This window comes from Anoplolepis gracilipes, chromosome 1, assembly GCF_047496725.1.
Source record: "Anoplolepis gracilipes chromosome 1, ASM4749672v1, whole genome shotgun sequence".
Taxonomy (NCBI): domain Eukaryota; kingdom Metazoa; phylum Arthropoda; class Insecta; order Hymenoptera; family Formicidae; genus Anoplolepis; species Anoplolepis gracilipes.
In genome coordinates this window covers 12,000,328-12,072,416 of record NC_132970.1, presented here as the reverse complement: position 1 = coordinate 12,072,416, position 72,089 = coordinate 12,000,328, and the positions used below count along the sequence as shown (strand labels likewise).

The 72,089-nt window shown below is 27.6% G+C and overlaps 6 protein-coding genes and 2 long non-coding RNA genes across 8 annotated transcripts in view; 3 read left to right on the top strand and 5 right to left on the bottom strand.

Moving 5' to 3' along the window:
• Nucleotides 1-7,299, bottom strand: part of LOC140662872 (uncharacterized) — an 11,849-nt gene extending 4,550 nt beyond the window's left edge. The window contains exons 1-13 of the mRNA XM_072886559.1: nucleotides 5,498-7,299; nucleotides 4,882-5,070; nucleotides 4,388-4,623; nucleotides 3,861-4,072; nucleotides 3,700-3,776; nucleotides 3,412-3,608; nucleotides 3,177-3,337; nucleotides 2,911-3,079; nucleotides 2,653-2,846; nucleotides 1,815-1,944; nucleotides 1,561-1,750; nucleotides 1,326-1,468; nucleotides 1-1,110 (exon numbers count right to left, since the gene is read on the bottom strand). The exon at nucleotides 1-1,110 is cut by the window's left edge and continues 4,550 nt beyond it. Coding sequence (XP_072742660.1) covers nucleotides 1-1,110; nucleotides 1,326-1,468; nucleotides 1,561-1,750; nucleotides 1,815-1,944; nucleotides 2,653-2,846; nucleotides 2,911-3,079; nucleotides 3,177-3,337; nucleotides 3,412-3,608; nucleotides 3,700-3,776; nucleotides 3,861-4,072; nucleotides 4,388-4,623; nucleotides 4,882-5,070; nucleotides 5,498-6,887 — 4,398 coding nt within the window. The 5' untranslated portion in view covers nucleotides 6,888-7,299. The remainder of the gene's footprint in view (nucleotides 1,111-1,325; nucleotides 1,469-1,560; nucleotides 1,751-1,814; nucleotides 1,945-2,652; nucleotides 2,847-2,910; nucleotides 3,080-3,176; nucleotides 3,338-3,411; nucleotides 3,609-3,699; nucleotides 3,777-3,860; nucleotides 4,073-4,387; nucleotides 4,624-4,881; nucleotides 5,071-5,497) is intronic.
• An 8,053-nt stretch (nucleotides 7,300-15,352) lies between these two features.
• Nucleotides 15,353-17,353, top strand: LOC140676131 (cytochrome P450 6a22-like). Its single transcript, XM_072910897.1, has 4 exons — nucleotides 15,353-15,512; nucleotides 15,816-15,982; nucleotides 16,885-17,139; nucleotides 17,240-17,353. The coding sequence occupies exons 1-4, from the start codon at nucleotides 15,353-15,355 to the stop codon at nucleotides 17,351-17,353; spliced, it is 696 nt and encodes a 231-aa protein (XP_072766998.1).
• A 672-nt stretch (nucleotides 17,354-18,025) lies between these two features.
• On the bottom strand, nucleotides 18,026-19,253 carry LOC140670994 (uncharacterized). Its single transcript, XR_012047657.1, has 3 exons — nucleotides 19,097-19,253; nucleotides 18,825-18,966; nucleotides 18,026-18,091 (listed from the first exon to the last, which is right to left on the bottom strand). It is a non-coding gene; the product is annotated as an uncharacterized lncRNA (long non-coding RNA).
• Nucleotides 19,254-36,540: 17,287 nt separating this feature from the next.
• LOC140670968 (cytochrome P450 9e2-like) lies at nucleotides 36,541-38,760 on the bottom strand. The gene is made up of 2 exons (XM_072901916.1): nucleotides 37,100-38,760; nucleotides 36,541-36,660 (listed from the first exon to the last, which is right to left on the bottom strand). Exons 1-2 carry the CDS (start codon nucleotides 38,653-38,655, stop codon nucleotides 36,657-36,659), a joined length of 1,560 nt encoding a protein of 519 aa, XP_072758017.1. The 5' UTR covers nucleotides 38,656-38,760; the 3' UTR covers nucleotides 36,541-36,656.
• A 3,175-nt stretch (nucleotides 38,761-41,935) lies between these two features.
• LOC140676067 (aldo-keto reductase 1B) lies at nucleotides 41,936-45,906 on the bottom strand. Its single transcript, XM_072910768.1, is given in 7 exon segments — nucleotides 41,936-42,088; nucleotides 42,183-42,377; nucleotides 42,862-43,056; nucleotides 43,329-43,445; nucleotides 44,394-44,564; nucleotides 44,815-44,905; nucleotides 45,843-45,906. Coding segments are annotated over 6 exon segments (903 nt in total). The 5' UTR covers nucleotides 44,887-44,905; nucleotides 45,843-45,906.
• Nucleotides 45,907-48,576: 2,670 nt separating this feature from the next.
• LOC140670980 (probable cytochrome P450 6a13) lies at nucleotides 48,577-57,110 on the top strand. Its single transcript, XM_072901942.1, has 7 exons — nucleotides 48,577-48,871; nucleotides 49,203-49,369; nucleotides 52,459-52,713; nucleotides 52,822-52,996; nucleotides 53,564-53,782; nucleotides 54,309-54,560; nucleotides 54,789-57,110. Exons 1-7 carry the CDS (start codon nucleotides 48,577-48,579, stop codon nucleotides 54,959-54,961), a joined length of 1,536 nt encoding a protein of 511 aa, XP_072758043.1. The 3' UTR covers nucleotides 54,962-57,110.
• A 1,663-nt stretch (nucleotides 57,111-58,773) lies between these two features.
• Nucleotides 58,774-59,656, bottom strand: LOC140670997 (uncharacterized). Its single transcript, XR_012047658.1, has 3 exons — nucleotides 59,528-59,656; nucleotides 59,272-59,400; nucleotides 58,774-58,880 (listed from the first exon to the last, which is right to left on the bottom strand). It is a non-coding gene; the product is annotated as an uncharacterized lncRNA (long non-coding RNA).
• Nucleotides 59,657-62,034: 2,378 nt separating this feature from the next.
• LOC140670972 (probable cytochrome P450 6a14) lies at nucleotides 62,035-67,994 on the top strand. Its single transcript, XM_072901929.1, has 7 exons — nucleotides 62,035-62,329; nucleotides 62,663-62,829; nucleotides 64,506-64,760; nucleotides 64,871-65,042; nucleotides 65,663-65,881; nucleotides 66,718-66,972; nucleotides 67,822-67,994. Exons 1-7 carry the CDS (start codon nucleotides 62,035-62,037, stop codon nucleotides 67,992-67,994), a joined length of 1,536 nt encoding a protein of 511 aa, XP_072758030.1.
• The last annotated feature ends 4,095 nt before the right edge of the window (nucleotides 67,995-72,089 follow it).

The following is a 72,089-nucleotide window of genomic DNA, read 5'->3' as shown; positions in this document are numbered from 1 at the left end:
GCTGACAGTCCATGAGTCCATGTTGTCCTCGCCGGAGAGATCGTCGCTCAGTAATGCTATCCTGCCTTCCGCGGAAGATCTACGTTTCAAGGATTCCGCGCCGGTTTCGCTTCTTTCCTCGGACGATTCGCGCTTCTGAGTGGTCAGCTGCTCCATAAACTGCTTCCTTCGTATTCTCAACTCATGTTCCCAGTCCTCTTCGTCGCTCGTCTTCGTCTCGGAACTTGGAACGCGTTCCGGCTGCATTCCTCCTCGAATCGATGACTCCTCTTGGCTCTCGGAAGACGACATTCTTCTCACAATGTCTGCTGATCTTGCGAGAGGTGCTTTCGTTTGTCGCGATATTGTTTCACGTTGTTCTCTTTGCACAGAGGGACTCTCCTTCCCGACGAATTCCCAAGAACGATAATCGTTTGCTTCCTTAGGCGATGTCCTTCCTCTAGACTCGGATCTTCTTAGTTGACGCAAATCCTCTTCCTCACTTTCGCTCTCTCTCGATGTTAATTTCTTGTTATCTTTGGTTTTCGATAGCGAACGCCTATTGCGTTGAGCAGTCTCATGCTCTCGTTGACTTCTCAGAAATTCGATAGTTTCTTCTTCAGAATCATCCGTCGCGTAGCTTCGCCTATTTACGCTCCTCTTGCTACGCTCCGCGTAATCTTCCGTGTTTCTGGACAGTTTCCTGACAGGTACTTTGGCTCGATCTCTGTCCGACACCTCCTCGGAATCGCGGGTTTCATGATCGATAAATGACATTCGTCTTCCGTTTACTTTCTTCAGTATCGGTATGTCTACCGTTTCGTCCTCTGTGTCGTGTCCTTGGAGCACAACCGCACCGTGTGTTATATCCTTCTGCCAGTCCCAACCAGTAGACGCGATCTCGTCATCCTCGAAATTGTTTGCTTGCTCGACCGTCGTTTTCGCGGTTTCCGTCAGCTCGGTAAAACTTTTATCTTCGTTTGCGCTCGTCTTTTCTTCCATGGAAGCTTCGAACGTCGAAATGTCTGTGCTTTCCATTATGACACTCTTCACCTCTTGCATCGGAAGATCAAGGAGTAACGTCAAAACGACTGACGCAGCTATCACTATCACTACTTCCAGAAGATCAATCTGTAAATGTAAAAGTAATATACTCATACGTATTTCTATCTTACAAGCGACTCTGAACGTGACTGTTCGATTCTGAGATGTTTTTAGTCACTTATATTTGTAAACAAAGTATAAAAGTATATTTAATAACACATTAATAAAAAATTATAATCAGAGTCACATTTAGAGTCAAATGTGTGAAAAGCCACAAGCTTAATAACGACTTAATAACTTACTGCTCTGTAAGGTTGAAATTCCGAGGAAAATCTTGTGGTCCCGACGTTGTAGAAGAACACCGCGAACTGCGTTAGGTACATAGCGTACGATATTCTGCTAAAAATCACTAGCCAATAGTTGGACAGGAATCTGTTAATGACACCTACGGAGCGAGTAATTACTTCGTCAATATTTTATCACATTTAAATCATCGTTAGACACAAGTTTATAAATCAACCGTTTGTTACAACAGACCTCCATGTTCCGTGAAGCAGGCAAATATTGACCAGCAAAGAGCCGCAGCCCACAGCACTGGAGCGATTACTGCATAATGAGCGGCTTCTTCGACGTTGTACACGTAGTCTCGTCTGGCTTGATGCCAAGGTGAAAATAATGACCATGAACCCAGAAGTACTGCAATCGACCAGCCCAAGATCACTAACAGCTGCAAATTAGAATGCTGTCACGCGATCACGCACGATTACGAAGCGCTCCAGAAAGAGTAGTACCTTGTGAATTTTGACGTTTTTCCCGGTATAATGCAACAGCACGCCGAGGCCGACACCGAAAACATATGGCGTTGCTCTGTGCAGCGGCAATGCGTAAGTGAGATTAGCTGTCTTATAGAGGCGCTTTAATCTACAATCAAAAATACAATTTATCAAAATATATGATGTCATGTCAGGGATGAAAAAGTTACTTTTAAAAAGTAACTAGTTACCGTTATTGTTATTTAAAAAGTGACGAACAGTTACCTTTTTAATGTTAAAACAAGATTAAAAATTAAATAAAAAATATACTTTTGTAATATATTTTATTTAAAAAATTAATAATTAAAATATTAATAAGATATTAATAATTTTTTTAAATTTTTTATTTTAAATTTGTAAAACAAATTGTAAAATAAATAATAAAGAAAAAATTTGAAAACCCTCAAAGTATAAATAAAAAATTTTAGTTTGCATTAAATTTATAACTATAGTCAAATACACGATATACTTTTTGTACTCTCATAATTACGGTCCGTACTCAGAACGCGCTTACAAAGATGTAAATACGGAACTATATAAATATCTGTTGATAATTGAAGATTGAATATACGAAAATAGAAAATATAATATTCATAAATAGGTTCCATATATAAAAAGTAACGACAAAAATAACTGTTAAATTTGTTACCGTTATTAAAAAATGTAACTACGTTACCGCTACAGTTACAGAAAAAAATAGTAACGCCGTTATCACTTCGTTTTCAAAAAAAAAAAAAAATAACTACCGATAACGGTGTTATAAGTAACGCGTTACTTCCCAACCCTATGTCATATATATTCAAAAGTATATACTCACGATATTCCATGAAAGATGACAAGAGAGAGATAATTGTTCGTTGTCGCTATGTAACGTAAAGTGGCGGACAACAAAATGAGAAAGGTTATCAGGAGGACACCGATGAGGGGTTTGTACTGTAGGAAGAAGACCAGCATAGGCGCGAAGAGCGACAACTGCATGTCCAGGGCTAATTGATGGGTGTGCGTAGCACACTGCAAAAGATACATTTGATAAACAGATTTAAGCGTACGGTCTGTCTCCTCTCATACAACTCACCATCTCCTCGAACGGAAAGAAGTTCTGCACGTATAACAGATTCGTCCAAGCATTGTGCTTGCAGAGCTCCGCATTCGCCATGATAACGCTGTTCCATTGCGGACCCGAACCCATGTGTTCCATAACGAACGCGTACCAAAACACTACCGCGAGCAACGCCGGTGAAAGTCTGCGAATGTTGATGATAATGTGAAATAATTGCAACGCTTTTTTTCACGTGAGTGAAAAATAATATCTCTTTAGTTTGTAGATAAATCATCATGTACCTGACAAATCTGGCGATGAAGCGGCAAAACCAGCGAATCTCGCCACGAATCTTTAGTTCTCTCGCCATGTTGTAAGCAGTCAGAAGGCCGCTTAGCAGCAGAAACGCATCCGTGTAAACCAATGACACTCGTAAAATAGAGCTAGTCGGGTTGTTGGCGATCTAATGTTTAAGTATCATTTAACATTGATGTGATATCGGCACGTGATGATGCAAAGGCGAAGCGACGATCTTACCTCGGTAAGAGAAGTACGGTTACTAAACGGTATTCGAGAGATTGTTACAAGCTGGTGAGCAACGTAAAGAGCGATCGTGGCCACCGTTCTTATTCCATGAATACAGGTAATATCCGTACCGCCTGTCGTCTCCTTCAATAAAGCTTTAATCGTCCTCCGTAAGGAAAATGACATGATTATCCTCTCAGAATAATTTCCTGCGAAAGAGACACGTGCATTATGTAATCGCACTGCTAAATCGAAATATGCTCGTAAACATGATTTTCGTAATTTCTTGAAACTACTTACCTTTTCCTTGCGTTTCCACGAAATAATCTCTCACAGTTGCCACGATAACAAGACAAATAATCATTGCGTAAAAATATCTATATAAAATAAAAATAATAACGTAAATTTTATTGATTGCTGAATTTTACTGCTCCTTTAAAATACAATGAAAAGAAACATACAGGACGCCGATCGTCTCTTTCGAATAAGTTTGAGACTTTTGTTTCACGTAACACATATTAGGATCGACGTCCACCGTAAATCTAATTCCAAGAGTTCCATTGTAATCCTCTAAGGTACTTTCTAACGCACGTTCGGCGTCCTTAGCGGAACATGCCGCAGGTAGACACAGCGCCCAATTGATTGTAGTAAATTTTGGAATGAAATGACCTGGCTGCAACAGTTAATGCATTGCAGAAAAATTTCTAATTAATTTATTCTATCAATTTAAACGTACAAATCGTACTTAAATTAAATGTCATATGTATCTGATTGTTTTAACGAGCTCAAAAGAAATAGTTTTGAAAGCAAACGTGTCTAAAATTTTCAGAAATTTATGAAATAAATTAATATTATATTTTTTTTCGTATTATTATGTTATATATATTTGTATATTATTATAGGTTTTAATCCATCTATGTGTTTTATAATTTGTACATATGTTATGTATAACATTCCGTTATTTTAACTTGAAAACAAGATCTCTTACATCGTGCATGCTTGCTCGTATAAAAGCGCGCCCCTGCATTAGATTGACCGGCAACCTCATGTCTGGATGGGAAGCTTGCAGGTCCACAGTAGCCAAGCAATATTTCCCTTGAATTCTTATCGTTCTCTCATCTACTTTAACATATGCTAACACACCTAAGCATTGATCGTAATCCCCGAGCTGATTTACGTTTCCTCGTAGCAAGCCCGACGGAATCTTTGCGCTCGAATCCAACACTACAAAAAAGATAGATAAACTTTTTGATTCCGATAAAATACAAATTGTTCGCAATCAAGAACATTCAAGCGACATAAATATAAAATGAACATAATTAGGACCTTTGACTGAAAAAAGTTTCAGTAATATACATATTTCTGTCAAAAAGAAAATTATCAGTATTAAATACTGAATACCTTCTGGCTGAAGTGATCATAATGACTTTAGTTCGTCAATGCGAAAATAGAATGAACAGTTATTTCTGTCAATCGACTCACTTTGCAGCGCCCACAACTTGTAACCTCTCAATTGTCGCAGGAATATTTTGCCGTGTTGCTGACACTCGAGATTTTCAACGTTCGTAAAATTTGGCACGAAGGTCGGCACACGCAGAATTGCATCATTCAGTTCGGACAATGTGACAGATGCGTCTGTATGTTTTCTCGTTGTTGGCTTTGTTTCTTGCTCTAAAAGTATTAATTAGTTACAAAAATTTCCCACAAAAATTCCCGAGTCACACTTTGAAAATTTAAAGCACGACTTTACCTGTTTTTAAGCAAAAGAATGCGCTTTTTAAAACAGATTTATATTTTAATGTATATATATGTACATTTATGCTATCATAGTATATTACTTTTATAAAGAAAAAAAGCTATTTGCGCGCGGAAGAAGTTGCAACATTTTTCTAACTAGTTATTTGAAAAAGAAACAAAATTTTAAACAGAAGAAAATTCAACGAAGAATAAAAGGATTACATGGTTCTGTTGGATATTACTTTAGTTAGATTATTACTTAAGATACTACCACATTGGCGCTTATTCACCTAGAAACGTTATAAACATCTTTAGACAAAGTCGCGCTTTTCATATTGAACCATTTTCACATAATACTCACTCTCCACTTGCGAAACTTCCCTTGACGGCTTCGAAGTTGCTTTTGCTGTTACTTTTTTGACATCCGCCTTCTCCGATTGTTTCGCCTGCTCCTTGATCTTTGGTGCAGGTGTTGAAGTTTCCGGTTTCACGCGCACCTTTGATTTTTCGTCTATTTGTGTTGCAGTTTTAGACACTTCAGCCTTAGGAGTAGCCTTAATCGATTCAACCTTTTTTTTACTTTCAGATAATTTCTCTTCAACTGAACTCTGCGTTACCTCGACTGATTTCTTCGCGCTTTCGACAGATTTTTTCGTGCTTTCGATTGATTCAAATTTCTTTGTGCTTTCGATTGTCTTTTTTACGCTCTCTACTGCCGGTTTTGTGACATTAGTCGGTCTTTTATCTTCATATTGTGACTTTTCCGCATCACGTTTGCTAAATAAAATATTAGTTTTATCTTTATCAGCAAGTCTTACTTTTTCCAATTTTCTAGGTAATGGAACGGTTTCTCTTATATTATCTTCTTTTCTTTCGTCTTTATCTTCTTCATCACTTTGCAAAATTTGAATTTTTTGCTGTTTTTTATGTGATACATCAACTTGTTTCTTAAGTGGTTCTATGATTTTTCGTTGATCTTTGACTCTCTCTTCTTCTTCATTTTCCTCCTCCTCATCATGATCAACTTTATCTTTGCTATATTTTATCGATTTAGTTTTAACTTGTGTTTTGGTTTCTTCCATTCGTATTTTTAAATTTTTTTTAATTTTTTTATCATCATCTACGTCGTTATCGTCATCGTCATCATCATCATCATCATCATTGTCTTCACTTTCATTATCATCGTCTTCATGGACAACAGTTTTTTCCAATTTCTCTTTTCTACTCTTAGCATCTCGATCTGATAGCTTAGTTTTAGATGCATTTTCTTCTTCTTCATCTTCTTCTTCGTCTTCGTGTGTCTTATCTAACCGATCTCTCTCAAAATCCTCCACCAATCCTTCATCCTTCTCCTTGTCCTCTTCCACTTCTATTACCGTATCTTCATCGTCATCGACCTCGACACTTTCTGTCCTACCTTTCGGTGTAAATCTGATCGCATTCTTGTCTCTCGGACGTTCCGTGGCTCGAATCTTCTCCGTTCCAATGTCTGACGTCGACTCGGCAGGTGGTTTCCGGTCACCAGCAGTAGTTCGCAACGATGTGCTTTCGTGCCATTTCCGAGCCAAGTGCACTGGTTTCCCGATCGTTGCCGTTTTGTCCGGACAGACTTTGTCGTGCGTGGAGACGCAGACAACCGAATGCGCCGTTTGCGGCGCGACATCGCGTATTCGGAAGCCGTAGCAGGTGGCGTAGAGTAACACGATGAGACCCAAGAGCGCGATGGACTTGCCCGGAAGGGCGATAGCCATGACAAGGCGACCTTCGCATGGAAATGGCGAAGATTGGACGCCAGGCGCGAGGCTCGATCTACGGCGATGACGACGATAACGACGACGACGTCAGTTGTCGGTTGACGTGCAGCAGCAACTTGCTTTCAAATAACCTGTTTAACTGTGTTCCCGTGTCTCTTTTTCCGACTCACCACTTTCCCCTTCGTGATCGTGAGAAAAGAATCGCTCACGAATTATCAACGATCTCGTTGCGCTGATCGCCCTCCGACGTGGTCAGAGCGAGATCCCGGGCCACCACGTCCACAGCCGGCCGTGCCTTTGGGGAAATTAGAGCGCATGGCATCGGCCCAAGCAGCTAGGAGTTTTATTTAGCATCAAGTTTTCGAGGCAGTCGACCGCCGCCGTAGCGGCGGCAGAAGCAGCCTCTTCCATGTCGCAGCTGCGACTGCGTCGATTCTATCGGAACCGGTTGATACAAATGTCTTATTATACATGATATAAGAAAATTTATAACGTAAATTTCCACATGCAATTCTGAGTGTGTTTGCGGTTCGATTTCACATTTTGTAGCGTCGCGAGTAAGTTTCACTGTTTTATAATTTTTAGAATTTAGGAGGCAACACATAGAGAAGAAAGAGAATCTTTGTCATGTCGGCTCTGTTACTTCAAATTTCAATAATTCAACGACAAGACGGTAATAAATGTCACCCAGAAACGTTATAAGTTTGCAATATATTTACAAATATTATCTACGAGAGAGATACGTACAAACAATCTTAAAACCTTGACGAGATGTTTATTATGGTAACAATAATAGTATAATCAGTTTACATTCTTTTAACATGAGTTCATTAGAATGTGACATACAATAATAGAATTTATAGCAAAACAGAATTTAATTGCAATCTACAATGATAAAACAAAAAAGTTTCAGTATCATATTAAAAAAAATGTACAATACTATTTTGATTGAAAACTTAAGTTTAAAGAAGTTATATTTTTGATCAACTAAAAATTGGCGTATTATATATATATATATATATATATATATATAATAAAATTGACACCAAATAATCTCAAGAATCTGCTATTGAAATTGACACCAAATAATCTCAAGAATCTACTATTAAAAGGTTTTTCATCAGTCACAGGATACCCTGTACCCTGTATATATATGTACAGGGTATTCTGTGACTGATGAAAAACCTTTTAATAGTAGATTCTTGAGATTATTTGGTGTCAATTTTTCCTCAACGAAAATATCGAGAGACGTCATCATTTTTTGCAAGTTTCTAATTTTTATCATTATATATCTTTGTAATTAAGCCTTAAATTAAAATTCTATTAGAGTAAGCTCTGTCTGAAATTAACTAAAGAATATAATTTTGGTAATTTTTCAACTTTAAAAAATTTAGTTTGCGAAAAGCGCCTTTTTTTCAATCGTTTATTATTTGGAAATTATTGATGTCTCGACATTTTCGCTGAGAAAAAATCGTCTCCAAATGATCTCAAGAATCTGCCATTACTCAATTTAGTACTCAATTTTATACTATCTAATCATATGTACATAATTACAAGTGTCAATGTTAAAGAGAGAAAATAAAGAGGGAAAAAAGAGACCATATCTCTTTCTTATTTGATTTAAAGAAAATAGCTTCTTGAGACCTTGATTCAAAAATCAAACTTGTTTATATTAGTTATATGCAAAAGTATACAATACTGTATTTCTCTATGTAGTTTACAATTGTTTGCACATCTCTTGGCTAACGAGATTTTTCGAAAAGACATATCTAGCTAATATTTATAATTCAGAATTTAATCACATACGTAGCAAAATAAATAGATTAATCTTATCAAGTCTTATCACGTTTATTATAAGATTGAAGGACATTTTAAACATACATTTACAGTTTTTGTATCTTTACATATTTAACATGAGACAAATATAGAATCGATACGTTACTCGATATTCGATGCAGTAGTTTTATAATAGTTTTTATAATAAGGTGCAATTTTACAGTAATTTTTATAATACGATGTATGTATATAATTATGTTCACATTTTTAAAAATTATACTATTCCGTTTAAATTTCTCATTCCTTTACTAAAGTATTATATGCAAAATTTAATTTATCATAATTTCTATATGTTTCCAAAACTCTACGATAATTATTTTTTATACCATTTTTATTCATTTACTTTTTCTTCTGTTCTTATAATTGTAATCAAACAGTAGTAAATAGTCTTAATTCTGTAAGCGAGAAATAATAAAATTTTAATATGACTTTTGCAGCGATGATTGTATTCGAACACAATTACACTTGGTGATTGTAATTATTTATTCATAGTCCTATTTAGGTCGTGGTGTAGTGGTAAATGAACACGCTGATCCGCTTACCGTAAATTTACTGAATATCAATAGCGGCGAAAATTTCAATAGCGCAAAGCTCGTACCGACTGATATGAAATCCGACACATATTTGAATTGATCACAAAATGTCAGAAGATACCTTACATGCTATTTCTCATGTATGTTTCTCTCTTGATATAATATTTTTAACAGAGGAAGAACATCTTTGTTACAAGTTTCTTAGACAAAATATAATTAATTAATATACGAATAAAACGATAGATATATAATAATCTAGAAATATAACGATTATACATGTAATCGTATTATTATACCCGTACATTATTTCTATTCAAAACTTAATTTTTTTAAAAAAGGAATATATTGCATGATAAATTCAAACTCTAACTTGACAGTCAATATATGATATTGATAATACATAATAGTATATATATAATAATTTGTTAAAATCTTTAAAAAAGAATTCGATCCTTAAATTGTTATTTAAAGCAACTTTTGAAACAAGATTGAACTGTCTTTGCTAAAGAGTATGACAACAGTAAATTATCAGTAAATTTTAAAAAAAATTTCAATGTTAATATTATTTTTAATAAGTAATTATTAAAGGTATACGTAATATACCATAACCCACATTTAAAATAAAAAAATATTAGATATCTAATTAAAAACAGCAACTATTTTAAATCAAAATTCCTTTCCTTGTATTTTTCAATTATGGAAATTAAATAATTAATCTAAATAAATGCCATGTTTTCTTTAAATCTTACAAAGAAAATTTTTTACTTACAAATGAATATATTCCAATTAACATTAAATTAAATTTTTCAAAAATAAACTAATATACTAATTTGGTAACATAGATTAATTTTACAAAAATGAACTAAAAACTAGATACGCGGCATAAAAATCTATTATTAGTGATAAAAAAATATATACGAGATTATATTATATCAATTTATTAATATTAGTATTACAAGTAAACAGAAAAAGAGCAAAAAAAAGAGAGCGAAATACCTTTCATTTATTATATATACATTTATTATTATTATAATTTAAATAGGAAACGCATTATATTTGAAATAGTTTTATCTTATATTTTGAAACCAAATTTGTGCTTTTTGAAGAAATTTAAAACATTCTTTCAATAGACAAAAAAATGATTTATTATAAAAAAGAAATATAAATTTAACAGATTTATTACTCGTGAAGAAACCAGAATAAAAAAATTCAGAATAAAAAAAACTTGAATCAACACTTAAATAAATAAATAAAAATTTAAAAATTGTCAGTAATTTAATATAGTATTTCAAATAATAATATTTTTTAATTTGTACATATAAGCACATTTAAGCACATATAAGCACATTTACTGTATGTACATCCAATAATTACACACGAGGACATTACTCATAATTCACTTTTACATAATTATTAAAGCGTTTTTTCATAAAAAAAACATCTTGGTCATTTAACTGAGAAGTTACGACATGGCTGAATACTCAGAGCATATATTATATACCTTACATACATTATATACATTATGTACATTGCATACATTAGATGCATTACATTAGCGTCATTTTAGGTATTCCAAATTATAAATATGTATACCATTTTATGTCAAATCCGAATAAAAGAATACATCGATAAATCACAAAAATTAAAAACAATTGTCAAAATTAATTTATATGCGAACTAATTAATGCATAAACATGATAAAAATACTGTAGTATTAAAACAATAATAAGGGATTTATATAACTTATCAAAAAAGTTTTGATTTTCATATTTGCACAAACTTGCTCACCACAGTCATAATATTAATACTCCCAGCGATATTTTTAGATATTTTGTTACGAATTTCTAGCTAATTTCAATATTTGCTGACAAATAATATAAAAACATTAATTTTTCATGGTATTTCAAATTATCAACAGTATCTCAAATATACTGCACTTCCTATATTTGTTGCATTTTATAAGGAATTTTATCGCTAACTTTATAAAAATAGTGAAAGAAATGGCACACAGGAAAATAAATAATGTAACGTAAAATGATGATGATATTATAAAAGTTGTAATAGACTTAAGGGGATCCAAAAGCTGTTCTATATTATTAACCAAAATTTAACCTAACATGACAATATATTTGCTTAATATAAAAGTTTTGCAATTTATACACACAAAATAAGATAGGTTTCTGTTAGGAATTGCATGAAAGAATATTTGTGAACTTTTAGAAATGACGTTTGACGTGAGTTTGTGTTTCACTCTCGCACACTCACAGATGCATGAGAGTAATTTTTTACAGATTTTGAAAATCTTTTTTACTAGGCTTCTAAAGTCATTTCCAAAAGTTTATTAATATTCTGTTATGTTATCCAAACGCGGACGCTATATCTCTTACACAAACATACCGTAGAACTTTTTATAAAATATTGTTACGACGTAACTGTCATCTTTTAATTTTTTATCATTTTTATATGAAATTATTAGCCTCCGCGTTATTTTTATAAGTACTTTAATTGAAGAAGGATTTATCAATCTTTGTAGCCAAAAAAAGAGATTTTTAAAATCTGTAATTCATGTTTTGTCGTTTTGGATTTCCATAAGATATAAGAAAACGAAATTGAAGATACGCCAGCACAGTCGCAAAATGTGTAATCCAAAACTAACGATATCAGAAAGAGATTTTACTTCTATGATACTTTCATTTTGTATTATATATTACTATTTCATATACATTAGAATTCATTTAAAACGCTAACAATAATATAATCACATATCTTGCACATATCTTATTTGCAGCAAGTTGCACTAAAATAAAAATTTCAACATTTGTACATTATGTATATATTCGCAAAATCTATCGTATAGCGTACAAATCGCGAAACATTTCCAACTACAAAATTCAGCTTTAGCAACAGCCAGTAAAATGTAAGATCAATAGTCGCTCAGTTATCAGCAGTTGACTATTAATCTATGTAAGATAATTCTCACAAAATTCCAAAATGTCCACAAACTATTATAAAAATTAAACTTAAAAGATAAGGTAAAAGTTGTATTTATCAAGCACTCTATTTTTGCTAATACTATATTTAATTAAATAATCAACTTAATATTACTTAATATAACTTAATATAACACTTGATGTTATAAATATATATTATGCATTATGTCTAAATATATTAATTATATATAAATTACATGTTTAAATATATATAATATCGAAATTATTAATATTAATTTTAATACAGGTCAATATATTGTATCAGGTAAAAAATAAAAAGTTGATTTAAATATATTTTATTAGTGTTTTCAATGTATATAAAAATTCAATGTATGTAAAAGTTAGTGACCGATTATATGCTATTTATTTACATATACAACGCTGCGAGTATCAATATAGATAAAAAATATCAATGGTAAATAAAAAAAAAGAAAGAATATCTCTACTTTATTTCATTGAAATATGTAAAGTAACTTTATATGAGATCTTGATCCAAAAACCAGACTTGCGTATATTATTTTGTGCAAAAATATATATGTATATAATGCAGGATTCTCTGCATATAGTTTACAGTTGTTTGCGCATCTTTTGGATCTCAAAATATTTCTCGAAAAAACGATCAAACAATATATTTATAATTTAAAATGTATTCACATATATAAAAAAATAAAATATATTAATGTTCAACTATTCCTATAATAAGTTAAAAGTGTTTTGAACACATGTATATATTTCTATTTACAAAGTTGACATAAAACGTATATAAAATTGATTTTAGTCGATATTCAACATAGTTTTATAATAAGATATGTTTAATATTGTGTTTATTTGTAAAATATATATTAGATTCTATTTAACTTTATTAAATAGTTATATGTAAAACTAATTTAATAATTTGTATATATTTCAGAAACTTTAATGGTAAATATTTATGATATTAATCATTACAATAAAAAATTATTTTATTATTGTAGTTGGTGTTATCGTAAATCTTACTGCTATATTATTACTAAGCGAGACTTTATATTTATTGGTTAAAAAGAAACGTGTCTTGTCTTAAATTTTCGTTTTTCGGAAATAACCGAAATTTATTGGTGCTGAAGATTACAGTCGCTGAAAGCCTTCAGATATATACTGAAAGTACGAACGTTATCCATTCGTCGATATATTCGAGTTCGCAACACCTTTTGTTGAAAAATCTAAAACCCTTTTTTAAATTTAAATTTTATTTATTTTTAACGAAGTTACAGCTAGCTAAATTTTGCTTATTTTTTAAGAAAAATTAGGTGTTCTTCAAATTTTTACATTTATATACGAACGGTGTTTCAAGAGTCACTATTTTTTTCTCCGCTTATGGCAACACTAAAGTGACAACAAAGGTAATTTGATATGGATATACAATTTTGTAAAAAAAAAAATCAAGTCAAACGGTCAACATTTACGGATTGAGTAAAAAACAAAAGATGGAGTCGCCATTTGCATTAAAGTGAAAAAAATGTATTACATTGAAAAGTAAATTGGGGTTTAGTTAAAGATCTGTCGTTTACAAAAAATAAAAAGTAACTTTAACGTACAAATGACAATAAAAAGCTAATTTAATAATAGATAAGCTAAAGCAATTTATATGTATACAGGAATTTTAATTAATTCGATTTCTCTTTGATAAAATAATATATAGATAATAGTTTCAGGACAATTTGTCATGGCAATTATGACCAATTATTTTCAAATTGTAAAGATTTCTCTCCGGATATCTGATTTTGCTATATAAAAAAATCTATAAATCCAGTAAATCCTTGTTTATGAAAAACCTGGTAAAAAATTACTTGCAAAGTCACGAATCCGAGCTAACGATTTAAGAAAGTGACTCGTTAAACTCGTTGACTGTCGAAATTTATATATGTCCTTATGATAACCTAAAATTATGACATAATTCAAATAATGTTTATAATAGATCGTGCATGGTTAAACCTATAATTACGATTTTTTGGGACATGTATACTTTAACGATTTTGTTTTGATTTAAGAGTGCATTACGTTTCTGTACTAATATGATAATATATTCAATTAAATAATAAAATTAACATTATGACTATTAATATTATGATGTTATAAATATGTATTACTTATGTATAAATGCATCAATTATATGTTTAAATATACAATATATACAACAGAATTATTAATATTAATTTCAATATAGATCAATATATTGTATCAGAAAGAAGACAAAAAGTTTATTTAAAATTATTTTATTATTGTTTTTAATGTATAAATATATAAATATTTTAAAAGTAACTGAATATATACTATTTACATACACAATGCAGCAAATATCAATGTAGATAAAAAATATCAATAATAAATAAAAAAAAAAAAAGAAGAATGATACTTTCACCTTATTTCATTATAAAAAAGTAACTTCATAAGACCTTGATCCAAAAACCGGACTTGCATATATGGTTGTGCAAGTGTATATAATACTGCATTTTTCTGTATGTAGCTTGCAGTTGTTTGCGCACCTTTGGGGTCTCGAAATATTTCTGAAAAAGGCGTTTAAACAATATATTTATAATTCAAAACTTATTCACGCACGTGGAAAAATAAATATAATCAGAGTATATATATATATATATATATATATATATATATATATATATATATATATATATACATCAATGTTCAATTCAATAAATGTAATTAAAATATAATCTGATATGAAACATATATAAAATTGACAAGTTTTTTGATATTTAACAAAATACACAATTGTAAGATAAGATAAATCTGTGTGTGCGTGTATGTGGGTGTGTGTGTATGCAATACTGTTTATTCATAAAATAAAACTTTTATTCTATTTAACTTCATTAAATACAATTGCCTGTAAAATTATTCTAATAACTTTTATAAATTTCAGAAACTTTAATGGTAAATATTTTACAGTAATAATCGATTATTGTAAAAAATTATTTTATTATTGCTGCTGGTGTTATTGAGCATTTTACTATTGTATTATTACTGGACGAGACTTTATACCTACTGGTTAAAAAAAAACGTGCCTTGTCTTAAATTTTCATTTTTCGGGAATAGCTGAAATGCATCGATGTTGAAGATTACAATCGCTGAAAGTCTTCAGATGATATACAAAGAGTACGAAGGATATCCGTTCGTCGGTATATATGAACTTACAACACCGGTCCTTCTGTTGAGAGATCCAAAACTAATTAAATATGTCCTCGTGAAGGACTTTGCCTGCTTCCAAAGTAAGTTATTCCATTAACTATTTTTTTCTTGATTTTTAAATTTTTTATTTTAATGTAAAAGTATTTTTATCCAAAATCTACTTTTAGCTATCTCTGGACATTTATCATTGGATTAATTAGTTTCTCAAAATTACTTCTTTTTGTATCTGTTTAAACCTATTTATTTTTTTCTTCTGCTTTTATAATTACTGTCAAATGCAAGTAGCTTTAATTTTTTAAACAATAAATAATAACATTTTAATGCATTTTTCATAGAGATAATTGTATTCGAATGAACATACTTGATTATTCATTCATATTTAGGTCGTGGCGTAGTGATAAACGAATACACTGATCCGCTTATGGCAAATTTAATTAATATTAACGGACAACGGTGGCGAAAGTTGCGCACAAAGCTCACACCACTTTTCACAACCAACAAAATTCGATACGTATTTGAATTAATAACAGAAATGTCTGAAGAATTTAAGGTACCTCATATGTTATTTCTTATACATTTTTTTTCTATTGATGTAATATTTTTAGCATAATATTTAACATATTTTTTCTATTTGCACAATATCTTTTTTATACAAGTATCAAAGTACCTTAGAAAAACGAAAGAGAATATAATTAATATGTGATAAAAATAAATAAAAGATAACAATTATACTATGACATGTATAATTGTTATCTTTATAATGATTTATAATTTAGTTATTATTTATTTTTATCACATATTAATTATATTCTCTTTCATTTTTCTAAGGTACTTTGATACTTGTATAAAAAAGATATTGTGCAAATAGAAAAAATATGTTAAATATTATGCATTAAAATGTTATTATTTATGTTATTATTTATATATATATATATATATATATATATATATATATATATTATTTCTATACAAAATTATATAAATTTTTAAAGCAGAACATGTTACATATATCTCGATAAATTTAAACTTAATTTTGGAATTAATATATTATTTTGATAATATAATACTAATTTATTTGTATCTTTTAAAGGAAAGAAAAAGAAAGAAAAAACTTAAAATTTAATTTACAAATCTATATTGTTATTCAAAACAAATTCTGGAACAAAACTGAGCCATGTTTGTCAAAGAGTATAACAATAATAAATTATTAGTTTAAAATTTTAAAAAAGATTTTAATTTACTTTTTTAGTAAATGATTAAAAATAACATATGCAGTACATATTCAAGAAAATACAACATTAAATACCATAGAAAAAACAGCATCCATCTCACTAAGATTCTTTCTCTTATTTACTTCAATTATAAGAACTCAAGTTTCAGATCTTGCACCAAACTAATTATTTAGTAATATTATCCGCACTAAACTTATTATCTAGTAATTATTTGGTTTAGCAATTTGTAGAGCAATATGCAGACAATGAAGAGCCCGTCGAATTTGGAAATCTTGCTGCTAAGTTTACAAGCGAGATCATCGCAGTCTGTTTCTTCGGATTCAAAAGTAACACGATACAAAATGGTGATTCCGAATTTAGAAAAATGGGTAAAAGGATCATGGATCCATCGTTAGAAATGGCAATAAAGAGATATATACGCGATTACATGCCCGCAATATTCAAATGGTTATCCATCTGTTTAATACCTCGGGATGTAATGTATCAATTTATTAATAATTATTACAAATAACAAGAAAGGAAGATCTGTTTAATTTAAGTAATTAAAAATTAAAAATGAAGATTGAAATCTGTAGATTAAAAAACTTTTAATGTCGATGCGTGAGATGATTAGTTTTATAATAGCAGATGACAATGAACATCTGCAATTGATTGATAAAAAGTCCAGTTTAATGAATTGCATGGCGTGAATCAATTGAGCTCAATGGGATAACAAGTGTTTAAAAGTTCAACTTTTTCTCTTCAAAATGCGTTATTGCAGAACATGACATGGTAATTTTTCGATGAGTTATGTCAATCTAAAGAGAATACGGATTTTAAACCAAATAACGATTTTAAATGCTTATAACACAAATAAAAAATGAAAATGATGCTTCAAGTCTGTATTTTTAGAAACATTTGATATCGATTACGTAGAATAATTAGTTTTTCAATGTTGGATGACATAATTAAATCCATGTTTTTTTTTATTAACATCCAATTAAGTTCAATTAAGTCACGATTCCAACTCATTAAAGCGGATTCTATTAACCAATTTTTTATTTTATCATCCGCGAAAAAAAAATTAATCATTTCACGCAATCAGCTAAAAGTTTCTCAAAATACAAAGTTTAAGTTTCATTTTCGTGTTTTAATCACTTCGATATAATAATTATTAACTATGTTATAAGCATCTTATTTAAATTTTTCTTGTTTGTCTACTTTTTTTAGCGGAGGATATAGATAATTATAATTTGTATATTTTTTTACATATTATTATATAAATATTAGTTTATATTGTAAGATGCTCGATGAGTTACCTCTATTGGTGCCATAATATTAATATCTTCGTTTGTTATTATTTTTCGTATAATATTTAATTGCCACGAGTTAATGCTATAGCCACGTATTAGTTGATATGTATAATTACTTATTACAAACTCTGTTATCTAAAAGAACATAACAAAATTTTATTTACGAATATAAAAATAGAAATGTTTATTACTTTTATTCATTGCTTATAAAACGTATGGAGTCTTTTGATGGAAATAATTTTATAACAATTTTCGCATTTTTACGAAAAATTAAAAATTTCATCAACAAATTACAAATTTGTGAAAATAGTAGAAATTCATGATAAGTTGTATAAAGTTGTAATGAGTTATAAAGTGTTTATAAATTTTTACAAGTTTCTACAAACATTTTTATAAGTAATATAGTAAATAGAAATTTATAAAAAACTACATGGTCCAATACTCTGAAAAAGGCGTAAATCTTTGATTTTCACACTGTATATAACAACATTTTTCAACTGCCTTTATAAAAGAACTCTCTAAACTTAAACCATCGTTGAGAAAAATTAATTGCGTCTTATAGTCGGCCAAGCATAAATTCTCTCTTCAACAGGGATGTCAAAAATGTTGTAAAAATAAATTTATACCATCTCAGAAATAAAATCATAGAAACAATTGTGAGAATTACGCCACATGTTCTGGATGAAATGTATAAATTGAAGAATATTGACATTTTTGTTATGTCATTATGACATATGTCATTAGTGGAAAACATATCGAAATTTACTGAATAGATAATAAAACTGTTTGAGTTGTTGATTATTACTAAAACAATTTATACCAATATTCTAGAAAGATTAAAAAATTTTTCACTTAAAGTTATACTTACTATTTTGGTTTCCATATAATCGTAATAGCTGGGTCATCTCTCATTTCATCTGGTCCTTCATCCGTTAATACTGCCAAAACGCAGTGTATGCCAAGCCTTCTGGCTACACTGTGATACTAAGTAGTAGAAACTTTTCTTTAAGCTATATTGATATATAAATTATGTTAATAAAATTTTATTAAACCTATTTTTTTGTAAGATATAAAACATATTTATGTTTGCACAGCAAAACAAAATATAACTATAATTTAACATAATTTAAAATAACTTACCCAAAGTATTTCCCATTTATTTAGATTTGGATATTCTGTTCTCCACAGTTCCATTAATTTAACTTGATTCAATTCAGAAATAAATTTTTCAAGAGTACACATAATTTGCTTCTGTCTCATCCCAGAAATTGTCGTTGATATTATTGTTTTTCCAATCAAATAATTTATCAGTAGATGTTGAGAATACTGAATGCGCAGAATATTTTGTTTTAAGATGAAATAATACTTCTTTCGTATTATTATTTAAACACGTTTTTATAACGGAAATAGATATATGTGGTTGAAAGTATTGTATTACAATAGTAAGTAGCCGTTCTAAAAGCTGCTTTTTTTCTGGCATATTTATAAATTTGTTTCGTTTCTACATTAATTGATATTGTTTTAGACATCGAATAATCATGTCAAAGTTATATGCACTTGTTAAATAGCAACCGCGTTCCCTAAAATATATTTACACATTTAGAATGTACAATTACATTAATATTTATAATACTACTATTTAATTTATTAAATTTTATCGTGACGATTGGGTAGCAACGATTCTATTTAGCTCATCTACAACAAAATAGTATATCTGAGATTTCGAATTTTCGGCTATAAAACGCAGAAGACATTCCAATTTTTTTTTGTCGTCTTATCGTAAGCCATCCTCTGCCATTAAAGACACATAATGCTGTATTTTTTTAACATATTTTATACTTGCTCTTATTTGTTGTTTAAAATCCAAATTAACAAAAATTTTCTTCTGTTTCTTTGTATTATACTTTACTTTTAGAGAAGGACACCTACAATTAAGATAAAAAATTCTCAAATATTATACAAAAACACCACCACATTATCAGCAATAAACTGTGAATAATATACTTTTTAAAGTACAAATATTAATATTTTAACTATATTAATATTTGAAACAAATTAAAAACTTTATATAATATAATATAATATTATAAATATAACATCAATTTTTTATTTAACTAGGATATTTCAAGCACACGTGTAGCGCGCGCTATTTATTTTTAAACCGGTTCAAAGGGGTATAATGATAAGTACACAATCTATTATTGATTTAACTGAATATTTGATTACAAAAAGAAATTTTCAATATGTATTTACATCAAGATTTACACAAGATTGTGTTGAAAATCTTTTTTCTGAAATTAGACAAAAAATACCTCATCCACTCATACCTCATCCACTCCAATTCATCAATGACTTAAAATTAATTGCCATCACACTGTATATAAAAGATATTAAAAACACTAATTATGATAAAGATGACAGACAGTATTTATCAGAATTTCTTGAATATTTAGATACAAAAAAGAAAGAAAAAAAAGTGCAATAATTGATACATGTCAAATTAATAATACGTCGTTGAGATTTCTCTCGATACTTCGTCTAATAAGTGTTTACGTGCTTCACGACTCCCTCGTCTCAGACTCCAAACAGTAACGTCTCGTCCACGGTTTCGCGCACACTCTTATAATTGTCTCACAGCAACGTTTAATTAATTAATATTTAACGTCATTCTTTTTTTCTCACCGACATAGATTCTCACACCACGTCTGCCACGCGATTCGCGCCTATCCTGGACGAGCCCCCAAATTATGTAGGAAAATGTAGAATACGGGTAAAAAAGTTAAATAAAATGACTCCGATGTTTGAGTAATTAATAGCGTATAATTAATATGTTCGTAAAGTTTCCGCACAAATATTAAATAAGCGAAATAGGCGGAAGATCGCAAAGATACAAAAAGATTGACCGTTCACGTAGTCGGTTTCTCATCTTCTGAATTCGTTAACAGTTCAAAAGTCTCCTCGACCTCTCGTCAGACAACAATACGCGTAAGGAGAAACGACAAAACACGCAACACAAAAACCAAAATATAAATAAAAATACAGATATAAAATATAACGTTCAATTAATTGAAAATGCCTTTAGAAGCTTAGTAAAAAAGATTTTCAAAATCTGTAAAAAATTACTTTCGTGCATCTGTGAGTGTGCGAGATTGAAAAACAAACTCACGTTAAACGTCATTTCTAAAAGTTCACAAATATTCCTTCATGCAATTCCTAGCAGAAACCTATCTTATTTTGTGTGTATAAATTGCAAAACTATTATATTAAGCAAATGTATTGTCATGTTAAATTTTGGTTGATAATATAAACCAGCTTTTAGATCCCCTTAAAAGTATTACAATAAAAGCGTTTACAAAAAGTTCTATGCGTAAAAATTAGTTATAGAATATTTATTTAAAAAATTTAAAATGATCTATTAAATGACGAAAATCGAATGTAAAATTAGTATTAATATATAAAAATTTATAAATGAAGAAACATACCTTTGATAGAATTTTTTTTCCCACAACTTTTTTGTTAATGTCTTGTAAAATTGTTTACACGTGGAGCTAAAACTCAAGACATCCTTGATGCTAACGTTTTCATCTCCCAAAATGATTTCAATCACTTCGACGGACAAATGTGTTATCGTAGCCATCGAAAAACAATTTAACGATGTACAAAAAAGCTCGCAATGTTTACTTTGTGTACAATGATTTACTTATTGGTTTTTATCTAATTTCGTTTATATGTATAACTTATATACGTGAGCTCACAAAATTTACTATAGTATCTAACACAAAAATTTAACAAAAATGCAACGTAGTTATATATTGATTTTTATCTAATTTTATATCACTAATTTTGTTATATAACTTATACATATGTGAGTTCACAAAATTTATTGTAGTTCACAGAGTGGTCCTAGCACTGTCGCGATGCTTTTGCAAAATGCAATGATTTTCTACAATATTTCCAGACTGCAAATGGATTCTTTTTTATGTCAGAAATGCTTCTAAGGATTTAACTATCCACTATTAGAAGAAAGAATAAAGATTCCACACACACACGGGGAAGTGCAAGGGGGCCTTCGGCTCCTCTTCCGCACCCACCCCCTCCACCTCGCTTCACGTGAAAAATTACAAACACATGTGAACTTTGCTTTGTCTTGCAACGTGTGTACATACATGCGAAGCGAGGTGGACGGGGTGGGTGCGGGAGGGGGAGGCCCGAAGGCCCTCCCCTTGCACCCCCCCCCCCCGTGTGTGTGTGTGTGTATGTATGAAAATATTCCCCCGCTTATATTTATATTATTCCATGCGAATAAAAATGAAAATTATTATCATTAAAATTATTAAATATTATATTAATAATAGGTCAGCATCTAAAATGTTGGAATCCGTAACGGAATCAAGCTCATCCATATAAAAAAGAATTATGTTTTCGATCTTCTTTCCCTCTCAGACATTTCAATTAATATCTCCTCTTCATATGACGTGGAGACATTTACTATTTTCGTCCTGGAATTCTCAAGTTTGTCGATCCTATCCGATAGCTGCAGTAAATTATCGTTTATTTTTCCGATGTCCTTACAGCCTTCAAGCAACTCCTTTCGAAAATCCGCGAATACCGATCGAATCTCAGAACGTAGTTCCGATCGTATCATTTCCCGGATCTTTTCCAAGCATGAATTGCTGACAATATCAGTCTGGCGAAGATGCTGAAAGCCACCAGCAGCAATCCAAAAATTTGCCTCCTTGGTGTGGATGAAATTTGCCTCCCGTGCGAGAAATACAGCTCGGATGCGATGCAACATCGCATATACTGCAGACTATTGGTTTCACCACTACCGTGCCACATCCTCCGCAAGTTTTTCTTCCATCTATTATCAATTATTAATTTTTAAATTTAACTCAATTTCGTTTTAATTCAAAAAAGAAAAAGAAATTTGCACAAGCAGGTCCGCAGAGCAGAAGAAAAACACATCCGTATATTTTTATGCTAATGTAATATGAATTTCAATTAAATAATTAATATTATTGACTTGATGATATAAATATGTATTATTTATGTATAAATGTATCAATTATAATATGTTTAAATATACAATATACAGTAATTATTAATACTAATTTTAATATAAATCAATATATTGTATCAGGACAAAGACGAAAAGTTCATTTAAATTTAAGTTATTATTTTTTGTAATAGATTTACTTAAATGAATATATAAAAATTAAAGTGACTGAATATATGCTATTTATTACACATACACAATACACATAAACAATGCTGCGGATATCAATGTATGTAAAAAATATCAATGGTAAATAAAAAGAGAAGGAAGAAATATCTGACTGATGAAAGATCTTTACGAAACCATGATCAAGCTGCGAAATTATCTTACCTCAATCTCTCTTACTTTCTGTGATTTATGCCTACACATTTTTGTTTTTTACTTCTCACTCTAGCAATTAGATTGTCTGTATTGGTAATGATAAATCTGTAGCTTTTTCTTTTTATGGTGAGTTAACAAATGTGATTTGCAAGTGATTTTCGTTTACCTAACAATAAGAGTTAGCACACAAAAAATTGTATTTTCGAAATATATAAGCTTTCTTAATAGATACTCTTAATAAATAAGAATATTTTTTAACGTGAAATTTTTTGAAATACTTTTTTATAAATTAAGTAGAGACTATATATATTTAACTTGTCAAAGTTTTAATAAATAGCAAATATTCACTTGAGAAATTGTATATATATATATGTGTGTGTATAAAATAAAAATATATGAAATATTTTTAAGATGGAAATATAATACGATAGTCAATAGCTGCACCCCAAAAGTTAGCCAAAAGAGTTTACAGAACTATACATTATATTTGGACAAAACCTTTAGAAAGTTTTTTTACAAAGGTGCACGGTCTGCTTACAATTAGTTAATAAATGATTTTATTTATTGCTGCTGTTTTCATCGTACATCTTGCTGTATTACTACTGGACAAGAATTTATACTTACTAGTTAAGAAAAAACGTGCTTTGTCCTAAATTTTTATTTTTCTAAAGAATATCTAAAATTTATTCAAAGATTACAATCGCTGAAAGTTTTCATATAATATACAGAAAATACAAAGGTTATCTGCTTGTCAGTATACAATACCTTGCAAGTTACAATACCAGTCCTTCTATTGAGAGATCAAAAACTAATTAAATGTGGCCTTGTAAAAAACTTTACCCATCTTTAAAGTAAGTCACTTTCTTTTTGCAATCTGCCGTTTCTTAACTTTTTTGGCTTTTTAATTTTCTTTATTACAAATATTTTGATACAAACTGTTCCGTTAACTATATACATGTGTTATTGCAATAATTACTTTTTAAAATTCTTCTAGTATATCTGTTCTAATCTATTTATTTATAACCGATATATGTAACTGAAATATAATCTATATATATATATATATATATATATATATATATATATATATATATATATATATATATAATGAAATATCATAATACATGAAAAATTGAAATATTGCTTGATCGAGCGATCATAAGTACTAATAAGTCGTCCATGTACACGCAACCTATATTGTTACATTTTATATATTAGCTCTAATGTGGAAGTCAATATACTGCTATAGTTATTATATTATATATAATAAGAATTTGTAAATTTATTTTTAATATTTTATTTCAACTTGTTCATTTTAGATTAATACAAAGTATTTTGCGAGTTATTCCTTTTCATCATTTGGATACTCTTCTGCCAGACTTTCATTTGGTACATAATGAGTGCCTTCGAATCTAGAAAAATATCTCTACATTATCAATCCACCGTTGATATAGATATGTCATCTAAAATAAAAAAAATGTTTTATGTTGTACGGATTAAAGATAATAGAAAATATATATAATACATAAGAATGCTACTAATATTCGTACCTTGTGGCATGTAACATATGTTATCACCCTCAGTGAGAATTATGTAATGCGCTTGATTAAATTTTCAACATTCTGAACAAATGTCCTGATTTTCTTCACGGCTTTCGGCCAGATATGGAGCGATACAACTCAATGATTGTTTTATAAACTTAGCTTCACATTTAAAATCTCAACCTTTTATTACTCCAAAACATTCAGCATCCACATCTCTGTGATCATACTTTACAATCATATCAATCGCAAATTTGATTTCTTGATTTTTTATTTTTGATTTTGTTCTTACGATGGCAGATCTAACCTGCGTGTATAGCGTGTGCGTGCGCGTGTACGTGTGCATATGTGTGTGTGTGTGCGTGTGTGCATGCGTATGCATGTGCGTATCGTGTGTGTAGAAAAAGTAATAGCAGAATATAATCGATATTTTGTTGAGGTATTTCTAAACTAATTAACGTAATAACTCAAGTTATACACTCCGCCAATAAAAGAGCGGTATACTAGAAAAATAAAAAAAAATTATGAAATTTTAAATGCTTATGACACAGTTAATAATTATTGTAACGAGATAATTAAAAAATGGAACTCAAGATAAACATCTGTATTTTGAAAAACTTTTAATACCGATTGCATAAATTGATTTATTTCTTAATAAAGGATGACAAAGTGAAGACCTACAAAATCGATTAATAGAAAGTACAGTTTAATGAGTTGCAAGCCGTGAATTAATTGACGTAGCTCAATGGGATAAAAAATGTATAAAAGTTTAAATTTTTACTTTCAAAATATGTTATTGTAGAACTTGATACAATAATTCTTCGTTAAGTTAATGTGAAAAAAGTATGGATTTTATTGTGTCATCCACTATTGGAAAACTAATCATCCCACGCAATCGGCATTAAAAGTTTCTTAAAATACAGAAGCTACTTGAAGCTTCCGTTTTATTTTATAATCATCTAGATATGATAAAATCTATTTTTTGTTTAATTATATCGTACTCAGTGTACTTTTGTACTAAACGTACATTGCGTAATCAGCGAAAAATTACTATATCAAGTTCTGCAATAGCGCATTTTGAAGGAGAAAATGTGAATTTTTCGTCCCATTAAGTTACATCGATTGATTCACGACGTGCAATTCATTGTCATTAAACTGGACTTTCTATTAGCTAATTTTGCAAGACTTCATTGTGTTATCTGTCATTAACACAAAAAACTAATCATCCCATACATCATTAAACGGTTCTTGAAATACAAACTTTAAGCTTCATTTTCGAATTTTAATCACCTACGATAATTATTAACTATGTTATAAACATTTAAACTTCAAATGTTATAAACATTTGAAGTTTTATAAGTTTTTCCTATTTTTCCAGTGCACTGCTTTTTATAGCAAAGTGTAGATAATTATAATTTGTATAGTTTTTTACACATTATTATATTATTACGGTTTATGCGATGTGCGATAAATTACCTTTATTGGTGCTAAAATATTAATATCTTCATTATTTATTATTTTTCTTATAATATTTATTTCCCATTGGTAGAGGTCGGGATGAAATATATATCTATAAATAAAATTTTTTATCACCCAATTTATTACCTAGAAAAACATATGTTTATTACTTACTGTTTATAAAATATATTGACTCACTTGGTGGAAATAATTTTTCAACAATTCACGTATTCTTATGAAAAATTTGTATCAACAAATTATAAATTTGTAAAAATTAGGAATTCATGGTTGAATGAAGTTGTAATAAGTTTTAAAAAATATTTACAAAATTTCTACAACTTTTTAGGAACATTTTTATGAGTATTGTAATAAAAGTAGAAGTAAATTCGTAAAAATTCTAATATTTATAATTTTCTACATTAATTTATGAGAAATTACAAACATAGTTCAAATCGCGACATAAAAATTATATATAGAAATAATCTTAACAGTTAAAGCTACAAAAAAATACAATTATACATAGAAATAATTTAATCAGTATAGTTACATAAAAGAAAAAATAAAAAATTGTAGTTTCTTTATATTTTTTGCATGACAAATTCTAAAATGATATCCATTAGTCATGGACTGAAGGTATTATTTAGATTAACATTTATAATTAAATGTTATTTTTGTTAATTAAAGTTAAAAGCTATACATAAAAATTACAATATGTAAAAAATTACTAACCTGTAAGTTACCAACATAACTAAATCGACCACCAAATTGGTTATATCTCCATTTATGAAATTCAGGAAGAGATAGAGAAAATTCAAAATGCTCGACTATCAGAAAACATTCTGCGTTATCTAAATTTTCTGTATTACTGAAAATAATAAAAAATTATACGTCTATGTGTATACAGGGTGTCCCATAATTCGCGCCTTACCCGTCAAGTGCAGGTAGAGGGGGTCAAACTGAACATAAGAGTCTTCTACCATTTTGCGATTTGCGCAATAATTATTAAACTAACAATTAAAAACGCTCAGCGAACGATATTATATATATATACAAAGTGTCCAGTAATAATCGCCCCACCTCTCTAGGGTAGATAGAGCAGGTCAAACTGAACATAAAAATTCTCTACCATTTTGCGATTTGCGCAATAATTATTAAAATATTAATTAAAAACGCTCAGCGTATGAGCGCGCGCCGTATATCGCACTCAGTATATGCTAAGCGTTTTTAATTAATATTTTAATAATTATTGCGAAAATGGCAAAATGGTAGATGACTTTTATGTTCAGTTTGACCCCCTCTACCTGATGGGTGAAGCGCGAATTATGAGACACCCTGTATACGTACATACATACACAATGTCCGATTATTTCAGTTTTAGTCAATTTTTATAAATAATACAAACTGTGTATTGGTATGAAATTTTTAAGTAATAATTATCGATTCAAACAGTTTTTTATTTAGTAAATTTTTATATGTCCAGTTAAAGGCATCATGTAATCACGTAATTTTAATACTCTTCATATTTTATCTAAATTCAGTACATCTGACGTAATTCTTGCAATTGTTTTTATGATTCCATTTCTGAAAAAGGCGTAAATCTTTGATTTTCACACTGTATATAACAACATTTTTCAACTGCCTTTATAAAAGAACTCTCTAAACTTAAACCATCGTTGAGAAAAATTAATTGCGTCTTATAGTCGGCCAAGCATAAATTCTCTCTTCAACAGGGATGTCAAAAATGTTGTAAAAATAAATTTATACCATCTCAGAAATAAAATCATAGAAACAATTGTGAGAATTACGCCACATGTTCTGGATGAAATGTATAAATTGAAGAATATTGACATTTTTGTTATGTCATTATGACATATGTCATTAGTGGAAAACATATCGAAATTTACTGAATAGATAATAAAACTGTTTGAGTTGTTGATTATTACTAAAACAATTTATACCAATATTCTAGAAAGATTAAAAAATTTTTCACTTAAAGTTATACTTACTATTTTGGTTTCCATATAATCGTAATAGCTGGGTCATCTCTCATTTCATCTGGTCCTTCATCCGTTAATACTGCCAAAACGCAGTGTATGCCAAGCCTTCTGGCTACACTGTGATACTAAGTAGTAGAAACTTTTCTTTAAGCTATATTGATATATAAATTATGTTAATAAAATTTTATTAAACCTATTTTTTTTGTAAGATATAAAACATATTTATATTTGCACAGCAAAACAAAATATAACTATATAATTTAACATAATTTAAAATAACTTACCCAAAGTATTTCCCATTTATTTAGATTTGGATATTCTGTTCTCCACAGTTCCATTTATTTAACTTGATTCAATTCAGAAATAAATTTTTCAAGAGTACACATAATTTGCCTTGCTTCTGTCTCATCCCAGAAATTGTCGTTGATATTATTGTTTTTCCAATCAAATAATTTATCAGTAGATGTTGAGAATATTGAATGCGCAGGATATTTTGTTTTAAGGTGAGATAACACTTCTTCCGTAATATTATCTAAACACGTTTTTATAACGGAAATAGGTATATGTGGTATATAGTATTGAACTACAATAGTAAATAGGCGCTCTAAAAGCTGCTTTTTTTCTGGCATATTTATAAATTTGTTTTGTTTATACATTAATCGATATTGTTTTAGACATCGAATAATCATGCCAAAGTTATATGCACTTGTTAAATAGCAACCGGGTTTCCTAAAATATATTTACACATTTAGAATGTACAATTACATTAATATTTATAATACTACTATTTAATTTATTAAATTTTACCGTGACGATTGTGTAGCAACTATTCTATTTAGCTCATGTACAAGAAAATTATAAGTACAAGATTTTGAATTTTCGGCTATGGAACGCAGGAGACATTCCAATTCTTTTTTGTCATCATGCCATAAGCCATCTTTTGCCATTAAAGACACATAATACTGTAAGCGTTCGAAATATTTTACACCTGCTTTTATTTGTTGTTTAAAATCTGAATTGTCAAAAATTTTTTCCCATTTATTTGTATTATACTTTACTTGTAGAGAAGGACACCTACAGTTAAGATAAAAAATGGTCAAATATTATACAAAACAACTCCACATTATCAGTAATATACTAAGAACAATATACTTTTTAATGTAGAAATATGAATTTTTTAACTTAGTAATTGTTGAGAGTTTTCACCTTATTTTTAATAGTTTTAAGCCTACGGCATATAATGCTTATTTCATACTGAATCGTATTCCAAGCATCGATAATTTAACAATTCTTTTATACCGAAATTATGGTTGGTCCATTATGGTGTGATTCAGCAAGCATTGCGTGCTTTATAGGCTGTGTTCCAAAATTCATTGCCAGTATTGCCAGCATATTATTATCTTTGTCTAGTATTTAGTGAACAACAAGGATGACGATATGCTGGCAGTACTAGCAGTGAATTTTGGAACACAGCTATAGTTTTATTTTACCTTAATCTATGATTAAGTACAAATAGTTGACGATAGCTGACCACTAAATAAAAAAAAGACCTGAGACAATGCAAGTTCACATTGCCTCTCACTTTGTTCTTCGATGATTTTTTAACTTTTTTTTATCAAATTTTAAAAGTTTAAGAATTTTACAATAGTTTTACAAAAACTTCTATGCAAAAAATTATTAAAATATTTATTTAAAAAATGAAATCGCGCGAGACGCCAGACGCATATAAGTACAAAAATGAAGATCATATTTCGATAGTTCTATTAATAATAATTTTTATATGTATAGAATTTTTTCAAAATTATAATTAATTGCCAATAATTATAAAATTTTATTTGAAAGTCCATAAATTATAAAAATATGACCAGCTTCTGTACTTATAATGTCTCGAGAGTGATTTAATTTGTTTAATAAATATTCAAAGGTGTTGGAAATTAAGAGCAGTCTATCGAATAAAGAAAAAGACTGTAAAATAAATATTAATGTAAAAGTCTTAAACTTTTAAAATAATAAATAAGAAGATATACCTGTAATAAAATTTCTTTTTCCAAAACTTCTTTGAGAATATTATGTTCTGGAATCTTTTACACGTGGAACTAAAATTCAAGACATCCTCAATGCTAACGTTTTCATGTCCCAGAATAATTTGAATCACTTCATCCGCCAAACATGTTATCTTAGCCATTGAAAAAAACTTTAAAAATGCACAAAAAAAAATAACGTAGTTAATTGGTAGGTTTTTATCTAATTTCGTTTATATAACTTATACATGTGAGCTCACATAGTACTCCTAGCACTGTCGCAATGCGTCTGCAAATGCAGTGACTTTTATGTTTCTACAATAGTGCCAGTCTGCAGGTGCATCCTTTTTTATGTCAGAAATGCTTCTAAGGATTTGACTGGCTTAAAAGAAAGAACAAAAATTCCTTCATTCTGATTGGTCAGTACATACAAGCGAGGGTTGCAGACACATTCTATAAATTCTTAGAAAAAACTTTCTAGATTAGAACTTTTCGAACAATCGTTTTTCACTATTTCTTTAGATATATGACTTTATGGCTTTGTGTTAAGGGGACCCCTTATTGTGACAGTCCGAAAAAACAGCTAATTTTTAGATGCAGATCATAAAAAAATTAAGCAACATATTAAATTGCAGTTTTGTATTTTGTTTTAAAACATTACAAACTATAAAAAAACAATTGTAATAATTAAGAAAAGGATTGTTATAAATGTCTTAAGACACTTTCAAATTGATGGGCTTTTTTTACTAAAGGCCAAATGGTGTACCTGATAACTCAATTTTGGATTATCTGAAACCAAAGATCCAAATTGTTTCATTAATTATACTTCAATTGTTAAGCATTAACGGAGCCATTTTTTAATTTTTTGAAAATTGGCTGAATAACAAAGTTTTGAAAGAAAATACCTATTTTCGCGAAAAATTTTGTCACTTATTTGTTTATAACTTTCGTAAAATAAAAAAATTTTAACAAAATCGTCCGTTAATGCTTAAAGAATATAATAATAAAGATGTGTGCAAAATCAGATTGCAATCGGATCAATAGAGATTGAGAAATCGTGTACACCATTTAGAAAAATGACGTTTTGAGAAAAATGTTTTAAGACATTTATAACAATCCTTTTCTTAATTATTACAATTGTTTTTTATAGTTTATAATGTTCTAAAACGAAATACAAAACTGCAATTTAATATGTTGCTTGGTTTTTTATGATCCGCATTTAAAAATTAGCTGTTTTTTCGAACCGTCACAGTAGGGGGTCCCCTTAATATTATTTGAATTGATGATGGCTATTTCAATTAGATACCTTATCTTATCTATTTGAAAATCTATATGGCACGTTACTTTTAGATAGATCACCATTCTTATCTTTCATGAAATATTAATTGCCTGAAAGAATATTTATGAACTATTAGAAATGAGTTTCGAAACTTAGATTAAAAAAATTCGAGTTAAAAGAAATGTTGTGCAGCACAACATTCATTTTCACTCGAATTTCTTTTTACCTAGCCATTGTAAAAAAATTCATAGTTAAATTTTTATGCCTCTTTTTATGCATCCATCTCTCGCACTTATTAACCTTACAATAACATTACTTTTGCAAATTATAAATATTTATATTAATGTCCCCAATTACCCGAATTACCTTGATTTTGATATATCTATAAATAAATTTTAATAATTTTTTAAGAAATACAACGCTAATATTATATGGCAATATATCATTGTTACAAGAACTCTCCTTGATCGTCGATGTCAGAATTTGACTAGTTGTTCAGATAAATGTAAATAGATATTTATGCTACGCACATGATTCCGACATAATTCTATATTCTAAATATATTTTATTATTCGTAATATGACCTTACTATACTACTTTTAGTTTTTAAATCTTTAGAATACTATAATATATTTTTAAAAAATTTAATATTAAAATACATTTATGCACCGTTTTAATATTTAGATCATTGTAATACTAAAATGAAAAAATCTAATATATACTTGTTTCAAAATATATAATATAAAATTAATAATATGCATTCTTTGTATAATGGTTTTTATCCGTCGTTTATAAAAATAGAAAGCATTTTTTAATGTATGACAATAAAACAATAAAAAGCTAATTCGATATGTGATACGAAGTAATTTATATACATATATATATATATATATATATATATATATACAAGAATTTTAAATTTAATTTTTGGTTTCTTTGAGATTTGACAAGATACATAGATAATAGTTGCAGAACTCAATTTGTCATAGTAATTATAGCAAGCTTTTCAAATTGTAAAAATATTTTTCTCGAGATATCAGACTTCGAATATTAATATATGTATAAATCTATAAACCTATAAATTCAATACACCATATTTACAAAAAACCTGATAAAAATTATGAATAGTCACAAATGTGAACTAACAATTGAAAATTTGACTCGTTAAATCTATAAATATTTATATATGCCTTTGTAGATACTTAAAACTTGATCATTCAGAGAACATTTATGATAGATTGTGTATGGTTATAATTATGATGTCATCTTTAACGATACGCATTCTGTAAAGATTCCATTTCGATTAAAGTTTATTACGTTTTTGTGCTAATGCAAAATGAATTTTAATTAAACAATCAACTTAATATTAAAGACTTAATGATATAAGTATGTATTACTTATGCATAAATGTAATTATAATATGTGTAAATGCACAATATACCGAAATTATTAATATTAATAAAGGTTAATGTATTATATCAGAACAAAGACAAAAATTTATTTAAATTTATTTTATTATTATTTATAATATATTTTTACTTAAATTAATATATAAATATAAAAATGACTGATTAAATGCTATTTATTCACATACACAATGCTGCAGTTATCAATGTAAATAAAAAATATCAATGGTAACTAAAAAGAGAAAGTAGGAACATTTTTTTTGATTAAAATAAAGTAACTTTATGTGAGACCTTGATCCAAAAACCAGACTTGCATATATTGGTTATGCAAGAGTATATAATGCTGCGTTTCTCTGCATATAGCTTACAGTTGTTCGCGCATCTTTCGGATCTCGAAATATTATTCAAAGATACGCGTAAACAACATTTTTATAATTCTAAACTTATTTACGCATTTAAAAAAAATATATATATAATCAAAGTATGTCATTGTTCAACTATTATCATTTTAAGTTAGAAAGCATTTTTAACATATTTGTCTATTTATAAATTTGATATAAAAAATATACAAGATTGATAAGTTTGATATTTGACATAATACATTCTATAATACATTCTATAATAAGATACATGTGCGATATTGTGTTTATTTATAAAGAAAATTTTGAATTTATTTAACTTTATTAAATAGTTGCCTACAAAATTAATCGAATAATTTGTATACATCTCAGAATCTTTATACATTTCAGATACTTTGATGGTAAATATACGTGCGACACAACCGATATATATTTTTTTTCGCTTACATGTATGTATATACATATAGACACTACGCAAAAAAATTAAAGGGCCACTTTCTTCCATATAAAAAACAAATTTTCAAGTATTATAGTTGCAACTTCTTTAAAAATAATCGGCATAAGATCAATAAAAAAACGTTTTAAAGCTTGAAGTTTCTAATTTTAGAATCTTTAAATAAATTTCAATTTTTTCTATTCGTTACAAAATAACATTGTAAGAAAGCGACGTCCGTCGATTGAACAAATTTTTCAAAAGTTTGTCCAAGAGAACACCGAATTAAAAAAAAATTCTAGCACGATTTCATTAATTAGGTGTTAAAGAACAGTTTTAGCTTTTATTTCTTTTTTTAACGAATATTCTATAATTTTTTTTCCCCAAGATATTCATTATTAAAGCAAAATCGAGTTATTGACTTTGAACAGTTATCAATATAAATAAAAAATATCAATAATAAATAAAAAGATAAAGAAGAAATATCTTATTTGATTAAAATAAAGTTAAAATAAACTTGATATGAATCTTGAAAATCCAGACTTCTATAATGCTGCATTTCTCTGCATGTAGATTACAGTTGTTTGTGCATCTTTCGCATTCGAAAATATTTCTCAACGAGAAATCAGGCAAGCAATATATTTATAATTCAAAACTTATTCATGCACTTAAAAAACAAAATAAGTATAAAAATATTAAAGTATTTAATGTTCTATTCTCATTGTAAATTAAATAGTATTTTCAACATATTTATCTAATTACAAATTTATGTGAAACATATAAACATATAAAATAGTTAACAGTTATGTATTATAAATTAAGCTCTGATTATAAATTATAAGTAAATTTAAAAACTGGTTGTCACCGACCGTTTGTTATAAGTATTAAGTTTCTAATTTTATTCCAGTTTCCAAATATATGTATAAACGTAAAACATTTATTTATATTTACTTTCAAAAAAACGTTTACTTGTAGAGAAACGTTTACGCATAAAGTTCACTATTATACGTTTAAACGAAAACACTTGTATATTTAATATATCTATTTACATTACATGTCGCGTAATCATGCAATTAATAACAACATAACTACATCTGTGATAAATATTTCAACGTGTGATAAAATATATTTTACAAAATCAAAATACTTAAAAAAGGAACAAAAGTCGTATATATATATATATAATAAATTTGAAAATATTCAGAAAAAAGAAGTTTCCAAATCAACGGAAACGCTAACTAACTGTTTTCGTTTAAACATATAATAGCAAGCCCTAATTATAATACATTAACCGCATACAGAAATTGGCCGATAATTATCAGTCGCCCGCTAATTATCTAAATTACAAGAATCTCTCGTAGCATCGAAGGATAACCGTATCTAATGACCAAATGGATCAAATGCAACAAAGTGTCCAGTTGGTTCACTGTAGCAAGCACTATGGCAAGCATCACGCGAGCAACTTATTTAATAGAAGTCGGTTTGTGTCCATCGAGAGGTCCGTTTGCGCGCGCGCTTCCTTTGCAAGAGCATCGGCGACTGCCGCGGTCACCGTCGCTCCCGACCGCTCATTAAAATGGCATTCACAAGCTCGTATCGCGTCTCTGGAAACGCCGAATCACATAGCCGAATACATTATACGGCTGTTATGCACCGTGCAACTGTGCGTGAGAACGTGCAACCAATGCAGATCCTCTTTGATCAATGCCAGAGAGACCTCTCGTTCAGCTCTCGCGCAGAATCTCCTCTATTATATCGCTAGGTCAGGAAACCCTCTGTCAACAGACGGATCTATACATATATGTATAACACTTACAAAAGGAAACTCTTATTATTCTGTAATTTTTAGAGCAAACTTGTAATATTGTATAATTATTATTAAATAAAATTAAAATTTGTACCTGTAGCTATTTTTAATAGTTTTGCCTATATTATCATAAATATTTGTACAATTTTTGTCAATTATGTATACATATACGTATGTAATTGATTTCTTAATTATCAGCTTTTATTTATACAAAAGTTCTTGTATTCTTAATTATTATTTTTATTTCTTGATGAGAATCTTTTTATATAATTATTAACAGTTTTGTATAATATAACTATTTTTAATATCGCCTATTTTCAATTGTCTATATATATATATATATACCTTCATTATCAAATATAGCAAACTATATAAAATTAATATTTACAAAATACCTACAACGAAACGGATAAAAAACAAACGTTTATCACGACAACAATAATTGCACAGTTGTCTGCCTCAAACAAAAGATAATTAGCGATATAAAATTGATTTACAATCACGAAACGAGATAATAAGTATTACTTGATTTTTAATCTTTTTTCATATTTAATCCTTTAATAGGGTCTCTTTTTATCTTCATTAATAATGTCAAGAGATAATAACAGCTTTATTTTTAACACATAAGAAATTTTTATTCAGTGCAATAATACATATTACAATGTGTAGAATAAAGAAGCAAACGAAGAATATAATTCAAATACTATTTCACGCAATTATTAACAGATTATAGAATAAAAAAAATTTTATTTAGTTAAATATTTGTTTATTATTAAGAGAACTTACATATTAATGTATATAGCTCTGTATTTATTAACACCTTTAAACATCCTGTATATTTATTACATTGTTCAAATTACATTAACATTTACTACAAATTTCTAGATAAAGATGATTTGTCTCCATTATCACTTCATCTCCATTACTCGCTTGAATTAGCAACGTAAATATCTCATTATCAAAAAGTCGAGATATAAATCTTTTGCTTTATTTTCATCATTAATTGTTTTCCCATATATATTTTATCTGAAAAATAAATAAAATATACAGCTATATATATATTTGAAATAATCTCCTCATCCTATTTCTACCATTGGTGTTTTTATTTCATAAAGATTATTAATATTTGCAACACGAAAGTTTTAGATTTTATGAATTCTAAAAGATAAAATTATCTACGAAAAATTAAAACATCATAAATTAGGAATTATTTTACTTCTTGTTAAATAATAATTAATAACATAATATTAAACATATTACGTTAATAATTATAATAAGAAAATAGCAGAAAGTAATTTTTTGCATATTTCAATTAATTAATTAAATTATAAAATAACATAATATTAAACATATTACGTTAATAATTATAATAAGAAAATAGCAGAAAGTAGTTTTTTGCATTTTTCAATTAATTAATTAAATTATAAATTTTGATGATTTAGTTAAATTAACAAAATTTACTTACGGTTTGGGATTCATAACATTAACAGCAATAGTATAATGCGGATTTGCTCTCGTTGAGACATTCAACCAGAAACCGTCTTTAATTTTGAAATTATAGCTGCCTTTAATGATCTTGAGCGGTATCGATGTTTTCTCGCAAGGTTTAAGATCGCAACGTGCTAGTAGATGAAAAAACAGAACCTTTATTTCCAACAACGCGAATCTGTTACCTATACACATTCTCGGACCCAAACCGAAAGGAAGATAGGCTCTGCAATTCAAACTATTATTCTTCCGCTCTGCGCAAAATCTTTCGGGGTCAAACTTTTCCGGTTCTTCAAAGTATTGAGGATCGTAATGAAGTCCATAAATCGGTATCATTATTGTTTGACCTTCTTTTACAGTAAAGGGTTTCATTCCCGGTAATGTCGGCGGTAATTCGAAATCTTTCAAACATAATCTATCTGCCATCAAACCAATTGGATACTTTCTGAGGGCCTCGTCAATCACCGCATTTAAATATTCCATGCTATTAATTGCTTCGTATGATGCTTGTCCATTTGTTTTTTCCAAAACCTTATCGATCTCATTTTGAAGTTTTTCCTGTATATCCTGATTTATCGCAATTTCGTGAGCGGCAAAACACATTATCTGAGAAATACTGTCGAAGCCACCCAAGAAGAAAAGGAATGACTGGGCTAGCATGTCGTCAATAGTCAATTCTATTTTATCATCCTTACCTCTATTATCCATCATCAGTTGTAACATATCTGGACGAACAATACCGTTCTCATCCCTAGTTTTTATTGTGGTTTTTACGATATCTCGAAAAAAATTTGTTAATTTTTCAGAATAAAGTTTCAATCCAATTATTCGCGCCAGCCAAGGCATGCTTCTAAATATGAAAAATTTCCAGGAAAGGATAATGCTAAAATTAGGCATTTCCTTGCCGTATATGTAGAATTTGTTCTCCGGATTTCTCATGGAATCAACACTGATGCCAAAGGTGCAAGTAGCTATTACGTCATTCGTGTATCTTCTAAAAACATCTTTCATTTCCATCACCCTTTTCTCTTCTGGCATTTGCGCCAAGTAATTGCTAAATTTGGTGGCGCAATCCGACATCAATTTAAACATGATTTTCATTTTGTTGGATGTGAAAGCTGGACTCAGCAAAGACCGTACTTGCCGCCATTTTTCTCTTTTGAGAGCAAATAAATTTTTGCGAAATATTAATTCTTGATTTTCCTCGTTGAAAGCGCGACGATTCGCAAAAAAGTCAAAGTTTGTTACAGCGATGGATTTAATGAGATCAAGATCGCGAATCATCACAATTGGAGTTCTCATATCAAACAAACCGACGTACTTGGCTTCGGGATGTAAATTGTATGTATTCTTGATAAAGACATCCATCGATTCACGACGAAAGAACAGTCTTGCCATGTTCCCCAAAATTGGGAAAGGCGTTTTATGTGGTATTCCATGTGTCTGAAAAAAGTTTAAATCTTTAAACAGATGATAATAATAAATACCTAAAGCACCCACGATCACCGACAACGCGATTATTATATATACCATGTTGATATCTATTTACACAATGAAATTAAAATTGTGAAGAAAAAAATAATATGCATATTCTACAGAAATCTATTATTCAAATATTTATATGTACATGACGTTACTGAAGTTTGAACGACACGTGCCAAGAACTTTACACATCGAAATACGATGGTCAACTGCTATTCCACACGACTAATGTTTTCGTGTTATATACGCGCGGATAACATGCAAACTCTTTATCGCGTATATTAATATTTGTGTAATTGTGTACATATTTTTCCACACAAAACTTCGATTCACAATAAAATATCTCATAAAGCATTTCTGATAAGATAGTGTTAAAGAAATTTAGTGAAATATTTCAATGAAATATGTTTTCATAATTTTTTTTTTTTCCTTTTTAATATTATTTATGTATGTTTTGTTACTAAATGTTTTCAATGTGATATTTTACGTAATAATTAATAACGTTCTATTATTATATAATATAAAGATAAAATACTAAACCACATTACTTTGCAGCTTCGTTATTTATATCATGTTTCTGCATTCATCATGTTTCTTATTGATCTAATGTTTCGGCACTTGTTATGTGTAATGACACATTTTTTATATACTTTATCATAGTGCAATTATAGACTAATATCTTTACTACTTTGATTACTGCTTGCTTGTACCATATATTTTTATTATAATAAATTACGAAAACAGCTTATCACCAAATTCAACGAAACATAATAGAAGAAGATATATGCTTATTAAAATAACATTGGTAAAATGTGTGCATTATTATACATACATATAATATAAAAAAAAAGATCGTTTGCATTAATTTGCAAAGGATCCCGCACATTTTATAGGTGTAAAACCGGCCCCGGTCAAATTGGCTGAAATTTAAATATGTTGTAGTCTAGGTAGTACTGATAAAAAATCTACGGGCATAGAGTTCAAAAATCAAAAGTCTAAAAGATATGATGGGTTAAAGTCAGTAAAATTGGGGCTTCAAAAATGCTTGCTTCTGAATATATATATTAACTATAAGTTAATATATATATGTATATAAATTGTGGAAAAAATATATTTATAATGTGTGTGTGCGTGTACGTGTGCGTGTGCGTATGGTGCGTGCGTGTGTGGGGGGGGGGAGGGGTGCCATATCACATATGCATGCGCACGTAGCGTGTTATATTCAAACATTTATATATTAATCTAATACTTGTGTTGCATGGTCTAATTATTGCACCTTCTATCTTATTAACCCTCTTTACTGATTAATAATTATACTTATTAATTTGAGCTTATTACTTTTATTATTAAAACAATTTAAAGAAGATTTATGAAAAACAGCTTTACAATTAAAATATTAATTAACAAAAATATTTCCACATCGATTAATGATAAGTTTAGGAATCTAAACTAACGTTGAGAACACACGACTTGTTAAAGGGATCCAAAATTATCGACAGAACATAAATTACAGATTTTGAAAATCTCTTTTTTGGCTACAAGAATTGATAAATCTTTCTCCATAATTAAAGTACTTATAAAAACAACACGCGGGGGCTAATAATTTCATATAAAAAACGTTAAAAATTAAAAGATAACAGTTACATCGTAACAATATTTATTTAATATAAAATGTTCTACGGTATGTTTGTGCAAGAGATATAGCGTACGCGTTTTGCGTTTGAAATAATATAACAAAATATTAGTAAATGACTTTAGAAGCCTAGTAAAAAAGATTTTCAAAATCTACAAAAAATTACTCACGTGCATCTGTGAGAGTGCGAGATTGAAACACATATTCACGTTAGACGTCATTTCTAAAAATTCAGTAATATTCTTCCATGCAAGAAATCTATCTTATTTTGTGTGTATAAATTGCAAAATTTTTATATTAAGCAAATATATTGTCATATTAGGTTAAATTTTGGTCGCTAATATAGAACAGCTTTTGGATCCCTTTATCTATAGAAATTTAGTTAAAAGTTATATAATTGAAATAATGTTTAATTTCTTAATTAATTAATTAATTAAGTAGGATTAATTAGTTAGTGATGCTGTTGAAATATTAGAGCAAATTAAGTGTAAGAAAAAAAATACAAAAAGGCCACTAGACATATAAAGGCGCTTGCCTCTCTTCCTCCCGGCAGAGAAAAATATTTTTTAAAATATAAAGAAATGTATTTTGATGGGTGTAATACAATCAACAAACATCTAAAAATAAAGCTAGAGTTGAGTATACGTTTTGTATTATTAAAAACTACAAAGGATTTGCAATGTTTCATGAAAATACAACGTTAGATTTTTTGAAGTTTTAATTTATTAAAATATCATAAATTCTCATTGACTTACATTTATTGCAATAATTCCATTCGATAACTGTAATATCATCGCCAATTGTTTTACGGATTATTTCTAAATAATATTATTAATGGTTTGTAATTGCGGTAATTAATAATGGTTTAATCTATTTTACTTAATCACACAGTTTTGTACACAATATAATATATATGCGTTAAGTTTTACAATAGTTTATCTAAATATTTTTATTTTATATTTTCTCTGGATTAATTTTTTCTATTTTTTTCAAAATTTAACTTTGTTAATTTAACTTCTTTAATGTTTATTACATTTGTATCTACTTATGTATTCTTTTTCTTTTATTGTATATTATTAAAGAGAAATTTTTCCCGTTTATAATAATAGTAATAATAATAATAATAATAATAATAATAATAACAATAATAATAATAATAACAATAATAACAACAATAATAACAATAATAACAACAATAATAATAATAATAACAATAATAATAACAATAAATTTTAATTATATGAAAAATTGTTGCTTCCCTTCCTCCTGAATAATTGAATCCTGGCTACGCTCATGAATATATATATATATATATATATATATATATGTGTGTCTTATCCTTTATCTGTATATATATGTCCTCTTCTATCAACTAAAAGCTATCTTTTTCTTTTTTTCACATTAGTTTCATTTAAAATGGAATGTTGAAAGGAAAGTATTTAAAATTCTTTGCTCTAAAACACAGAAAAAGTAATTATTGCGTAAAAAAACAGAAAAATATTAAATTGCAGATAATTTATGATAATCACACAATTCAGGTTTTTCATTATTCTTGAACGTACAACACCCAAAAAAGGATAAAATGCTTCATTGAAATATTGACTAAAGGATTTGGATAAATTGATTAAAGTATTCGCATTCATAAAAAACGATAAATAATAAATTTTAATTTATTATATTTAATTCATTATATAATACTTACACATTGAAATCTACTACTCTCTTTGCAGTGCCGAGTTTTCGAATAGCGTTTATTTCATCGGATGTCAATATAAAATCAAAAAATTCTATATTCTCTTTGATTCGACTTATAGTTACAGATCTTGATATCGGTACAACTCTGTGTTGAAACTAATATAAATATAATAAAATATAGCATACATTTATAGTTATTATTTATTAACTATCGTTAATTAATACACACTATTTTTTCTTTATTACATACCACATATCAAAGCGCTATTTGAGCCGGAGTTTTATTATATTTTTTTGCGATGTCCAGTATTATAAAATTATCTAATTTACTTTCAGTACCTAATTTTCCCGGCTGTCCCAAAGGAGAATAACCAGTTACAGTAATGTTGCATTTCTTACAAAAATCTATTAATTTCTCTTGATTTAAGTTTATATAAACTTCAATCTACAATTAAATATTTAAACTTAATTGATTAAAACTTTTTAACATTAAAAAACCTTACAGCATTATAATATATGTGAAATAAATATTAACATTAATATATAAATAATGTAATATATAATTTGTTTATATAATATAATATATAATATAATACATATTAATATAACATTAAGCTTATGAAATATGTTTTAGAAACATAGAAGAATTGGAAAAGTTATTTATCAATGAAAAAAATTAATATATAAAACCAGTGCAAGTTCAAGTATTCACTATTATTTTAGACATATCTCATTGTTAATAAGCGTTTTATTTTATTGTTAATAAAGAGTGACAATTTTTTACGATTTTTTAAGTAATTATTGAAACTAATATTTTCTTCACGTGATTAGAATTTTTAAGCGATTATTACTATTTGTATTATAAGATACAATGAGTAAAGTGAACCTTAGAAAATGTAAAACTGATAGAAAATATATTTAACATATACCTGATTATTAACAGGCGCGATTTTAGCCAATCCAAGTAGACGGCTTATTTGTTCAGAATTAAAGTTACTGATCCCAATACTACGAGTTAATCCTAGTTTAACACTCTGTTCCATTCCTCTCCACGTTTCCAGGTAATCGACATCAGATTCAATCAGATTTCCATTTTTATCCTGAGGCAGCAAATCATCTTCTTCCTAAAAAATATAGTATTTCTTAGACGAATGTTCCAAAGATATTTGCTGAAAGATTATAATATCGTGCTCCGCTTTACATGTTAGAATTCGCACATCTTTCTTCAACTTCTGATATTAGTAAATTTTCATTTTTATTATTAAATAACTATGTAATTATTTTTGCGTCTCGGATAAATCGTTATTATTAAAATTTTTAAATAGTTTTGTAGTCAGAAAGCTTAAATAAAATGTGCAATTTTTTTGCTGTTTTATTTTTTGTCAATAATTCTTACCTTAAAAGCAAATGGCCAGTGCATTAAATAGAGATCTATATACTCCAAACCAAGATTGGCCAATGATTTTTTACAAGCCTGAACAACAAGCTCTTCTTTGTGGCAATTATTCCACAGCTAGGACAATAAAATATAAATGTTAATTAAAGGCTACAGCTAGATAAGCATACTAAAAATGCCCCCGACAACTTTTCAAATAACATTTGGACTATGTCCTCACTGTAAAAAGGTTTTCCTTAAAATTTCAGCTCCCTAACTTTATTATTTTCTAAGTTATCTAGAAAAACGTTATTTTCAATTTTTATTTTTTTTCTACAAATATAATTGAAAAGTTTATTTTAAAGTTGTATTTGTGAAAATTATTTTTGCAGTGTAATTATAACTATTACAATTATTATTACTATTATCATTACTATTATAATTATTACAAACAAAATATATAATTTTCCGTCTTATTATCAAAAAATAATAAAAAAAAGATTTTTATGTTTTTTTATCATGTTGCAAATTGAAAAAATTGAAAAAATTTAAGAGTATTGAGACATATAAAAAGAATAATTCTCTAAAAGTTTGATGATTAAATCTCAAAAGAAACATGTTAAGAAGGCTACTTCTTAATTTTAATCTTTTTTAAAAAATCGAGTTTTAATTCGAGATTAATAAAAAAATTTATTTTTGTGTTTTTTGTTAATAAATATTCAGAAAGAAACCGATATGAGATCATCTCAAATATTTACAGAAAAAAAAAATAAAAACTAAAAATGACATTTTTCTCGATAACTCAGGAAATAATAAAGTTAAGGAGCTGAAATGTTGAGGAAAATTTTTTTTACAATAAAGAAATGACAGGCCAAATATTATTTGAAAACTCGTCAGGAGCACTTTTAGTATGCTTATCTGGCTATAGCCTTTACAAAGCAAAATATTTTAATTAATTTATAATAAACGTTTACATTCTTTTATTGCAATTTAAAGCGACGGTTTATAGAGAGAGAATAGATAGTATAAAAGACATTAAAGATTTTAAATGAATGTGTTTAAATTGTATTTGTGCCTTGATCTTACCTTTGTGGTAATAAATAAATCTTTCCTGTTTACACTACCATCTTTAATTTTTTCGTGGATAACTTCCCCGATCTCTTTCTCGTTATCGTAAAAAAAAGCCATATCAATATGCCGATATCCAAGATTTATTGCTTCCTTAATCGCTCTTGCTGTATCGTTCTTATTTACAGGCTGCATATTTAAAAAAATAATGTAATATCTATATTTTAATCGTAAATAATACTTCGTAAAGAGTCGTCTTCTTTAAAGATTTATTAATTCCATAAAAAGATTTCTCATAGTAAATTTTAGTTTCTAAATTTTATTGTACATTTACTTAAATTTTAAACGTGCACAAATGAAGAACATGTGATTATTTATAACATATATAATTCTAACGTGCAATCTTCTGTCATTGTCATATGTACAATGAAAAATTTACTTTGCCAGTTCCGAAGCCCAACATCAGCATTTTATGTCTATTAGAGAACGTGACTGTTGGAATATCAACCATTACGTCAGCAAAAAATGGTCTGAAATAGAAATAACAAAATTGTCAGTAAAAATAAGTACTGCGACAATATATCCCTTATTACGTGTATTGCAGAGAGACTTTATAATGCTGTTAAATGTGTAACAATTAGCGTAAATGTTATGTGTGGTACACGATTTCAAATTACTGTGCAATCAAAAATACTGAACAATCACAAATAATAATAAATAATAAGAAAATACTTTTTTGTACAAAACAAAAAATTGGAAACGCGACAATGCCACGTACGATCATATATTGTATGTAAAGTATATATTGAAAAAGTAATGCACTCTAAAAAGTAATACAATCTTATAAGAAAAAGAGAAATAAAGATAGATTTTCGTCATAAAGTCTACTAAATATGTTATATGTTTTATATGTTGCGAAAGATATATTAAAAATATAAAAATAATATAAATACCAACAATTGTTCAGCTTTAATACAATTTTTGTCCAACAATTTGAAACAAATCTTATATTTTTTAAATTTATATTAATAATCAATGTAACTTTTATTTATATTTAAGCATTTTAGAAATCTATTGTTAATGACAAAAATGTTTATTATAATTAATTATAGAAATCATATTAAAAGTAATCATTAATTTTTAACAATATAATGTAAGAGAGATACTGCTATTTATTAAACAAATGTTAATACGCAATTTAAATCGATGCTTACAATTAATGAAAAAAGAAATGTGATTAGATATTATTAATGTTATAAACAATAGGATATCAAATTTTATTTCTAATTCGATTTCAAGAATCCTCAGCGTTTATCAATATTAATTTATAATATAGACACTTAATTTATAATATAGAAAAATTAAAATGAAAATACATTTAATAACATATTATTATAAAAATACACTTTCAATAACTTGCAATGAATTTGGCATGTCTACGTTGAAAGAGTATTAATAGGTATTTACCAACATTAACATCTACTCTTCTGATTCTACGCTGCACGTATTATCCATCTACTGTTTTTTATAATCCATTTATGTACTATTTATAAATAGCCAATACTTAATCAGAACCACCTTCGATCTCGTTTCTTATCAATTAATAACATAAAAAATAAAGAAAAAAGTGCTGGTTAAATGTGTGATAATAATAATCAATTTTATTAATATTTAATAAAGATAGAGATGAGATAAAGATTCAGATATAACAACACAAACATGTCTCAATAGTAATAAAGAAAACTCTTTCGACTCTCGCGCTGCAATCATGAAAGATTTTGTCTCAATTTTCTTTTTAGTTTTATGGGTATAGACACAATCGAAACATCCAACAAAGCATCCATAGCATCTTCAGTTTGCTCGATAATTGATGATGATCTTTAAATCATTATAAAATAAAATTATAATTTCAAATAGAATTTTGTACATATATGCTGTATATGTATAACTTGAATACTTGAACAGAGAAAGAGAGAAAAAGAAAGCACGCCTATGATATATTCTGACCAAAAAATTTTAGAAAAAAATAGAGAAATTACAATGTTAAAAAGAAATTAAAAATTAGTTGTTAAAATTTGTGTAATGTTCAATTACAATGTATAATTTTTGTTTACAAAATTCACAATTGCTTATAAAATTATACAAACAATCATACTTACTTCTGTATGTACCAAGTCCTAGTAGGAATCTGTATACCGTTTTTCAAGTTAAACAATACTGCCAAGGTTATTTTATCAAAAGCTTTTATTTTCAGACTTAATGTAAAAATACAAATAATACAAGTAATAGCAGCTAGCAGTGATAAAATATCAGAAGATTTATGCGTCGTGTGTTGTAGCAAGTAATCTATGGCAAATATTCTAGATAACCAAGCGTGATTTAATATCATATTGAACAAATTAATGCATATATTATATATTTGTTTTACGTACAATTAACGATCAAAAGATTCCAGATCTTGAATTAATTGTTTAAACACAGATGAATATCCGAATAAGTGAAAATCAACTTTTTACATCTAGTTAAGATGTAAAATAAAAAAACCTAATCTTCATATATATAAAATCTTAAATTTTATAAATTGAGTTATTTAAATTTTATTGATTTATTATATATTTTTAATCATTGAAAAAATATTTATCAAAAGATGTCATGAAATAACGTTACAATATATTATAATAGTATGTTCCATAACGTCTATAAATTGTCAATGTGCCGTTAATTGTAAATAACAAATCGACAAAAATATAAATTGCTGTTAAATCTTTTGTATGCGAGTAGTAAATCAATGTTAACATATTGTCATCAATTGGTCGTTTTTAAAATTAGAACTTATATGAGTTTAATAGCACAATGTTATCGCATCTTTCTGTATCTAATTTTTCAAAAATAAGCTAGTGCAAAAATTATTGGCATCGTAACAACAACTTTACAGACAATTTTCTATGTAGGTTGTGTCAATGGAAGACATTAAACTAAAAAATTATATTTAAAAGATAAGATATAAGTTGTTTTTATCAACAATTTTTCGTATAATCACATAGGCTTTTTTTATTATTAAAAACTTCGTGTATTATACAAATAACAAACAAACAAAAAGGTAGAATAGCACACATGGCTTTATATTTATCGAAGTTACAAATCATTTTGTGTGTAATCCTCCTCCTCGTAAACTTGAGTAGGGATAAGCATTCATTACTGTATGCTTTTTAAAGCATTTGATGCGTTTGAGTAAAACTTTTATCCAGTTTAACACAAAAGTCAATCGCAGTTCTTTATTTGAAATTCATTTTCTGACCGTTCGACAAAACCACTGTGACTCTTGGTACTATAACTCGGTTTCTAATTGATCAAATGGCAAATAAGATAAAGCAGATGGCATTATTTGTTTCTTCTATTTTCGAAAAGTTCGGTTTCTTTTTGGACAGAGGGTATATGTTTAAGTACATCAAAATTATTAATATTTATTTTAAATAGAGATCAATGTATTATATCAGTTCAAAAACGAAAAGTTTTTTTAAATTTATTTAATTATTATTTATAATAAATATATTTACTTGAATAAATACATATATAAATATTAAAGTGACCGATTAGATGCTATTTATCCACACACACACAATGCTGCAGTTATCATTGTAAATAAAAAATATCAATGATAAATAAAAAAAGTAAGAGAAAACATCTTATTTAACTAAAAGAAAGTAACTTCATTATGAAACCTTGATCCAAAAACCAGACTTGCGTATTGGTGTTATGCAAGAGTAGGTATATAATGCTGCGTTTCTCTGCATATAGCTTACAGTTATGCGCGCATCTTTCGAATCTTGAAATATTAACCAGAGAAACAGACAAACAACATTTTTATAATTTTAAACGCATTTAAAAAAAATAAGTATAATCAAAGTATGTCAATGTACCACTATTCTTATTATAAGTTAGAAAGCATTTTTAACACATTTGTCTATTTACTTTTATATGAAACGTATACAAGATTGATAAGTTATTCGATATTCAACATAATACGTATATAGGTCTATAATAAAATATGTGAGACATTGTGTTCAGTTATAAAATAAAATTTAATTTAATTTCTTTTAACTTTATTTAATAGTTACTTGTAAAAGTAATTACATAATTTATTTGCATTTCAGATACTTTAATAGTAAATATTTTATGGTATTAATCCGTTACTGTAAAAATGGTTCTATTATTGCTGCTGATATTATCGTGTATCTTATTATTGTATTATTATTGGAGACTTTATACCTATTGGTTAAGAAGAAATGTGCCTGGTTCTAAATTTTCATTTTTCAAAAATATCCAAAATTTATCGATGCTAAAGATTACAGTTGCTGAAAGCCTTCAAATGATATATACAAAGTACGAAGGTTATCCGTTTGTCGGTATATACGAGCTTGCAACACCGGTCCTTCTGTTGAGAGATCCGAAACTAATTAAGTGTGTTCTCGTGAAAGACTTTATCTACTTTCAAAGTAAGTCACTCTCTTCTTTTTTAATCACAAAATCTCGTCTTTTAACTGTTTTAGCTTTTTTTCTTTTCTATTCTACAGATATTTTTATCCAAGCTGTTCTGCTAGCTATAGACCTTTGTTATTGCAATAATTAGTTTCCTGAAATTTTTAGTGCATCCGTTTTTATCATTTATTTTTTCTTCTGTTCCTATAATTACGATAATATACAAGTAGCCTTAATTTTTTAAGCAATATATAATAAAATTTTAATACAATTTTCATAGCGGTAATATATTCTAATAAACATAATTACATTTAATGATTGTAATTATTTATTCATAATTCTATTTAGATCGTGGCATAATGATAAACGAACACGCTGATCCACTTAGCGCACATTTAGTAAATTTGAGTGGACAACGATGGCGAAAATTACGCACGAAGCTCACCCCACTTTTTGCACCCAACAAAATTCGACACGTATTTGAATTAATAACAGAAGTGTCAGAAAAGTTGAAGGTATCTCATATGCCATTTTCAATACATTTTTTTATGAGCATAATATTTTTAGTAAAATGGTTTTATTTTATACAAGTATCAAAGTTTTATAAAAAAATCCTTCCAAAGAAGATTCTTTTTCAAACATTGACACATCTAAATGGCCTGTGAACATTAGTAGTAAGACAATTCCCGACAATGTATCCATGCTTCTGAGCTTGGGTGATAATTTTGCGTTACCTATTAATTCGTCACGCAGTAATGATCGAGTCAATTTTGTACTAGAAGTTGTCAAGAATTTTGAGTCTTGTTCAGATAAGATTCCCACTGATTCGTTAGAAACAACGAGAATTTCTGTTGCTAATACACTCCAGAGATTTTTGAGTTCGAAAAAACACTTAAGTTATGTCGACAAGCATATTCTTGGTGCTTTTTCACGTTCAAAAAAGTTTTTATTTGACAATAAAGACATTTTAGTCACCAAGGCTGACAAGGGTCAAGCCACTGTGGTAATGAATAAGACTGATTATTTGCTACAAATGGAATTGTTATTGAATGATGAACTTACCTACAGAAAGATAAATAAAGATCCAATTAAACCGCTTACGAATAAGATAAATACACTATTAAAATCATGGTTTGATAATGAATTGATTGATGAAAGAACGTACAAACATCTTAAGTGCACTAACGGTAATCTATCTCGCTGTTATGGTCTACCCAAGATCCATAAACCAAGATTTCCTTTAAGAGTTATTGTTTCGTCTGTTGGTAGCTCTTTGGATAACGTCTCCACATACATACATGGCATACTACATAGATCAATAAAAAAGCCAACCTCACATATTAATGTTGGTCCTTTTTCACTAAGATCAAGGATACTATTATCGATAACAATGATTTGATAATATCATTGGACGTGAGTTCTTTATTTACTAATATCCCTAAGGATTTAGTTTTGAGTGCCATCAAGAAACGTTAGAAAGACATTACTCCCATCACGAGCTTTACTCTCCCTCAATTTTTACGTATAATAGAATTGATTTTGGACTCGACCAGTTTTAGTTTTAATGGCCATTTTTATGAACAAATCTTTGGAAGTCCTATGGGTTCTCCCTTATCCCCGATTTTAGCCGACATAGTCATGGATGACCTAGAGTCACATTGTCTACATTCTTTAGGTTTTAACGTCGCCGCCTATTATCGATATGTTGACGACATTTTTGCAGTAGTTCCGCACACAGGCATAGATGAGATGGTAGAGATCTTTAATAATTTTCACTCTCGATTGAAATTTACTTTTGAAATAGAACATAACAATTCCATTAGTTTTTTAAATACAACGATTATGCGTGTCGACAACACACTTATAATTAACTGGTTTAAGAAGCCTATCATTCTAACCACCCAACGAAGTATAAAATAAATACTATATATCATCTCGTTGATCACGCCTTATTGCTCTCGGATGCCAGATCTCACAAAGAGAATATAAATATAGTTTGTAAAACGTTACGTAATAATTGTTTCCCTGAACAATTTGTTGAGTGACACATCCAAAAAAGGATTAATGTTTTGAAAAACCGTAAAACCACTAATGTTCATGAATGTACGAAAAAATTACAGCCGAACACCTTTTTTATGTTACTACCTTATGTTAAGGTAGTATTTTAGTTCTTGTTTGCGCGGTTCAATACGTGATACTGGTTTAAATGTTGCTTCGATAGTAACTAATAAGCTTAACACATTGATAAGACGTGGCAAAGATATGTTACACATTGATAATAGAACTAATGTCGTATATAAAATTTGTTGTAAGGATTGTGATGCGTTTTACATAGGCCAAACTATAAGACATTTACGCACACGGCTTAAAGAACATTTTAAAAATATTAAATTGCATCCTTCGGGTCAATCTGTAATTAGTAAACATAGATCAGAATTCGGACATAAATTTGAGTGGGATAGCCCATATATTTTACACAACGAGAAATTTGTAAAAAAGAGAGAAATAGAGCCGAAATGTTTTTATCAAGAAACTTAACAACAACACAATAAACTTACAAAGAGACACACAGAAAATCTAAATAATATTTACAACAAGATAATAAAGGTCGTTTAAAATGTTCTTTTAAAAAATCGGCAGTTCAGTTTCAAGATTTGTTTTGACAAGACGTGTTTCGTCACTTGTTGGTTCGTCTTATTAATATTTACAACAGCGAAATGTTTAATTACCTTCCACGTGTACAACACATTGTTATACATCTTTGTTTTACTCGAATGTATGTACCAAGTTAATTTGTCTTTGATCGATTTTGTCGCGTTTATCTTCTGTGCTTAATTTATTATTAATTTGTTATTCATTATAGTGACACTTGAAAAGGACCACAACCAAATGGTCGAAAAGTCGTAGTATTAAATAAAGAATTTATTGGCTAGTTTGGTCGTTCTAATCATGTTACCTACTTATAAAAAAATATAGAATTTATAATTAATAATAAAAATAAATAATAAATATAAAGTAATTTATGAATATAAATAAGAAATAATTTATGAAGATAACGATTATGCATATAACACGTTCTATTACATTTGTACATTATTTATGTTCAAACTTAATCTTTTAAAAAGAAATATGTTGTGATAAATCCAACTTTAACTTGGCAGTCATTATATTATATTGAGAATATATAATATAATAATTTAAATATTATAAATATTTAAGAGGGAGAAAAAGAAAAAAGGAGAGAGAATTTTATATTTAATCTGTAAATCTATATTATTTTTAGTATAGCAATAGTATAGCTATAGTATAGCTATAGTAAAATTTTGTGTAAATATAAATTAATTCCAAGTAATATTAAATAAAAATTTTATAATTATAAGCTAATTTAAATATAACATCCGCGGCATAAAATTTATTAAATACAAAGCTTTGAAACTCATTAAATGTAGCAAAACAAAATCCATCCCAAAAAATTCTCAAAATGCATTGCTCCTACAACAAAACAGTTTTAAATACTAACAATAAAATAACATTTTCACGCACTATTTGTCAAGTTACAGATCTTGCACTAAACTAATAGTAAACTAATAGTAACTGTCTTTAGCAATTTGTAGATCAATATGCAGATAACGAAGAGCCCGTCGAATTTCGAAATCTTTCTATGAAATTTACCATCGAGATCATTGCAACTTGTTTTTTCGGATTCAAAGTTAACTCGATACAAAATGGTAATTCCGAATTTCTAAAAATGTGTAAAAAGGTCGTGGATATGTCCTTGGAGATAAAAATAAAGAGATATATACGTGAATACATCCCCGGAATATTCAAACGGTTTTCGATGTGCTTAATACCTCGGGATGTAATGTATTAATTTATTAATATTATTACAAGTAAATAGCAAGAAAAACAAATCTGTTTATTTAATTTAAATTTTAATTTATATTTGTTGCATTTCTCTCTTATAAAGGTTAGTGTCTACTTCATGAGGATAGTGAAAGAAATAATTACATATAGACAAGTAAATAACGCAACACGAAATGATATTATACAAGCTTTGATAAACTTAAAAATTAAGGAAACCAAGACGGAAGACTGTGCACTAACACAATCACAAAATGTGGCATCTGATTCTAACAATATAGGTATAAAAAGATCTCGTTATTTATTTAAGATACTTTTATTCTGCAGTTTATACATATATTTAATTATAAAATATTTATAATTATGTATTTAATTATATATAATTATATATATATTAATATGTAATTAAAAATTAAGTTTACATAATTAAATAAATATTTATATTTTTAATAATATTATAACTTAGATATTTTCTAATGCTATTTATCATTATTTAGAATTATACATATATAATTAATAATAAGTACACATATAACTGATGACAATCTATTTATATGCAAAACATAATCAGAGAAGAAAGCTAAGCTTTTGTAAATTTGAATATAAATTGATTAAATTTTTAGACGCACATATATATATATATATATATATATATATATATATATATATATATATGTGTGTGTGTCTATGTGCGCGTGTGCGCGTGTGTGCGTGTGTGCGTGTGTGTGTGTGTGTATGTGTAAAAAATGACTTATTTATGTATTTTATTTATATAATTTATTTATATTTCTATAAATAATTAGTTTGCAATGGCATAAAAAAATCAATCATTTTGATATATGTTTCAGTCATCGATGACAAACTCATCGCAGCTCAGACTTTTATGTTCTTTTTCGCTGGCTTCGATACTTCATCGACGGCTATGGGCTTCAGTATATATGAGTTGGCTGCTAATCCTGAAATTCAAGAAAAGTTATACGACGAAATACAGACTGCCTACAAGAAACACGGCTGTTTCTCTTACGATATTATATCTGAAATGAAATATCTCCATTGTGTCGTTCGTGGTAAGTTTTCACCCAAATAAAAATGATGATTGAAAAATATAATGTATTATAAATATGTTTACAAAATTCAGTAATTGCTAGTGAGATCACTGATTACTCATTTTATTATAATTATTATTAACGGTTGGCCACTAATCTAACATAACATAATTCTAAGGTTCAATGTCAAAAAATTGTTATAAAAATTAAATTCGGAAGATAAAAAGAAGTTATTTATCAATAATTTTTTATTTACTTTTATTTCAAATTACATTATTTTTTATTAATATGTATTTTGAGCTTTGTATATATAAAACTTAAACAAAAAATGTAGAACGACACATGATTTTATATATTAACACAATTACAAATTATTATATAATTGTATTTACAGTAATATGAAGAAATTGATAAAAAATATATAACATATATTTATATATATATATATATATATATATATATACATATATGTATATATATTTTATATATATATATATATATATATATATATATATATTAATGATTTTAAAAAATACTACACTTTTAGAAACGCTTAGGAAGTATCCGCCCATTGGTTCATTACAAAGAATCTGCGAAAAATCGTACAAAATTCGCGATTCAAATATTGTTTTAGAAAAAGGCACAAAAATTCTCGTGCCTATTTATGCAATCCAGCATGATCCGCTTTATTATAAAAATCCAAATGCATTTGACCCGGATCGATTTCTTGATGAAAATAAAAAGCCTCATGAAAAAGACCCTTACCTACCTTTCGGCGATGGACCACGAAAGTGTATTGGTAATATATTTAAACAGATTAATAAAACATTTAATAATTGAACAATATTTGTATAAAATATATTGTAACATATATTATTTTGCTATATGCATATATTTTTTATATGCATATTAAAAAGTCTTTCATCTTTTTAAAACATTGTAATATATGCTTACTTTATAGTGTATAAAACTTATTAATAGTGTATACTTTTCATATAACTTTTTATTTTTGCATTATTATAAACAGGAATGAAGTTTGCTTACACCCAAACAAAAGTAGGTCTTGTTACTCTCATGAAGGATTATAAAGTGGAACTAAGTGAGAAGACTGATGTTCCCTTACAGTTTGAGCCGACTACTTTTTCATTGACAAGTAAATCTGGGATATGGTTAAGGATCCGTCGTCGTTTACAAGACTAGAAACTTTATGATAAAAATATTAATTAATAAGAATATAAAAAAGACAATTATATATTGATTATGTATATATATATATATATATATATATATATATATATATATATATCATTAATTCACGATTTTGATTAGTTGATCAGATAAATGTAAATGAATATTTATATTATGGCACGCACATGATTCTGACATAATTCTATAGTCTTAATATATTCTATTATTTATACAATCTTAATATACTACATTTAATTTTATAACCCCTAGAATATCATAATATATTACAAAAATTTTAATATTAAAATACATTTATATACATTTTAATATTTTTATTAAAACTTTTACATTCTATAATAATGTTAATTAATATTGAAAATTTTGGGAATTACTGCGATATCGTCTGGATAACCTTCTGCTTTCATTTGATATATAATAAGGGCCTTCGAATCTAAAAAAAAATAACTTATATTATTGATCCTATAGTATTGAATTTCTATATTATTGATTTATCGTGGACATATCGATATATCATCTACAATAAAAAAGTGTGTTTTGAGAATTGCTGCAATATTATTTGGACATTAATCTTCTACTAGGTTTTCATTTGATACATAAGAGCCTTCGAATCTAAAAAAATATCCTATCTCTATATTATCGATTTATCGTGATCAACATATCGATTTATTGATTGATGTATTATTGATCTATCGTGATTGATATATCATCTAAAATAAAAAAAAATGTGTTTTTATATCTTTTTGCATATAACATAATTTATTATCGTCCGTGAGAATCAATATAGTGGGCTTGATAAAATTTTCTATATTTTAAACAAATGTGCTGATGACTATTCGCAGCATTCGGCCAGATATCATGCTATAGAAATCAATGTCTCTTCTACAAACGTAGCTTTACATTTAAAGTGAAACTCGTCCTTTTCTTCCATTCAACAGCCATCAGGCGATGTATTTATACGACGATGCTTTACGATCGTACCAATCACAAATTTAATTTCTTTATTTCTTATTTTTATTATTATTTCTTATTTTTTCCTATATTGATGTAATCAATACAGAACAATTGTGCTGATCTTCACAGCATTCGTCCAGATATAGAGCTATAGAACACAATGACTTTTTTACGAAAATCATCCTTTTCTTCAGCTTTCGTCGAAAGCTTAAGAAGATTATTCATTACCTTTTGTTACATGTGCGTTGCGTGTGCGTGTGTATGAAAAATGTAATAGCAAAATATAATTGATATTTTGTTGAGCTGTTTTTAAACTAATTAATGTAATGACTCAAGTTATACACTCCGCCAATAAAAGAGCGGTGAAAAGATAGGAAAAAATATGAAATTTTAAACGCTTATAACACACTTAATAATTATTGTGTCGAGATGATTGAAAAACGAAAATAAAGCTTGAAGTCTGTATTATGAGAAACTTTTAATGCCGAATGTATGAGATTTGTACAGTAAATTTTGCTTGTAATATACTGAACTATTTTCTATCACTATAATAAATGCTATCTGTATACTCGCTCTAGACCTACTGGTCCTTTCTTGTCCTGCGCTAGAGAGAGAGAGTCTCCGCCGTGTCTCTCTGTCTCTACGTTCGAATTTCACTGCCATTAACTGCCAGTACTAAGAAATGTATAGTGTATGTAACGTAAACTATAGATTTTTAATACTGGCAGTAAAATTCGAACGCATAGTGTATAATTATAGAGGCGCGGTAGATAAAGTGTAGTCGCGCGCAAATTAAAATAAAAAAGGGTCACAAATGTGCGTGTGGATCATGTAATTACTAAACAAGATTATTAATTTTCTAATAGCAGATGACAAAATAAAGACCTATAAAATCGATTAATAGAAAGTCCAGTTTAATGAGCTGCATGGTGTGAATCAATTGACGTAACTCAATGGGATAAAAAATACGTTCAAATTCTCACCTTCAAAATGCGTTGGCAGAACTTGAAACAATAATTTTTCGATACGTTATGTCAATTTAAAAAACAATATGAAATTTATTATGTCATCCACCATTGGAAAACTAATGTTCTCACGCAATCGGCATTAAAGTTTCTCAAAATACAGAAATATTTAAAACTTCAATTTCGTTTTAAAATCCCCTAGATATGATAACTGTATCATATATATATATATATATATATATATATATATATATATATATATATATATATTTTAACTTATGTTATTATCATTAGCTATCGTTATTTGGCATATAATACATATATATTCTAGTATTTAGTATAAAATGAAATTTCTTAGTTTTTCCTATCTTTCTAGTGTATCGTTTTTCTTAGCGCAGTTTAAATAACTATAACTTGTATATTTTTTTTTTACGCATTATTATAAGAAGATTATTACAGTATCTTTTGCGCAACAATTTACCTTTATCGGTATTGTAAGATTAATATCTTTTTAATATTTATTATTTTTCTTATAATATTTTAATTCTCACAAGCAATCTTCATGAAAATATATTTGCCAAGAGATATAATCACGTATCATCCAAACTGTTATCAAGAAAAACATGTATTAACAAAATTTTAATTACAGATTACAAAAATAAAAATGTTTATTACTCATTGCTTATAAAATGTATTGACTCACTTGGTGGAAATAATTTTACAACAATTCATGTTCTTATAAAAAATTAAAATTTTCATCAACAAATTATAAATTTGTAAAAATTGTAGAAATTCATGATCAGTTGAATAAAGTTATAATAAGTTTTAAAAAATATTTACAAAAATTTTACAAGTTTCTACAACTTTTACGAAACTTTTATTAGTATTATAATAAATAGAAATAAGTAATCTTAAAAGTCCAAAATATTTACAATTTTCTACATTAAGTTATAAAACATTACAAATATAGTCCAAATCGCATAAGTTGATATAAAAATTACACATTGAAATATTCTAAAACAAGTACAATTCCATAAAAAATACAATTATACGTAGAAATAATCTAAACAGTTATCTTTACATAAAATAATAATAAAAATTGTAATTTTTTTCATAGTTTTTACATAAAAAATTGTAAAGTTATTTCTACTAGAGTCATTGACTTAAAATGTCACATAGATTAAAATTATTAATTATTTATTAAAATTAAAAACTATATGTAAAAAATTACCTGTACATAATTGAATAGACCTTCATCAGATAGAGAGTTATATCTTCCTCTGACAAAGTTATAAGAAGAATAACGATCACCTATCATAAAACTCTCTGCGTTATTCAAATTTTCTGAAAATATTATATATTATTGAAAAAATTAAAAAAATATATGTCTACGTATATATTTGTAAATGCATATACGTACATGCATTATAAGGTGTCCGAATAATGGAGTTTTAGTCGATTTTTATATATAACATAAACTGTATATTAATATAAATTTTTTTAGTAATAATTAGCAACTTAAACAGTTTTTTTTATCTATTCAGTAAAAAGTATTACCCATTATAATAGTCAAAATGCCCTCACTTTACTTTTTAAAAAAAACCTATTAGGACTTATTTGTATACTGAAAAAAGTAAGTTCTATCACCTTAGCGCCTTTCCCCTTCCTACCTCTTTCTTAGGTGGCTAAAAAAACTCATTTTTCCGTTTAATTTTTTTCTCGGAAACCTCTCGTTCAAAAATCTGGAAAAAATTTGAGTATATTGAAAAGTTTTGCAAGATCATCTTCAAGGTAAAAAATATTCTAAAATATTATTTTTTTATATTATTATAACTTTAAAACGAAAAAACATACATTGAATTTTTTTAATACGTATTCTATTTTTTTCTAAATATTCCAACCAATTTTTTTAAGTTTCTGCAGGTGAGCCATCTTCAAAAATGCGAAAAACTGTTATTTTGCCTTCTATCTCGCAGACGAAGATGTCCAAAAATCTGAAAAAATTTGAGTATATAGGAGCCGTATATCAAAATATATCCAAATTTTTTCAAATTTTTTCAAGATCGTCTTCAAGGTCATAAAAATTTCAAAATATTTTATATCATTATATTTTCAAAGCTAGGAGAGTTGCGACCTCAGATCTATTTTTAACCGTGTATTTTGATTAATTTCAAATTCTCCAATAATTTTTATATTGGTTTGATACTTTCAGATTTTGTTTGATACCTCTTAGATATCTTTAGATTCATTTAATGACCATTTGTCATAATATAAAAAAATTAAAATAAAAGTACACTTAATAATATATTATTATAAAAATACACTTTGGATAACTTGCGTTTAATTTAACATGTCTACGTTGAAAGACTATTAATAGGTATTTACCAACATTAACATCTACTCTTCTGATTCTACGCTGCACGTATAATCCATTTACTGTTTCTTATAATCCCTTTATGTACTATTTATAGATGGCCAATACTTAATCAGAATATACCACCTTCAATCTCGTTTCTTGTCAATTAATAACATGAAAAATAAAGAAAAATGTGCTGATTAAATGTGTGATAATGATAATCGATTTTATTAATATTTAATAAAGATAGAGATGAGATAAAGATTCAGATATAACAACACAAACATGTCTCAATAGTAATAAAGAAAACTCTTTCAACTCTCGCGCTGCAATCATGAAAGATTTTGTCTCAATTTTCTTTTTAGTTTTATGGGTATAGACACAATCGAAACATCCAACAAAGCATCCATAGCATCTTCAGTTTGCTCGATAATCGATGATGATCTTTAAATCATTATAAAATAAAATTATAATTTCAAATAGAATTTTGTACATATATGCTGTATATGTATAACTTGAATACTTGAACAGAGAAAGAGAGAAAAAGAAAGCACGTCTATGATATATTCTGACCAAAAAATTTTAGAAAAAAATAGAGAAATTACAATGTTATAAAGAAATTAAAAATTAGTTGTTAAAATTTGTGTAATGTTCAATTACAATGTATAATTTTTGTTTACAAAAATTCACAATTGCTTATAAAATTATACAAACAATCATACTTACTTCTGTATGTACCAAGTCCTAGTAGGAATCTGTATACCGTTTTTCAAGTTAAACAATACTGCCAAGGTTATTTTATCAAAAGCTTTTATTTTCAGACTTAATGTAAAAATACAAATAATACAAGTAATAGCAGCTAGCAGTGATAAAATATCAGGAGATTTATGCGTCGTGTGTTGTAGCAAGTAATCTATGGCAAATATTCTAGATAACCAAGCGTGATTTAATATCATATTGAACAAATTAATGCATATATTATATATTTGTTTTACGTACAATTAACGATCAAAAGATTCCAGATCTTGAATTAATTGTTTAAACACAGATGAAATATCCGAATAAGTGAAAATCAGCTTTTTACATCTAGTTAAGATGTAAAATAAAAAAACCTAATCTTCATATATATATAAAATCTTAAATTTTATAAATTGAGTTATTTAAATTTTATTGATTTATTATATATTTTTAATCATTGAAAAAATATTTATCAAAAGATGTCATGAAATAACGTTACAATATATTATAATAGTATGTTCCATAACGTCTATAAATTGTCAATGTGCCGTTAATTGTAAATAACAAATCGACAAAAATATAAATTGCTGTTAAATCTTTTGTATGCGAGTAGTAAATCAATGTTAACATATTGTCATCAATTGGTCGTTTTTAAAATTAGAACTTATATGAGTTTAATAGCACAATGTTATCGCATCTTTCTGTATCTAATTTTTCAAAAATAAGCTAGTGCAAAAATTATTGGCATCGTAACAACAACTTTACAGACAATTCTCTATGTAGGTTGTGTCAATGGAAGACATTAAACTAAAAAATTATATTTAAAAGATAAGATATAAGTTGTTTTTATCAACAATTTTTCGTATAATCACATAGGCTTTTTTTATTATTAAAAACTTCGTGTATTATACAAATAACAAACAAACAAAAAGGTAGAATAGCACACATGGCTTTATATTTATCGAAGTTACAAATCATTTTGTGTGTAATCCTCCTCCTCGTAAACTTGAGTACGGGATAAGCATTCATTACCGTATGCTTTTTAAAGCATTTGATGCGTTTGAGTAAAACTTTTATCCAGTTTAACACAAAAGTCAATCGCAGCTCTTTATTTGAAATTCATTTTCCGACCGTTCGACAAAACCACTGTGACTCTTGGTATTATAACTTGGTTTCTAATTGATCAAATGGCAAATAAGATAAAGCAGATGGCATTACTTGTTTCTTCTATTTTCGAAAAGTTCAGTTTCTTTTTGGACAGAGGGTATATGTTTAAGTACATCGAAATTATTAATATTTATTTTAAATAGAGGTCAATGTATTATATCAGTTCAAAGACGAAAAGTTTATTTAAATTTATTTAATTATTATTTATAATAAATATATTTACTTGAATAAATACATATATAAATATTAAAGTGACTGATTATATGCTATTTATTCACACACACACACAATGCTGCAGTTATCAATGTAAATAAAAAATATCATTGATAAATAAAAAAAGTAAGAGAAAACATCTTATTTAACTAAAAAAAAGTAACTTCATTATGAGACCTTGATCCAAAAACCAGACTTGCGTATTGGTGTTATGCAAGAGTAGGTATATAATGTTGCGTTTCTCTGCATATAGCTTACAGTTATGCGCGCATCTTTCGAATCTTGAAATATTAACCAGAGAAACGGACAAACAACATTTTTATAATTTTAAACGCATTTAAAAAAAATAAGTATAATCAAAGTATGTCAATGTACCACTATTCTTATTATAAGTTAGAAAGCATATTTAACATATTTGTCCATTTACTTTTATATGAAACGTATACAAGATTGATAAGTTATTCGATATTCAACATAATACGTACATAGTTCTATAATAAAATATGTGAGACATTGTGTTCAGTTATAAAATAAAATTTAATTTAATTCCTTTTAACTTTATTAAATAGTTACTTGTAAAATTAATTAAATAATTTATTTGCATTTCAGTACCTTTATACATTTCAGATACTTTAATGGTAAATATTTTATAGTATTAATCCGTTACTGTAAAAATGGTTCTATTATTGCTGCTGATATTATCGTGTATCTTACTATTGTGTTATTATTGGAGACTTTATACCTATTGGTTAAGAAGAAATGTGCCTGGTTCTAAATTTTCATTTTTCAAAAATATCCAAAATTTATCGATGCTAAAGATTACAGTTGCTGAAAGCCTTCAAATGATATACACAAAGTACGAAGGTTATCCGTTTGTCGGTATGTACGAGCTCGCAACACCGGTCCTTCTGTTGAGAGATCCGAAACTAATTAAGTGCGTCCTCGTAAAAGACTTTGTCTACTTTCAAAGTAAGTCACTCTCTTCTTCTTTAATCACAAAATCTCGTCTTTTAACTGTTTTAGCTTTTGAACTCTTTTCTATTCTACAGATATTTTTATCCAAGCTGTTTTGCTAGCTATAGACCTTTGTTATTGCAATAATTAGTTTCCTGAAATTTTTAGTGCATCCGTTTTTATCATTTATTTTTTCTTCTGTTTCTATAATTACGATAATATACAAGTAGCCTTAATTTTTTAAGCAATAAATAATAAAATTTTAATACAATTTTCATAGCGGTAATATATTCTAATAAACATAATTACATTTAATGATTGTAATTATTTATTCATAATTCTATTTAGATCGTGGCATAATGATAAACGAACACGCTGATCCGCTTAGCGCACATTTAGTAAATTTGAGTGGACAACGATGGCGAAAATTACGCACGAAGCTCACCCCACTTTTTGCACCCAACAAAATTCGACACGTATTTGAATTAATAACAGAAGTGTCAGAAAAGTTGAAGGTATCTCATATGTCATTTTCGATACATTTTTTTATGAGCATAATATTTTTAGTAAAATGTTTTTATTTTACACAAGTATCAAAGTTTGATAAAAAAATATAGAATTTTTAATTAATAATAAAAATAAATAATAAGTGTAAAGTAATTTATGAATATAAGTTAGAAATAATTTATGAAGATAACGATTATGCATATAACACGTCCTATTACATTTGTACATTATTTATATTCAAAACTTAATCTTTTAAAAAGAAATATGTTGCGTGAGAAATCCAAACTGTAATTTGGCAGTCATATTATATTATATTGAGAATATATAATAACAATTTAAATATTTAAGAGAGAGGAAACAAGAAAAGGAGAGAAAAAAAAAGAATTTTATATTTAATCTGTAAATCTATATTATTTTTTAAAGTAAATTCCAAAACAAAACTGTGCTTTGCCAAAGAGTATAGCAATAGTAAATTAAGTTAAGGAAAAAAAATAATTTGCTTCTCTAGTAGATGACATCAATATGTACAACACAGACAAGAGAAAACAATATTAGACTATATTAAGTGAATCCAAAATGACCAACAGAACATGAATTATAGATTTTGAAAATATCTTTTTTGGCTACAAAGATTGATAAATCCTTCTCCACAATTAAAGTACTTATAAAAACAACACGAGGGGGCTAATAATTTAATATAAAAATGATAAAAAATTAAAAGATGACAGTTACGTCGTAATAATATTTATTTAATATAAAAAATTCTACGGTATGTTCGTGCTTGAGATGTAGCGTCCGCGTTTGGAATAACATAACAGAATATTAGTAAACTTTTTGAAATGACTTTGCAAACCCAGTAAAAAAGATTTTCAAAATCTGTAAAAAATTACTCTCGTGCATCTGTGAGTGTGCGAGATTGAAACACAAACTCACGTCAGACGTCATTTCTAAAAGTCCACAAATATTCCTTCATGCAATTCCTAGCAGAAACCTGTCTTATTTTGTGTGATAAATTGCAAAACTTTTATATTTATAACTTTTATAAGCAAATATATTGTCATGTTAGGTTAAATTTTGGTCGATAATATAGAACAGCTTTTGAATCCCCTTAAGAAACAGCATTCACCTCTTTAATCAAGATTCTTTTTCTTCTTCTCTTTTTCAAATGACATTAATTTAACGGTAAAAATCCCGAATAGGGGACCCAGCTGCAATGACAAATTATGTCTTATTTATGAAACTTTTTAATAAACAATGAGCGACGACTAAAACCTTTTGCATATTACTCATAATATTGGTCATAACCTTGATAACATATCTCATTGGAGCTGCGTTCCCTATTCGGGATTTTTACCAATTTAACTATAGAGATCGAACACTTACTTTAATTGTAAAATTTCACATAAATATAAATTAATTCCAAGTAATATTAAATAAAAATTGTAATTTGTAATTATAAACTAATTTAAATATTTTATCCGCGACATAAAATTTATTAAATACAAAGCTTTGAAACTCATTAAATGTAACAAAATAAAATCCATCCCAAAAAATTCTCAAAGTGCATTGCTCTTACAACAAAATAGTTTTGAATACTAATAATAAAACAACATTTTCACGTATTATTTGTCGAGTTACAGATCTTGCACTAAACTAATAGTAAACTAATAGTAACTATCTTTAGCAATTTGTAGACCAATATGCAGATAACGAAGAGCCCATCGAATTTCGAAATCTTTCTATGAAATTTACCAGCGAGATCATTGCAACTTGTTTCTTCGGACTCAAAATTAACTCGATACAAAATGGTGATTCCGAATTTCTAAAAATGTGTAAAAAGGCGTTGGATCCATCGTTAAAGATATCAATGAAAAGATATATACGCCATTACATGCCCAAAATATTCAAATGGTTATCGATCTGCATAATACCTAGAGATGTAATGTATCAATTTATTAATATTATTACAAGTAAATATAGCAAGAAAAACAAATCTGTTTATTTAATTTAAATTTTAATTTATATTTGTTGCATTTTTCTCTTATAAAGGTTAGTGCCTACTTTACGAGGATAATGAAAGAAATAATTACATATAGACAAGTGAATAACGCAACACGAAATGATATTATGCAAGCTTTGATAAACTTAAAAACTAAGGAAACAGAAATAAAAAATGCGTTAGCACAGTCGCAAAATGTGATATCCGAATCTAGTGATATAGGTAAGAAAAAGGGATCTCATTATTTGTTGAAGCAATTTCATTCTGTAGCTTTATACACACACATAAACACACACACACACACACACACACACACACACACATATATATATATATATATATATATATTCGTATATATATATTTAATAATTAAATATATAATTATATACAATTATATATAATTATAAATATTAATATATAATTATAAATTTTATGTTTATACCTAATTAAATATTTATTTATATTATTTATAATTATGTTATAACTTACGCGTTTTCTGATATATATATAATTAATCGATGACAATCTACTTATGTACAACACAACAATTTTACTTATGTAAAACATAATCACAGAAGAAAGCTAAGTTTTTAAAAATTTGAATATAATTTAATTTAATTTTTAGTATATATAATAATATATAATAATATATAATATGCATATATGCATTATATATATATATATATATATATATATATATATATATATATATATATATAATGCATATATGTAAAAAATAATTCATTTTTATATTTTTAAAATTAATTTATCACTTTAAATTATTAATTTACAATATAATTATTAATGTATTGAATAAAAAATTGTTTTGACACATGTTCCAGTCATCGATGACAGATTTATTACAGCCCAGGCTTTTGTATTCTCACTCACTGGCATCGATCCTTCATCGATCACTATAGGTTTTAGTATGTATGAGTTGGCTGCTAATCCTAAGATTCAAGAAAAGTTGTATAACGAAATACAAATCACCTACAAGAAACACGGCTGTATGTCTTATGATTTTATATCCGAAATGAAGTATCTCGATTGCATCGTTTGCGGTAAGTTTTCGTCCAAATAAAAATGCCGATGATTGAATAACATAATGTACTTAAATAGCAAATAATGTGCATAGCATAATGTTTACAAAATTCAGTTACTTCAGTAACAGCTAGTAAGATTACTGGTTGCCTATTTTATTAATTATTATTAGTGGTTGGCCATTAATTTAACACAACACTTCTTAGGTCAATGACAATAAGATATTATAAAAATTAAATTTGGAAGATAAAATAATGTTGTTTATTAACAATTTTTTTACTTTTGTTTTAAATTTTTACATTGTTCTTCATTAATATTTTGAGCTTTGTGTATTATACACTCAAAAAAATGATCTTGCAACTTCAACAAAAATTTTTTAGGTGTAAAAGATTAACTGAAACAGATAAATTATTAAAATACTGTGATACTGCATTTTGCACTTAAAATCAATTTAAATGATAAAGACAGAATTTATACTTGTACTATTAGTGTAATTTAGACAGAAAATTTTTCTATAATGCCTATCTTTAAGGCCTATTAATAAGGACAATTTGTGATTAATATTTGGTAATGGAATCTAAATTTTCTAGAGAAATTGCTAGAATATTGCTGCTATAAATTCTATACGTGACAAATAATATTTTAACAGATATAAAAAGTAGCTATAAATTTTAATTGAGACATCTAGAAATCTATCTACATTAGCAAAATATTTTTTTGAATGTATAAAACTTAAACAAAAAAAGTAAAATAACACACGATTTTATATTTAGTACGATTTCAATCATTATATAACTGCGTATAAATTAATGTGTACAGAAATAATGACAATTTTAAAAATATACCACACTTTTAGAAACACTTAGGAAGTATCCGCCCGTTGGTGCGATGCAAAGAACCTGCCAAAAATCGTATAAAATTCCCGATTCGGATGTTGTTTTAGAAAAAGGCACAAAAATTCTCATGCCTATTTATGCAATCCATCATGATCCGCTTTATTATAAAAATCCAAATACATTTGACCCAGATCGATTTCTTGATGAGAATAAAAAAATGTCTCACGATAAAGAGGCATACTTACCTTTCGGCGATGGACCACGAATCTGTATTGGTAATATATCATTAAGTAACCATTTAATAATTGAGCAATATTTATATAAAATAAGTTGTAACATATATTATCTTTCTATATATATATTAAAAAGTCCTTCAGCCATGGTCAAAAATATTAGCATCCTTAAATTTTCCGTATTTCTTAGTATAAATACGAAACAATTTTAAAAAAACTATCAATAGCACGTTAAAACTGAAACTTCAAGCTTTTTTAATTTTTCGTTTGCGCGATAATTTTTTGCCAAGAAAAAAAACTATTGATAGCAACTTTAAGGCGTCATCGGTATATTAAAAAATTGTTGTATTTTGTTTTATATTTTAAAATAGAAGTCATTGTTTTGTTTCTTAAAATTATGTATTTTTGATACTCTACAGCTCGGTAAAAAAATTTCTCTCATAAATTTAAGTCAACTTCCTAAACTACAACCTTTTGCTTACCAAATGTTTTTTTTTTTTTTAACTTTTCTATTTTCATTTTTTTTTTAGCCGAGTTACATAACTTTGAAATTAAACCTGTATTTTTCAGAAATGTCGATATTTCCTGAAAAATCATTGTAGACGAAAAATTAAAAAAGCACTTTAGAGCTTGAAGTATTAATTTTAATGTGTTAGCAATAGTTTTTTAAAATTTTTTAATCTGTTTAGTATTTATACATTAAGAAATATGAAAAATTTAAAGGTACCTAATATTTTTGACCATGGCTGTATTTTTCAAAACATTATAATACTACTAAAAAATATTTAATATAATATATACTTACTTTACATTATTATATATATTATTAAGACTTATTAATATTATATATACTTTTTGTATAACTTTTTATTCTTGTATTATTATAAACAGGAATGAAGTTTGGTTACATCCAAACAAAAGTATGTCTTGTTACTCTCATAGCAAATTATAAAGTGGAGCTAAGTGAGAAGACTGATATTCCCTTACAGTTTGAGCCGACTGGATTGGCATTGTTTAGTAAGTCTGGAATATGGTTAAGGATTCGTCGTCGTTTACAAGACTAGAAAACAACTTTATGATGAAAATATTAATTAATAAGGATATAAAAGGAAAAAGAAATAAAAAGAAAAATAGTATATTGTTCGTTCAGACTCGGAGAAAGAATGGGCCAAAAAAAGAGTGTAAAATAACCGTTTCAAAGTTAGACGTCTTACAAGGAATAACTCAAAGGAAGGGTTCAGAAAGCAAAAAAAAATACTGATTCTTTCACTATTATTTTGTTTCTTTCGAACATTCGTTCCGTAGTTCTTCTTTGGTAAGAGTTTAATCTTTTTTACATAGTTTTATTACATCAAATCGATTTTTCTATTCTCTTCGCTCTCTAATTCAATGACAATTTGTCTTGCTCATTTCCTTAATACTATTCACTTTTTTACATATGACATTTATACTTTTAATTTTATTTAATTTTAATTATATAAAAAAATAATGTAATCACCAGTCAGAATTTAGAATTTATCGTTAGGGTTACTCCTACGTTATTCTAACGACCTTCATACCTAATGTAATATGTGCGAGACAAACGCACATGGATTTACTTGGCTTTTAATAACTAATTTCTTATTTAATATGTTATAAAATATATTATGTATATGAATTAATAAATACTACGTATTTTACTTGCGAATAAAATTTAGATTTTATGTTTTATTATTTTCTTATTAATCTTCTCTTATTCCTATTAGTCTAAAGATTACATTTGACTGTCAAATTCGTTAGAATAACATAGGAGTAACCCTAACGATAAATTCTAAATTCTGACTGGTGATTACATTATTTTTTATATAATTAAAATTAAATGAAATTAAAAGTATAAATGTCATATATAAAAAAATGAATAGTATCGAGGAAATGAGCAAGACAAATTGTCACTGAATTAGAGAGCGAGGGGAATAGAAAAATCGATTTGAAAGGTTAATTAATACATTAGATTATCGAATTAATTATGGCTAAAAAATTTACTTAATTTTGATGAGGAAAGAATAGGAAAAATGTTCAATTGTTTTACTATTTGGGCTGACTTTCTTAACATATTAATAATACGGCAAGATAAGATGTCCTGGTCTTTGACTGGTTCGCGAGAGCACATAAACAAAATAAAGTTCTATATTAATACTGAATTTAACACTCTACATATTGAGAGCAGATACATCAACAACTGAGTGGAAAGAATTGAGAGTTATGGTACTGATGAAAATAATGATTGTGACCATTGTTCATTGGTCTCACAAGATTTTCTTTTTATAAATTTTTGAAGATGTGCTCAAAATTTTAGAGGAAAACTCGTATCTCGAAAAATTTTAATGTTTTTCTAGTGTCTTTATTTGACAGGATCTTTTTCTCGCTTTGTTTTTATATTTAGTGATTGTCGATTGGTGATATAAGTTATAGATTCCTCAATTTGTAAAATAATTTTTAAAAATTATCTTTTCGGAGAGAAAATTTTTTTCTTATTATTATTCGTGTTGATGCAGCTGTTTGTCAACTATATTTCTTTATTCTTCCGGCAACAGAATAGCAATATTATATTTATTATTATATTGATATTCGTTCCTTTAGTTTTTGTTTGCAGAAAAAATCGGTGCTGTTCGTCAAATACACATGTGTTATTATGAACAAAGCTTATATTATAAAGTTTAATATATGTATATATTATTCTTATAAAGTAATTTACAAAACTCTAATAAAGTAATTTGTAAAAAATTATTTGCCAAAAGTTTTTTGGACGCTACTATTTCTTTATATTACAGTAAACACATGTTTATATTAGAATGATATTCTAGTGAATACTAAATAAATATTACCTAAACGAAAATTTGTTCTCAGCCGTCCCTTTGATCTTGATATGTTGTCAAGATCATGACCCTAAGTAACATCTAATAGATTTTAACCGTCGTTCATTGTTTATTAAAAAATTATTAACAAAAAAAGTTTATCAAACAGAACATGATTTTTCGATCCAATATATTATGCATTCAATAAAAACATCATAATATATTTATTTATTTACGTATAATAAATCGAATGCGTGGGCGGGAGAAGGGCTACTCCTCTTTTCCTGCACCGCTACCCCCCAAAAAAACTAATCTAATCTCATTTTCGAGAGAATAAATTTGTATTTTTCTTCATCTCTAAAAAATTTGGATGGATTAACTTTCTTGAGGTGGGGATGCAAGCTGAAAGGCAAAGCTTTTTCCCCGCGCAAGCGTTTGATTTTCTATAAAAAGTTATGAAAAAGTCATTATTTATTTATTATATGTAAAAACTTTAATATTGTATTATTAATTATCTCTCTATTTTATCATAAAGCATATTATCTGCTATAATAAAAAGTTTATGAAAAAGATTTTGCATTTTTAATTAAAACAGAAAATTTCTCCTCTCCTGCCCACGTGTTTACTTAAAAACACAATACAACTGATATAAACTTCATGCTCGGATGAATTCAAATGATCACATGTAAATACTTGTTTCTTTAATTGTTAATAATAACTTTTATAATAATAACACTTACGGTACACAGGGGTGATTTTGATCTTATTTTTTTTCTTTTTAATGATGTACATTAAAAAAAAATGAGTTTAAACTATCTAGCAGAAATATACTTAAGTGACGTGCCTACAAGAGTCTGAAGATCCGATTGTTATTAGTCTGCCGTTAGTTACCGAGTAAAACGTGTGTTTTGTAGTCGGTATATACCCGATGTGTACTACATGGAGAAAATTTTATATTAAGAGGAGAATCTCTTTTTTTTGGTTAAAAAAATGACTTTTTTGGGAATTTTTTTTAGCAAAACTATGCGGTGTTTTAATTTCATCTTTTGCGTATGTTTTCATAATATATTTATTTATTTAAAAATATCGCCTGCTATTCCTATTTCCTCCTCAACTATGATGCCGCGTGGAGTGCCTCAATCGCTGGTTGACACGATATCAACCCTTAATATCATATGAAACAAAAAAATTAAACGGTGTTTTTTTCTGTATACATGTAGTTATCGCTTGACCTACAAGTAAGCAAAAAAAAATTTTTTTACGATGTCGATTTGGGAATCGATTATTTTTACGGAATCTTGTAGTTTAAGGTCTTGAAAATACTTCTGTAAAGTTTTAATTTGAAATTATTAAAATTGTAAAAGTTATAAACAGTAAACCGACTCGGCGCGCAGGTATATTTTGAAGCGCACAGAATCTCTGTCTGTTCTCCAAATTGTTAAGACTAAAACTTTGATGTTAGCCCAGATGTCTTTCTGTCTATAACTATATTTGATTGAGTCCTTATTTGACTGCCTAGGTTGAAACATTAAAAAAGTGTATACCATTATTGAAGACTGTCGAAAATGCGAAGAAAGGATCAAAGAAAACGGAGTCACACTCCCTGATCTGCCAACTAGGGAGGAAAGTACCGAATATTTTCGATCCAAAGATTAAATAATGTCGAGAAAAAATGTTAACAAGACAACATCGCTTCAGTCATATCTGCATAATCCATAATTTTTATGCGACATTAATAACATTTTATTTAAGTTTGCGCTAAAGATGGCCAAAAAATTGGTCGAAACGTTCGCATTTAATTTCTAAATAGAAATTTACGCTTTTAAGTCACGAAATAGAATATCTTGCATCGAAATTAATTGTTTAGAACTTACGAATGTTCAGCTTTGATTTATAGTAAACGAATAAATGCTCACTAACGACAGAGCTTGGCTCTTATTTGCCTGCTTTACCTCAATTTGTTAATTCCCACAGAGCCTCTTATATAGCTAGTTTTATAACTATGTTGCTTGAATGTTTGTAAACATTCTATTTTGTAAACATTTTATTCTTTACATAAAAATATTCTATTGTATGTATGTATATATTGCACGTAGCAACTACTGAACTAAATCGAAGATCATAGAATCGAAAGATTCTGGAAGTAAAGTTTACAAAAAAGAACCTAAATATATATATATAAATATATATATACCTTTAAAAAAGATCTAAAGATAAGATCTAAACACTTTTTTAAAGAAATACATTTTTGTACTAAAACATGTGTATAATAGATTTTATAACAGTTTTTTCCTAAACATGAATATTGTGATTCAAAGTTATTTT

Excerpts from the sequence above, each read along its gene's own strand:
- LOC140670980 (XM_072901942.1), top strand. The coding sequence starts at position 48,577 with ATGGTTCTATTATTGCTGCTGATATTATCGTGTATCTTATTATTGTAT. Across the intron at positions 53,783-54,308 it reads TCTCCATTGTGTCGTTCGTG|AAACGCTTAGGAAGTATCCG; the intron begins GTAAGTTTTCAC and ends CTACACTTTTAG. Across the intron at positions 54,561-54,788 it reads TGGACCACGAAAGTGTATTG|GAATGAAGTTTGCTTACACC; the intron begins GTAATATATTTA and ends TATTATAAACAG.
- LOC140670968 (XM_072901916.1), bottom strand. The coding sequence starts at position 38,655 with ATGGTATATATAATAATCGCGTTGTCGGTGATCGTGGGTGCTTTAGGT.
- LOC140670972 (XM_072901929.1), top strand. The coding sequence starts at position 62,035 with ATGGTTCTATTATTGCTGCTGATATTATCGTGTATCTTACTATTGTGT. Across the intron at positions 64,761-64,870 it reads TCTGCATAATACCTAGAGAT|GTTAGTGCCTACTTTACGAG; the intron begins GTAATGTATCAA and ends TCTCTTATAAAG. Across the intron at positions 65,043-65,662 it reads ATCCGAATCTAGTGATATAG|TCATCGATGACAGATTTATT; the intron begins GTAAGAAAAAGG and ends CACATGTTCCAG.
- LOC140676131 (XM_072910897.1), top strand. The coding sequence starts at position 15,353 with ATGTTGAAGATTACAATCGCTGAAAGTCTTCAGATGATATACAAAGAG. Across the intron at positions 15,513-15,815 it reads GGACTTTGCCTGCTTCCAAA|GTCGTGGCGTAGTGATAAAC; the intron begins GTAAGTTATTCC and ends ATTCATATTTAG. Across the intron at positions 17,140-17,239 it reads TCTGTTTAATACCTCGGGAT|ATTAAAAAACTTTTAATGTC; the intron begins GTAATGTATCAA and ends TGAAATCTGTAG.